The sequence below is a fragment of the Haliotis rufescens genome, unplaced genomic scaffold (genome assembly GCF_023055435.1).
Source record: "Haliotis rufescens isolate VD_foot unplaced genomic scaffold, xgHalRufe1.0.p SCAF_3, whole genome shotgun sequence".
Lineage (NCBI taxonomy): Eukaryota > Metazoa > Mollusca > Gastropoda > Lepetellida > Haliotidae > Haliotis > Haliotis rufescens.
In genome coordinates this window covers 3,127,885-3,198,169 of record NW_025964001.1, presented here as the reverse complement: position 1 = coordinate 3,198,169, position 70,285 = coordinate 3,127,885, and the positions used below count along the sequence as shown (strand labels likewise).

Below are 70,285 nucleotides of genomic sequence, written 5' to 3'. Positions count from 1 at the left end.
CCCACGTCTGACATCACCCTCCACATCTCACCCACCCCACGTCTGACGCCATCCCTCCACACCTCATCCACACTACGTCTGTCCGTACTCCTCCACACCTCATCCACCCCGCTTCAGGCCCCACCCTCCACATCTAATCCACCCCACCCCTCCACACATCCACCCAACATCTGACCCCACCCCTCCAAAACTCATCCACCCCACGTCTGACACCACCCCTCCCCATCTTATACACCCCTCCACACCTCATCCACCCCTCATCTGACCCCATCCATCCAAATCTCATCCACCCCACGTCTGACACCACCCCATCACACCTTATCCGCCACACCTCTCCAAATCCCATCAACCCCTCATCTGACCCCACCCCTCGACACATCCACCCCACATCTGACTCCACCCCTCCAAATCTCATCCACCCCACCCCTCCACACCTTATCCACCACACCACTCCAAATCCCACCCACCCCACGTCTGACCCCACCCTCCATGTCGTATCCAACCCACCCCTCATCCACCCCACCCCTCCAAATTTCATCTACCCCACGTCTGACCCTACCCCTCCACACCTTATCCACCCCACCCCTCAAAATCTCATCCACCCCACGTCTGACCCGACCCCTCCACATCTTATCCACCCCAGCCCTCCAAATCTCATTCACCCCACGTCTGACCCGACCCCTCCACATCTTATCCACCCCAGCTCAGCAACCGACACTTTTGTTAATGGCATGTTACATTATTGTACCCGCAGTTAAATTCATACCACATGTACTTTGTGCATGGTCGCGATAATGTACTCGGGTTACTAAAACCACGTGTATCTGTAGTTGAATCTATCATACATATATCTAAACTAACGCGGGGTATGTTTTACCACTTACACTGGTATACCTAATCTATGCAGTGCCCGTTTCACCGCAACGATCGTCAAAAACAAGCTGTATCGTGTCTGTATAGTTTTCGCCTGCGAGATAACGGCCATGATAACTCTCCCCGGCACAGTCTAACCCTATTTCATTTCACCCCCAATACGTTCCCGGGGGGGGTGGGGAAACCAGTTCGTTCCACTGCAGAATACACAGAATCCAAACAGGTATACAGGTTTTTATGTTTCATATCTCAAAATTTTCATTTGAAATATGGGGAATCTAAAGACCACCCCCAAATAAAGTTTCTCAATCAAAATTATTTGTTTACATTTGTTGAAAATTTGTTTTCAAACAACGAATGAAATAAGACAACGAGAGACAAAAAATATCAATGAATATTTAATTGCAACAAGGAAAGATAACTCTTACTGAAGACTAAAATCTGAAAAACAGAAAATTAGGAATGGCTGAATTCGGAACCGGAAAAAAACCCATCATTGACACGCTATGTCTCAAATGACACGTACGACTATGAGAAGCATTTCTATTTCTTTTTTTGTGTGGCCTAATCCATCTTCTGTTCTTAGTTGACGAATAAATAGTGGTTTAATTTGTCCATGCGAGTATGCTGTATGGCGGGCAGTAGATACACAAATCCATGCATTAACACGACGTCCATAATGATGTTGGTAAACTCACACTTAACACGGGACATAAACGTTAGGCCCCGTATTAGAAGGCTTAAAAGAAACGTGGGGTAAAAAAAGTACCACTTAGGCAAACATTTGTTTTGGAACTTTTGAGAGGTTTCTGTTTTATAGTAGAGACATGGAGTAGGTGCACATGTTCCCTTTAAGTTTACACTGATAAACGTGTGTTTAATATAACTAAAAACAACCTCCGAAATCCACAATGAATAGTAGTTAAAGCATTATAATGACATGAGGGGCGGTCGGATAGCCTACTGGTTAAAGCGTTAGCTCGTCACGCCGAAGACCCGGGTTCGATTCCCGACATGGGTACAATGTGTGAAGCCCATTTCTGGTGTCCCCCGCCGTGATATTGCTGGAATATTGCTAAAAGCGGCGTAAAACCTCACTCACTCACTCACTCACTATAATGACATGACGCTATTGTTGTTGCGGTTGATTCTGAGTCAGAAATACACTTGTCATTCTGAACTAGTAAAACTGACGCAACTATAGGTTATTAAGCAAAATTATAGAGAATTTATGTTTCAACCACAACATGGTTTAAGTCGGAGAAATCACTCAAATTTGTTGTTTCCGGAAGGAATTAACAGAGCGTCTTGATTTCTCCATTACGGAACCAGTGCTGGGACATGCGGACGTGGCAGGGCGTGCTCTGCACGGATTTCATGGTAATGACCTCTGACCTTTTTCACCATATATCACTGACAAATAAGGTAAGGTGGGGTGATGTGAGGTAAGGTGAGGTGAGGTGAGGTGAAATGGGTTGTCAGTGAGTGGCTGTTTGTACTAGTTCGGACTAACGCCGGTTTTGTAGTGCTACCCCACTGAGATACCATGCCGCAGTTTAACATGAATACCCCACTCAGACACAGTATACTGACTCCGATACGACCAGTTCTTGTTTTAGTCCCTTAAAGCCGAGCGTCAGACAGGGTAACAACAAGTACCATCTTTAACGTCTTTTGGTATGACGCGGTTGGGATCGACCTTTACACTACGGAGGCGGTTATCGGGAGACGGTCCTGTGAGAGTATATACTATTCCCAACATGTTACGGGGCCCTGGAGGAATTCAGGGTGGAAGCACAGGTGGAGTGGTCCGTGATTGCCCTACTGGATGGCTGTTTAAAAGCGACATCGGTTGACTCTCAGGACTGATGACGAGGATTGTCGGATGCGGCGTTAACGTAATTCTGGTCTTACCTGACAAGTGTAGCGCGGTTCGATGAGGTGAGGTGAAATGGGGTTTAACGACGCGTCCAAGATTATTGCACTTATATAGTGACCTGCATGCACGTGTGTGTATGTGTGGCTGCTTGTACAAGTCCAGACAAATGCCCTTTTTATAGGGCTTGTCCACTGAGATACCATGCCGCAGTTAACATGAGTACCCCACTCCGAGTCAACCAGTCCTTGTGTTAGCCCTTTAATGCCGAGCGCCAGGCAGGGTAACAACAATTACCATCTTCTAACATGACGCGTCTAAAACAAATCTCGCTAAATAAAATATTACTGTAGAAAATATGATTAATTGTAGAATCACATATCCTGATTTCAAGTAATATTATATATTTGATTATGTGAAACTCATTGACTGGACAAATAGAAGATGATGTAGATGCGGCTTACAGAATAGTGTCATTCCCGTAACAGCATAGTTTACATAGGGAAAGCAAAACATTGCTTAACGCTTTAACGGAGTGAATACTCCTTTGAGAATCCAATTGTTCGTGAAACATGAGGGAAGAATATTGCTCTGAGCATCTTAAAACGTATAAATTGGGATTTTTAAAAGTTTCTGCTATGAAATCTCTTCACATTGATTAAACACGGTGTTAGCCTATCTTTAGCCCATAGATCATATGCTTCTACTACGCTCTGGACTTGGCAGAAATGTATGATCTTTTAATTCCCCCTTTTAATACTTAGTCGACTGTGGGAAAGTTTTAGAAGTTTTATCTGCCAATAATTGTAAACTGAAGCGCGTGCTCGTGTTTTATCTGGGGGAGGGGGGAGGGGTGAGGGGTGAGGGGGTGAGACAGTCGTCTAATGCGCCGCAATTCGCTGACAACTCACTGACATATATTCTCTTGGCGAATTTGTTGCGTTTGTTATTTGTCTGCGGCTACAGCGAATGTGTACTTCATATAGTCTAATACACCGGCGGAACCACTTGGATGACGGAGGAACACGCACGCACGCACGCACGCACGCACGCACGCACACGCACGCACGCACACACACACGCACACACACACACACGCGCGCACACCCACACCCACGCACGCACGCACACCCACACGAGCACACACACACGCACACACACACGCACGCACACGCACACACACCACTATACATTCTATATTCTGTGATATCAGCCGCAGTAACCGAACCATGAAAATAAAGTACATCGCTATTTTCGCCAAGTCACTGTATCACCATTTACTGCGTTATTTCAAGTATGTTTTGAAATCTTAATACAGTGTGTTTTCGTCGTATATAGTAGGTTATTTTTTGCACCGAGTATGTGTTTAATAATATTCATTAGTCTCTCGGCTAATTTTTATTTCATTTCATTAAGACAATTTAACAACTGTTTTCCTGCTCATTTCAGAGTCTGGATGCAGGTCTGAGGTAGACCCAGTGCCGCGCGATTGCAATTCTAAATGCGCGTCAGAAAATTAACACGGTCGCCAGGGGCTTCAGCTGTCTTCGCATATTAACCCCTGCATTGTAGCTTAAACCGCGGCTGCTACCACTGCAGGATTAACTCATGCCTGCATCTACACAGTGTCCAAGTGTCTGGCAACAGGATGTAGATGTGATGGATGTAACTATTTATATTCCAGGATATCATCTAAAATGTGGTGTTGCGATAGATATAAAGGTTTCATTGTTGGCTCATATAGGCCACGTCCTGCTTTATGATAGTATCAGATACGGCGGAATTGGATGCAGAGCATGGTCACAGAAAGCGGAGATGACGTGACTTGTTTGTTTGTTTGTTGTTAACGCCGCACTCAGCAATGTTCAAGCTATTTGACGGCGGTCTGTGTATAATGGAGTCTGCACTGTAACTAATGTGTTTAGATCCTAAACACAAACCTATAATTTTGACATGTTTTGGTCTTAACATTTTTAGGATTGTGTTTAGCAGCTAAACGTGTTTAGGGTGTTCATAAAAATCGTTTGTGAACTAGTTCAAATATCACTTCTCGCGCACCTGTGTATTATTTCAGTCATCCGAACGGCATGTCCTGATGACGTCACACTAAGAATGACGTCATAGCTGAAGATTGTTGACGTAATTCGATAAATTGTGGTTTTGTGGGACAGCGGTGGTGATCACTGCATTTTTCAAAAGGGAAGCTCAAAAGGATTAAAAAATAGTGGGTAATAAAGAAATTATTACACTCACACGTGTGTCATACTGATATTATGAAACTCGTGTGAGAATGCATGCTTTCACTCGGGAAATACAAGAATTCTGACACTCGTTTCGTGAAACCAGTATGACACGCATGCTCGTATAATAATTGCTATGTAAGTCTCAAATCACGTATAAAGCGAATATCTATTTCAACTTGGCGTGTAATACTCTTAATACGGATCACACTACTATTACTACCTTCTATATCGCAATAACCTACATCATTGTACTGGGAATGACCGTTGAACTGTTTCGAAACAAGTGCTTAAATACCGTAGCCATGTTTTACATCCAACCTTACAGAATACAGTAGAGACCATTGACAAATGAGGCCTTTGACACTGCTAGCAACATTATCTACACAGTGAACTCACCCGTAGTCGGTGTTGATGTAGCCTCTGTTTGTTGACACTGTCACTGTGGGATATGGCGTCTTGATGACTCTGTTTGTTGGTATCAAGTTTACTCCTGATAGTATCAAACGCTATCACTTCACATGGTGTTTGACGGTTTGTTTTGGTGACGCTGCATATTCAATAATTACTACGCTTCTATAAATAGCTCTACTGATAGCGGCTGTTTGATGCGTTGTGTGGCTGGGCGCTCGCCACACTTAATTACCTTTCAGCGTTCAAACAAATTGTCGGGAAGCAAATAGATTTGTTCGCGCATCACTAGGCAGCCGTGACGTCACATGCACCATGTTCGGGTGTTACCTGTGAGCATGCAGGTAAGGTATAGATCAAAGAGATCCGACACGGCAGACACAATGTGCTGAATAATGAAAGGCGCGACTCCGGTGCTTTCAAGGGCAACACGTGTTTCATCATGGCTGACTGAGATCGGCGTTGGTGGGGGCTGAACCGACATTGACGCAGTTGGACTATATACGTATGGATAAGATTTATGGATGAACAACTTCTTTATTACAATTAGGAGCGACGTTTCGGTGTAGGTTCTAACACGTTGTCAAGCAAGTGAACATTGCCCGGATTTTGTCTGTAAAATTTCGATATGCCATGTAAACTGCCGAGCAAAAGAATATATACTTGGTAAGATGAACCAAGCAATAAATGGTTATTCGATGGTGATGTATTGTTTACGGAGCAGTTTGCAGTGTTTCGGCAGCTTCTTTCTGACTAGTAACGCTTTTATAAATGTTTGTAATATTTTGGTCAATCCACGGACTTATATACGGTTATATAGGTCCGTGGTCAATCGAATCTTTTTTCATGTGTATATTTTGTTTTGTCCGGCAGTTTCGTAATGCTCACATGCTGAGTTTATTTGACCTCTAACTACTTTTACAGTATAACCCCGTTCATCCGGACTTCTCATTGAAATCGTCGGGGTTAACGAACGTTCTGATTAACGAATCCCGGCACATCGTGTCATGTCACTGTTTACATAGGGAAGTATGCCCGCAAGTAATCGACCGAAGGACGGTGTTTCCGGGGTAACAGGATCCGGTGAAACGAGTAACATATTGTAGGATGTCTGTGAATGGGAGATTTAGAAATGTCCAGATGAAATTGCTTCAGACATGGATATTTTCTCTTTGATTTGAAAGCGAGCAAAGAAATTCAATGAGATTGCAATGGGGGCAAGAATCTACCAGCAGACGACAATAGGAATCCATGATTTGGGCACGGGTGGCCCAGTCGTCTAGGACGCCGCGATTCGCCGTGCAGAGTTTCGTCACGATTATGTTTCTAGGTTTGTCAGCACCATACCCGTGCTCGTGGGTTTCACCGAAGTGGTAAAGGTCTGAGACCTGCATCACTTCGGGACTTCCTCCCACATCAAGCTGACACGCCGTGATGTAACTGGAATACTGTTAAAAACGGCGTTAAACTCAACCCACTCACTCACCGAACATGAATTGAATATCTTCTTAAAATCATTGACTCTTTTTGGAAAGGGAATTTTACAATTGTCTCTTTTATACATACGTTCATAATACTTACATAATAACTTCAAACTGACACACATGTGAACAGATTCGTGAAGATTCGGGTAGAATAGGACTCATCAACCCATTGTGGCCATGAGAGGCGACTATGCTTGTCATAAGAAGCGACTAACGGGATCGGGTGGTCAGGCTCACTGACGTATCCCAATTGCGTAGATCGATGCTCATGATGTCACTCACTGGATTGTCTGTTCGTGACTCGATTATTTACAGACCGACTTCATAAAGCTGGAATATTCCTGAATTCAACAAACAAACATGTGAACACTACTGTATACTACTGTAATAACAAAACAAGATGACGTCACATAAATATTAGTTGTTAGGCACTGCTTGGATAAATAAAATCATAGTTTTTTCATGTGTTTTCAGCGTTGTCACATTTACCTTTTTCACTTAAACAGTTAAAATAATCAACTATATTTATGGTGACAGAATTAGTTGTCATTAGGTTTTTGATCAGGTGAGGTATTTTGGTTTAGTGAAGAGCTGTCTGGAGTCTACGAAATATGGACATCTTAACAAGGAATGAAATTCTTCTCCCACTGCAGGGGTGTTATACAGATTGCACGATCGGTTTTCTGTGGAATGAGGTGAGGTGAAATGGGGTTTAACGTCGCGTCCAAGCGACATGCATGCACGTGTGTGTGTGTGTGTGTGTGTGTGTGTGTGTGGCTGCTTGTACTAGTCCGGACTGATGCCGATTTATAGTGCTAGCTCACTGAGATACCATACCGCATTTTAACATGAATACCCCACTGGGACACAGTATAATGACTCCGAGCCGACCAGTCCCTGTTTTAGCCCCTTAATGCCAAGCGCCAGACAGGGTAACAACAAGTACCATCTTTTAACGTCTTTTGGTATGTTGCGGCCGGGGATCGAACTCCGGACCTTCCGCTCTATCACTAGACCACGGAGGCGGTCTGTGGGATGATGACCCGGCGCCCGGTTTCTATTGGAAGATGGGAACTGCAAGTTCCAAACTTTAAAATTGGCAAATAGTTACTGATATGTAACATAAATTGTCTTTCAAAATTAACTGTATCCTTATAATATTGGTATTATTGGCCTTTGGAACTGGCAGTGACTTTGTGCCTGCTGCAGAAATTGTTCTTTGAAATTCTACTGATTGAACAATATACAAATTTCAAATTTTAAAAACAAAAGACATTAGCCCAACTTACAGCTCGATCTGAAATCCCGAACACACAAGAACACCCGAGATGAGTCAAATTCTGGTAGTCCTCAAGATAACTTTAACATTAAGCAAACTGAATCGGATTAACACGCACGCGGCAACTAATGCTTGTCCAAAGAGTATATCCTCTTTGAAATGGGCCCTCTGGAGCGATGTAATCGCCTGAGAAATTTGCCTGGAGACATTAAAAACATTGTTTTTAGTTGTTAAGCATAAACATTAAACTGCTGGTGAACATATTTGCAAAGTTTAAAACTAAAACTGTTATAAAAAGTTTGTTGGCGAACGTGTGTATGTTGACAACCCAGTGTTCAATTAACATCGGCGGGAGGAGGTGTGCTGACGCTGTTTGCATCTTATTTATAAATTAGTAGGGATATGAGTGAGTGAGTGGGGTTTTATGCAGCCTTGAACAGAATTTCAGTTATATAACGGCGTGTCACCTTACTGTGGCAGAAAAGCCAAAATGACCAAGGCCGTAGATGTCCAGCACGGGAATGGTGCTCACATACTAAGGATCAAAACTTATGCAATCCGGGAATCGAACAAACGGTCATCGGATCCTGTCATGCCCAAGGGACGCAACTCTCTACAGCGAATTATAGAGCATTAGACCACTGGGCTTCCCATGTCTCGGATATGTAATGAAAGTTCTTCCATGTGAATAGAGTAGAATCGATCTCTCTAAAAGGAAGTGTTTGAGAGTTCCGTAGCGATAGGGGGCGGTCGGGTAGCCTAGTGGTTAAAGCGTTCGCTCGTCACGCCGAAGACGGGTTCGAATCCCGACATGGGTAAAATGTGTGAAGCCCATTTCTGGTGTCCCCCGCCGTGATATTGCTGGAATATTGCTAAAAGCGGCGTAAAACCAAACTCACTCACCCACTCACTCCATAGTGATAGCGGTTATGCTTGTGCTGTGGATGACAGCCATGGTTAAGTCGCTTGAGCTGATGATTCTCGTGTGTATTGATTTCACGCCGACATGTTTTATTCGTAATACGGATCCGTATCGAGGTTCAAAGGGGTTTGTGATTTATATGTTTGAATAAATTGTCCGAATGCCAAGACATATGATATACCGATTCAAGAGGAAACAGGATGAGATATGTAGCTATTGTTGACTACTGAACTATGCAAAAACAGTGTATTTGATGTCAGGTATAGCACCAAGACGTGTTCATTTCACCACGATGCGGATTATATATATTTTACAAGAGCTTCATATTTCCTCCGCAAAACCAACCCGGGAAAGTACAGTTGGGCCAGTGATCTGAGGCAGCACATCCGTAAGCTTCCATAATCCGATGGTCGTGGGTTCGAATCCAAAATTATGATCGGCCAAGTAGTAAACATGCACGACATACATCAATGTTCTCTACCTTCCCGCATTAAGCTGGCACGTCGTTGTATGGCTGTCATACTGCAGAAAGCGGCGTTAAAGCTTTGCGATGCACCAGAACTGAAATAGGAATCAATATGATGCGCACGTAAAATCTCTAACTAGCCCCATTAAGTCAACGATCTTGCACTATACAATTTCAAAATTTTCCAAGCAAGGTCATGGGATCGTTTTCATCATTCGGGTACGATTTAAGAATTTAACCCGATATATCTAAGAAAGTAATCCGGGGTTTGGAATATTACCTCTGAAGTGTCAAAAACACCAGGGCCCACTTGCACAAAGCGATCTTAGCGCTACGACTATTGTAAGCTTATGTTAAAGTATGGGAGTTAAGATCATCTTAGCGCTAAGATCGCTTTGTGCAAGTGGGCGCTGGACACCATACGAGACATTGCACCAGGAACTGTTTGTTTGTTTGTTGTTTAACGCCGAACTCAGCAGTATTCCAGCTATATGACGGCGGTCTGTAAATAATCGAGTCTGGACCAGACAATCCAGTGATTGACATCACGAGCATTGTGGCATCTGGCAGTGTGGGTTCGAATCCCGGATCGGACACAACCCAGAAAGGTACGAGAATCTGTACTTCACTAAGAAAGTGTTATCCCAAATATAACATTTTTTACATCATATTAATAGTTATAATAACTCACATACTTGTGTCGTTAATCTCTATGAATTGTCTCGTGTATGTAGTCAGTCATCGAAAGCATATATTTACTAACGTGATTAACCCCCTTTCGCGAACACCTGGTGTCATCACTGATTTCCAATCTCATTAAAATCAGATCTTACTTTTCGCTACCGCTAAACAAAGATCTGAGGACATCCCATTACGGGTCACGTCAGAACGACCTTTCGCGAATTTTGACCGACCAATGAAATGACTGACAAGAAATCGATATTGGCCAATCAGAAGGCAGCTTTCTCGAGCTTTACGACACTAGTTTCAAACTGGCGTCTACGCTTCGAAACATATTTTGACGTATTCTAAGAACTAAGATCTGATTTAAATGAGATTGCACTGATTTCCAGTGATCTGTTCATATAACTGCACCGTTATTTCGCCTTTTACGCCCAATTGAATCTGTTGTTGTTGCGAGTGGGGTCGGGGTGTCATTTAGTTACACATATATGTGAGTTCACTTAACTCTTTTCGATCGGTTTAATTACATATGCTCCCAAGGCGCCGCAATTCTATGTGCTGAGTTGCGTCTCTTGGGCACATCGAAAATCTGTGATTGTTGGTTCGAATCTCGGTTCGCCTCGATTATGTTTCTAGGTTTGTCAGCACCATATCCGTGCTCGTGGGTTTCAGCAATGTGGTTAAACGTCTGAGACCTGCATCACTTCAGGCTTTCCCCCCACATTAAGCTGACACGCCATGATATAACTGGAATATTGTTCAAGGCAGCGTTAAGCCCCACTCACTCACTTATTCCAGTTGACCAATAGATTAATGACAACTTACACTTAAGTGCAGTCAAGGAATCTATGGTATAACGTTTCAATGCCGTCTTAACAAAATGCAAACGTATCCTTGTCATTTTGCCAATTGTGTATAGGAATATTTGTGTTGTTATTATTGTATAGTTTAGTTGGTATTGAATAGCTCTACTGACCAACTTACTTGAACTCGTCGTCATATCAATAGAAATAAGAAAAGCACATAGGTCTGTTTGTTGGCAGTTTGAGAGGTGTGGGGTTGGTTTTATTCAACGCTAGTTTCGATATGTCCTTAGCCTGTTCATTGCCTTGGTACACATCTATTAGGGGATTCTTTATTTCTTTGCTGATTAACGCCGTACCATTTTTCTTTTTCAGATTTGACAAGGCAAGACAGAGAATTGCAGGTACTCTTATTAGATTATAGGTTTGGTTTTTGTTGTTGAATGGCGCACTCAACAACATTCAGCTATATGACGGCGGTCTGTAAATAATCGAGTGTGGACGTGACAATCCAAAGACTGACGTCATGAGCATCGATCTATGCAATTGGGATTCAATGACATGCATTAACCAAATCAGCGAGCCTGATCGCCCGATCCCGTTAGTCGCCTCTTACGACAAGCATAGACGCCTCCTACGGCAGGCATAGACACCTCCTACGGTAAGCATAGTCGCCTCTTACGACAAGGATAGACGCCTCTTACGACAAGCATAGTTGCCTCCTACGGTAAGCATAGTCGCCTCTTACGACAAGGATAGTCGCCTCCTACGGTAAGCATAGTCGCCTCTTACGGCAAGCATAGTCGCCTCCTACGGTAAGCATAGTCGCCTCTTACGACAAACATAGTCGCCTCTTACGACAAGCATAGACGCCTCCTACGGCAAGCATAGTCGCCTCTTACGGCAAGCATAGTCGCCTCTTACGGCAAGCATAGTCGCTTCTTACGGCAAGCATCGTCGCCTCTTTTCACAAGCATAGTCGCCTCTTACCACAAGCATAGCCGCCTCCTACGACAAGCATAGTCGCCTCCTACGGTAAGCATAGTCGCCTCTTACGACAAACATAGACGCCTCCTACGGCAGGCATAGTCGCCTCCTACGGCAAGCATAGTCGCCTCTTACGGCAAGCATAGTCGCTTCTTACGGCAAGCATCGTCGCCTCTTTCCACAAGCATAGTCGCCTCTTACCACAAGCATAGCCGCCTCCTACGACAAGCATAGCCGCTTCTTACCACAAGCATAGTCGCCTCCTACGACAAGCATAGCCGCTTCTTACGGCAAGCATAGTCGCCTCTTACCACAAGCATAGTCGCCTCTTACCACAAGCATAGTCGCCTCTTACGGCAAGCATAGTTGCCTCTTACGACAAGCATAGTGGCCTCTTACGGCAAGCATGGGAAAGGGGATTCACTCACCTAGTTCAGACACTGCTCCTAAAACCCCACGAGACCTAAGTGTACTGTACTCAACAAACCCTCAGAGTAGATGAAGCAAAGAAAGTGCCCAACACCTGTGACAACAATCTTGACATACACTCCAGCTTAAATCTAATATATTCCGACCCTGCGAGACAAAGTGCTGTCAGCACCCTGAGCAAACACATTGTATGGATTCCAACGCTACATGAAAGTTATTAGATCATCATGTTGATAATATTATTATCATCATCGCTATTTTTGTTGGATTAGTATCATCATTAGTATTACCACTGGTTATTATTCTGTATTTATTATTAATCTCATAATTATTATGTCAACAAGTTTTGAATGTGTCTTTTAATAACTTTATGGATTGACTGAGGCTCCGGTGGTCAAGTAGGAAAGTCAGCCGCAAATCGCTCTGTATAGTTACGTCCCTTACCTCTGCCAGGATCCACTAATCACGGTTCAAATCCCAAATTCGCCACGATCTCTGGTTTGACACGCTGTGATATAACTGAAATACTGTTCTTTGGCTTTAACCCCAAATGACTCACTTATTGATGAAGTGGCTTCCATTGTGGCTTCCATTGTGGCTTCCATTGTGGCTTCGCGATATATTATCATGCACTGTAATGTAGTGAGTGAGTGAGTGAGTTTGGTTTAACGCCACTTTTAACAGTATTCCAGTTATATCGCGGCGTGTAAGCTTAATGTGGGAGGAAAGCCCAAAGTGATGCAGGTCTCAGACATTTACCACTTCGGTGAAAACCCACGAGCACGGGTATGATACTGACAAACCTAGAAACATAATCGGAGCGAACCGGGATTCGAACCCATAATCATAGGTTTCTGGCGTGCCCAAGGGACGCAACTCAGCACACCGAATCGCGGCGCCTTAGACGACTGGACCACCTGCAATACATGTTTCAATGTCCCCCTGTAAATATTGTATGATAGCCAATCACCCTATAGGACTGCTTGTGTCAGGCGATAGCGTTGATATTTATTATGTAAACGATGAGTGTGCCATGTGGGGATATTGAACCAGTTTGTTAACCGAACTTTATGAACGAAGTCTTGTGATGTATATACAACGCACTGGTATTAATCCTGCATTAATCAATGCATGTTTATACCTTTAAAATAGAAAGCGGTATGTCACATTATGAAGACAACACAGGATAGACTGACAAGGATGCTGCACATATTCCCCAAATCTTCTTTTTTTGTAAACACGTGACGTATTTCAATAAAATAGGATGGGGATGAGGTGGGGATGTCCAAGTTGTCATGCACTGATGAAACTAGTGACCCTCCCTTAACGCTTGTCCTATTTCTGGGTGACCCCCCACCTCAACTACCCATGTCCTTGTTCAATTATACACGACCCTCCCTGAAATGACAAAATGCAAACACACTTTATATTTTATTATAAATTTCCAGCTTATTCATGACCCTCCATAGAGACTGCGATGTTTTTGGTGTCTCTCTCCTCATTTGAGTAGATTGGACTGTTCCATTACGCACGTACAGGTGTTGTCTCAGCTGATCCCTGTATAACAAATGCGGTACAATCAGTTTCAAAGCCAGTTTTTTGCCTGCAATATCAAATTTCACGATGTATATGAGTCTAGCAGTTAATTCTTAACCTACACTGAAACTGCTTGGTAGAAAATGATAATCACGACGTCTAAAGATTAAGAAGAAATGCAAAGTGGAGCGAATGTCCCCTTTAATCAAAATAAGATTAACTGGTAACCACATACAGCCTAGATGTTTATGTCATACTCATCCTTACTTGACTCTTCTCAATATGGTTCAAGTACTGATTCGTTAGTTTACTAATGGTGGTTTGTACTTTGAATATAATTCATGGAGGTATATAGTCTAACTTTGCAAATTGTTCTGATATATAATTGTTAGATGTTATATGTGTAATATAGATACGTTTCTGTGAAAAAATGCTAAAATGCAATACAATGGCCGATAGTTCCTACTAAATCACATAATTCACAATGGTAGGAATTTGGAGTTTATATTTTGGGTCTGCAATTTACTTTCGTAGCTACACACAGGAGGCGGGGCTGCACATGGAAACAAGAGTGACCTCCCTTTAAAGGGCGGAAGTGCTCAACAAAATGGAGTCTTATATGAAATAGCTCTTTCTTGGCAAGTGATTATTTGATGCCTGCTGCTCAATATGTCTTTGGAGGAGTTAGATCAGGTATGTATGGAGTCCTTCAAAGACAAATAAGATACTTTGTATTTGTTAAAAGTATTTAGGCGGCATCTTACGTGTACGAATTGGATACAAACATTCGTGACTTTTATTTCTACTTCGTATCGCAGCACAGTTTGTCCTGTCAAAAAAAGTTAATTCTTCAATGAATTACATACAATTCACAACACGATTCCTCGAAAAAACAATGTCGCATAAGTAAAAGTTCCTGTCTTTTCACAGACTGTGTTAACTTATGGACAGCAATGTTAATTATAGGCCATGTTTATGTCTACTATACTACTATGTATACACAAGGACTGGGACGAGTCCAAATTTACTACCCGGATACCCGCTATAGGTCTCAAGAGTTGGGTACAAAATGTCCGAATTGGAACTGTTTTAACGCAGCCCTGGCAAAAAATATTTAGATATATGATCATGTACACACTGCAGTTGATAGACACTTTATCCTTACTCGAACATATAAAAGTCAGAACGAATGCCTGCATAGTGAGAAAAAAATGTGAACATTAGCTATTCTTGTAGTGTAACCATTGAGTTTTATTGTTAATGTCATTAAATAGTATGTCATGTGATTAAGCACGGGTCCGGGTAGTCATGTGGGTACCTGGGTCCTACTCACGACCCACCTGACCCAAGTACCCGAGTTACCCGTCCCAGCCCTAGTATACACAGTATATTAGCAAGCCATCACAGTCTGTGGCGAGTGTAAAAAGTTCATTCACTATAAAATTTCATACCAAAGACATTAACTTAAACCTGAAATCAGTTCATGCTCTCTTTAAATAGGTGGTCACACCTGAATTATGAATCACACAATCTGAGATTCATTATTCAGGTATATCACACTATAAAAGATACCGTATTCGACGTAATAAGCACCCAGGGCGCTCTCAAAATTAGAAATAGGGGGCTCTTATTAGAATATTATTTTGGTGGAAAAAAACAGAATTGAAAGATAAATGTCGTGGTTTATGCTGACAGCCTGAAATGTTTATATACGACAGATGTATTTTCCCAGAATTTAATTGCCCATAATTAAGGGTGCATATAGCACACGAGTGCGTATTATACGCGCGTAAATAAGTCTTGTGTACATTGATCAATCGTAAGGGGAGCTAATTGGGATTGTTCACTGGCCAATATATTAGCAAATATCGCCATGGGCGCTTATTAGAGCGGGGCGCTTATTACGTCGAATATGGTATAAGAATTGAATTAAAAGCAGACATGTTATTGTGTTACTAGGGAATAAGGTGAGAAGGGTTTCCATGCTTGAAAGTTTTTCATTCACATTAGCTTTTCATCCAAGCAGCTAGTACATGTATCTTTATCTTTATTTCACGTACTGAAGAGGCCATAGGCCTATAGTACAATTTGAAGAATATACAATTTTATAAAATTTATGTACATATCTCACCAAATCACCTCACGTCATTCCACATCGCATCTCAACACAGTCACATAATTTCACACATACAGTACAATACCATACCCTGTAATTTCATAATTTCTATTTTAACATATCACAACTTGTTATATCATACAACATATTCTATAACATCATATCATATCATTATAATAAGATCATACTATATAGTATTATTTCATATACCATTATCATATCATAACATACCATCGTACCATATATCACACCTATATTATATCACATTTCAACATGTCATATCACACAACACATTAGCAATTTTATAGCTTGTCCCATCATATCTTATCATATCATACCATATAATGCCATGTCATTCCATGCCAATTTATATCATATCAATCAGTTAATATTTATTCAACACTGGAAGACCGCAAGCCATATAATATGTACACTAAAAAACAGTATTTACACAATTTCTATAATACACATAACATATTGCATCATATCCCCTCATGTATCATATCACACCACAACACTTATCATATCATATCATATCACATCATGTCATGTCACATCATATCATTTCATATACATATAACTATACTAAACCATTTGTAATATCACGTCCCACAATATCATATGACAGCCTAATAGTTTAATACCATTTCTAACTCTTTTGTTTGTAGTTTATTCAGATGGCAAATATCTATAAATATGTACTTGATGTATATACACAATAGTTTCCTAATACCAAGCAGCTAGTACATGTAGTAGTAGTACCCTTTCACACCTGGATGAAGAGTGGCGAGGTCACTTGCATGAAGAGACACCACCTGTATACTGTCATGTAACCTGTGTATCAGTGCAGGGCAGGAGTGATGCCATAGAAACTCTTGTCCTCAGTCATCAATCCACCCAAAGATGTATATACGTCTTTGATCCACCTAACTGCTGCAGGCACTGTGATGAGCATTGCTTAACCTCGCCTGATTATGACCTGTGCACAGGACCACATGCCAAACCCATCTACTTCTGTAATGCAAATAATTAAAGTTGAATTCCAAATGGAACAGAATATGCCCCTTATTTTTGTTGTAAGCAAACCTAGAATCTAGTAACAACATAGATATTACTGTGATGTGTGATTTTTGTGCAGGAGCCGTTCAGTGTTCATGAATTTGTTGAACGGTTGGCATGGAAGACGATGGGGAGCCGAGCCCGGCACACCAGTCCGGAGGACTTCGACCCCATGCTACTTCACAGCACCTTCGAGAAGGTCATCCGCGACCTGAAGGAGAAGAATGTGATGATTGCCAGGAAGATAGAAAAACTGGAAAATAATTGCAAAGATGAGGAGAAGAGACACTGGCAGCGGGTTTCAGAACTACAGAAAAAGAATCAGGTGAGTGTATTATAGACATGATAAATCTAACAAAAGTAATTCAAGTTATTCCGTTACCATGGTTACTATTTTCAGCCCTTTACAATCTTTTGAAAGTAGCAGAGGGGTAAAGGATACATTTACATCTTGTTTAGTTAGGGTATGAAGTATAGCACTAATTACCATAATTACAGAATAGTCAGGGCTCGATTGAGCTATATAAAACATGCACAAGTGCAACCTATTGACGAGAAATTCAACCTAATATTTATGTCTACTTGTACATGCGCCAAGTGCATGTAAAAAAAATCAAATTTGTCTCTGTCTAACCCTTACTTGTCCTCGCAAAATTGATATTTTAACACAGTGAATATCTCTTAGGTTTGTTTATCATTCTACACCACTAATACCTGTGTTACGTGTAATTTGTCGTGCTTTCTTAATCTTGACGTTATCATACTGTTGGTACTGTAAGATTGTGTGCACATGTTCCTATTACATTTTAAAGCAATGTGTCATTAATTTATGTGACACTGGCAGCAGATAGGCCTATGTTTCAAGTTTGATAAATTTATGGGACCCGGGTGCAACATGGTTTTGTCTGGTGCAGCTACGTGTTCATGTCAACATGCACCTGGTGCAAGTTAAATCAAGTTCTATAAATTGAGTCCTTGTAGTGTTCATGCTCTGCTTCATTAAATTTCACTGATTGATTAAAGATCAATGATGTCAACATGGTTTTGTATTTGAATGTATACATGTTTGGCAATCTCATTAAAATCAGATCTTAGTTCTCGCTGCCGCTGAACAAAGATCTGAGGACATCTCATTACGGGTCACGTCAGACCGACCTTTCGCAAACTCTGACTGACCAATGGAATTACTGACAAGAAGTCGACATTAGCCAATCAGAAGGCAGCCTTCTCGTGCTTTATGGCACTAATTTCTAATTGGCGACTACGCTTCGAAACATATTTTGACAAATTCTCTCTTAAAAATTTGAAACCTGAACAAAAGAACGTTCTAGAATGGCTAATATATGGTCTAGATTGTATAGATTCAGTCGTTAAGCCCGTAACTATCGTTCGCAATACCCTGTTTTAACGTTTTCGAGGCTTCATGATAAGAAATCACATTCCGACTGTCACTTTCTTGATCTGGTAAGCGACGCTCTGATTGGTCGGATAAAAGGTCGTTCTGACGTGACCCCTAATGGGATGTCCTCCCGCTACCGCTAAACAAAGATCTGATTTTGATAAGATTGACATGTTTAGCAAAACGTTTAGACCAGTGGTATGAGCATCTGATTGTGGTGATGTATTCAATAAAGAGTATTAAAAAATCAACAGGGTTGGCACCTTGTTTGAAGTTATCAGCCTTAATGATGATATCAAGATATCAATATCTACTTTCAAGGATGCTTTTCATAAAAATAATGGTAATTTTTCTGTTTGTTATGATCGTTTTTCTTTTGCAGGCCTTGTACACCCATTTCCAGAAGTTGGATGAGCGTATCAACTATGTGGCTACGAAGGTCGTTCACCTGGGGGACCAGCTGGAGGGGGTCAACACCCCCCGGGCCAGAGCTGTCGAGGCTCAGCGCTTGATGAACTACCTGTCTGAGTTCCTGGCAGATGAGGCACTCAAGTCTCCTGTCTTGACAGACCCTTTCCAGGTGAGCTAACTACCTCCTAGCATTGGTGTTTCCAAAATAAACTCACAGTTGTCAGAAAAACTGAAATGCAGTGATAAACACAAATAACATGTTGCTGTTTATTTCTTGAGTATTTTTTTTTTTGTTTCACACATTTGATCACATTTGTCATGTGGGTGCTGATAAATCTAGAAACTACAGTTTTGAGATGTTTGTTTGAACCACATGTTTATGGTGTCTATTTTAGAGGTGTGTGGTAATACCGGCTTACCATGTTTACTGGTATTCCATGATTTGAACTATTGAAGAATCTGTATCACAATACATTTGGAAAATACTGGTATATTGCATTTATTAAAAACATGCAGATTTTCAGCTTGTTGGCTAAGTTTGCATAAGTGATTTTGAATTGAAATTTTTAAATTAAAAAATTTGCAACTGTTTCCATGTTTGGTGAAGCGACCAGCTTCCTGTATATAATGTATCTGATACACATGAGTTGTTACCATTATACCATAGCAACATCCAACAAAAAATGGCGGACGAGTATGAAAACGTCCAAACAAAATCAGACATTTCGGACTTAAAAAAGAAAAAAATGATCAGAAAATCAAATTGCAGATGAAAGAACACATGCAAAAGACTGTGGTACATATTGAAATGCATTGAATAAAGACAGGTCATTACCCATCACTAGTCTGTTAGTCCAGCAATGGTCTGTCTATCTAGATCCTGCTTCCATGTGCCCATTTGTAGCATGATGACTCAGCATACGCTTTTGTGTAACTCGAACTGTGCGACTTCCACAAACCAGAAAGGATGTTACAAGACTGGAACTCCATTCACTTTTCTTATGGGAAGAATGGGAGTTCAAAGTTTGGGGTCATGTTTTCCCAGACCAATGTCATGCGACTGGAAATGCTTTAAGTTCCTGGTCCGTGGGGTAGCCTAGTGGTTAAAGCATTCGCTCATCACAGCGAAGACCAGGGTTCAATTCTGCACTTGGCTACATTGTGTGAAGCCCATTACTGGTGTCCCCTGTTGGAGTATTGCTGGAATATTGCTAAAAATAGGTAAAACCATACTCATTCCTTTTACGTTTATAATTAAAGGCGGGTACTTTTTTCTTTTTTGTTGTTGAGTATTTTGATGACCTTGAATGTAATTGTCGACTGTGACATCATCCATCTCCTGTGGTGTGTTGTAGCTCCAGCTGACGGCGGATGTCATCCAGAAGCTCCACATGATCGCCCTGGAGCTCCCCGGGGGCAAGTGAGTCCTCGGCACTGCCGGCACACGCCAATATAAATAGTATAGGGAGATTATCAGCTGAGTGTTTTCTGTATCATAATATCAAATGTTAGGAATACAAATTATATTGTGCGAGCCTTATGTGATCATCATGCATTTACTTTATTCCTAATATTTGATATTTATGATTTAGAAACCCTCTTTATTCTATAATGTCCTTCTTAAAATAATCAATGTTTAAGAGGTTATTTTCTCAATGAAGGTACTTTAGAAACACCTATGTAAGTACATCTTCCCGAGGCAAAGGAGTTATTTGACTTCAGAAGTCCAGTTTCCACCCTTGCCGAACTAGGCTGGAATTTTTAGGCTTGATCTTAACTCCATCAGTGGCTATTACATGTCATGTCCCTTCTTTGTCCCCCCCACTGACCACTCAGATTCCATCTCTCATATCACTTGAGTTGCTTCAAAGAAACTGGTTGCGCCCAGTCAAGACGATCTCATAATAAACCGGGTTTTACCTCGTGAAGTGCATCAGATCACTTGAGCACGTTTATTTAAAACATGAAAAGATTGGGAAAATATGTGATGAAGCTCAGTCGACAGCACACATGCTCTGCAAATCCTGCAATCGAAAGAATTCAGCACGGTTGTTCCCATGTTATATATGAACCAGATGTCGAGTTCAGCTAACTCCCTTGCCTCGGGAAGATGATCAGTCAACTGTTTCTTTTATCATATAGTTCCAGATGATTTGCAGCCATGTTTGTGTACATAATCGGCCACACATCAGAAAAGCCCTATCTAAGCTTATTGGTAATGTTTGTAACTAGACTACTGAGTAGGCAGACATTAAACCGATGTCTTGATATTAAAAGTACTTCCTGCTTGGTGACCTGATGTGCATATTTATAGGATCATGATACCAAGTATATTGGATTTACACGTATAAGCACGGAGCAACTTGTTCATAATACTGATGTTTAGTTACTAACTGGTGGATAATTCATAACTGTTAAGTGTATATACCATATTTCTTTTTCAGGTTTGACAAGGCAAGACAGAGGATTGCAGGTACTATAAAGTGACTTTAACCCAATCTGAAAATCCCACCTTCAGAATGATATTCATTGCAAATGAAAATTTCAATGTGTAATTTAACATTTGTTTAATATTATGACTCCAGATTTGATGATACAACATGATCTTTCACTTATATTCTAACATTGACTCAACGTGCTCAAAGTAAATTGAAAAATGTATTTGTCACTGATAATATGATATAGTGAGTAGATGCATGTTTCATGTAGGAAATGAGATATTTACACTTATTCACATAATTCAGTCTTAGACTGTGTCTACGCTGCATCTATCATATAGAGTCCCCCTGTTTGTGATGTGTCCTCCATGTTATGACAGTTGTTATTTCTTGCTGGTCGTGTGTTCCAGACAAGTACGACTCGGTGGAGAAGGAGTTGATCGGGGAGTTAGAGTCCCCCTGTTTGTGATGTGTCCTCCATGTTATGACAGTTGTTATTTCTTGCTGGTTGTGTGTTCCAGACAAGTACGACTCGGTGGAGAAGGAGTTGATCGGGGAGTTAGAGTCCCCATGTTTGTGATGTGTCCTCCATGTTATGACAGTTGTTATTTCTTGCTGGTTGTGTGTTCCAGACAAGTACGACTCGGTGGAGAAGGAGTTGATCGGGGAGTTAGAGTCCCCATGTTTGTGATGTGTCCTCCATGTTATGACAGTTGTTATTTCTTGCTGGTCGTGTGTTCCAGACAAGTACGACTCGGTGGAGAAGGAGTTGATCGGGGAGTTAGAGTCCCCATGTTTGTGATGTGTCCTCCATGTTATGACAGTTGTTATTTCTTGCTGGTCGTGTGTTCCAGACAAGTACGACTCGGTGGAGAAGGAGTTGATCGGGGAGTTAGAGTCCCCATGTTTGTGATGTGTCCTCCATGTTATGACAGTTGTTATTTCTTGCTGGTTGTGTGTTCCAGACAAGTACGACTCGGTGGAGAAGGAGTTGATCGGGGAGTTAGAGTCCCCATGTTTGTGATGTGTCCTCCATGTTATGACAGTTGTTATTTCTTGCTGGTTGTGTGTTCCAGACAAGTACGACTCGGTGGAGAAGGAGTTGATCGGGGAGTTAGAGTCCCCATGTTTGTGATGTGTCCTCCATGTTATGACAGTTGTTATTTCTTGCTGGTTGTGTGTTCCAGACAAGTACGACTCGGTGGAGAAGGAGTTGATCGGGGAGTTAGAGTCCCCATGTTTGTGATGTGTCCTCCATGTTATGACAGTTGTTATTTCTTGCTGGTTGTGTGTTCCAGACAAGTACGACTCGGTGGAGAAGGAGTTGATCGGGGAGTTAGAGTCCCCATGTTTGTGATGTGTCCTCCATGTTATGACAGTTGTTATTTCTTGCTGGTTGTGTGTTCCAGACAAGTACGACTCGGTGGAGAAGGAGTTGATCGGGGAGTTAGAGTCCCCATGTTTGTGATGTGTCCTCCATGTTATGACAGTTGTTATTTCTTGCTGGTTGTGTGTTCCAGACAAGTACGACTCGGTGGAGAAGGAGTTGATCGGGGAGTTAGAGTCCCCATGTTTGTGATGTGTCCTCCATGTTATGACAGTTGTTATTTCTTGCTGGTTGTGTGTTCCAGACAAGTACGACTCGGTGGAGAAGGAGTTGATCGGGGAGTTAGAGTCCCCATGTTTGTGATGTGTCCTCCATGTTATGACAGTTGTTATTTCTTGCTGGTTGTGTGTTCCAGACAAGTACGACTCGGTGGAGAAGGAGTTGATCGGGGAGTTAGAGTCCCCATGTTTGTGATGTGTCCTCCATGTTATGACAGTTGTTATTTCTTGCTGGTTGTGTGTTCCAGACAAGTACGACTCGGTGGAGAAGGAGTTGATCGGGGAGTTAGAGTCCCCATGTTTGTGATGTGTCCTCCATGTTATGACAGTTGTTATTTCTTGCTGGTTGTGTGTTCCAGACAAGTACGACTCGGTGGAGAAGGAGTTGATCGGGGAGTTAGAGTCCCCATGTTTGTGATGTGTCCTCCATGTTATGACAGTCGTTATTTCTTGCTGGTCGTGTGTTCCAGACAAGTACGACTCGGTGGAGAAGGAGTTGATCGGGGAGTTAGAGTCCCCATGTTTGTGATGTGTCCTCCATGTTATGACAGTTGTTATTTCTTGCTGGTCGTGTGTTCCAGACAAGTACGACTCGGTGGAGAAGGAGTTGATCGGGGAGTTAGAGTCCCCATGTTTGTGATGTGTCCTCCATGTTATGACAGTCGTTATTTCTTGCTGGTCGTGTGTTCCAGACAAGTACGACTCGGTGGAGAAGGAGTTGATCGGGGAGTTAGAGTCCCCATGTTTGTGATGTGTCCTCCATGTTATGACAGTCGTTATTTCTTGCTGGTCGTGTGTTCCAGACAAGTACGACTCGGTGGAGAAGGAGTTGATCGGGGAGTTAGAGTCCCCATGTTTGTGATGTGTCCTCCATGTTATGACAGTTGTTATTTCTTGCTGGTCGTGTGTTCCAGACAAGTACGACTCGGTGGAGAAGGAGTTGATCGGGGAGTTAGAGTCCCCATGTTTGTGATGTGTCCTCCATGTTATGACAGTTGTTATTTCTTGCTGGTCGTGTGTTCCAGACAAGTACGACTCGGTGGAGAAGGAGTTGATCGGGGAGTTAGAGTCCCCATGTTTGTGATGTGTCCTCCATGTTATGACAGTTGTTATTTCTTGCTGGTCGTGTGTTCCAGACAAGTACGACTCGGTGGAGAAGGAGTTGATCGGGGAGTTAGAGTCCCCATGTTTGTGATGTGTCCTCCATGTTATGACAGTTGTTATTTCTTGCTGGTCGTGTGTTCCAGACAAGTACGACTCGGTGGAGAAGGAGTTGATCGGGGAGTTAGAGTCCCCATGTTTGTGATGTGTCCTCCATGTTATGACAGTTGTTATTTCTTGCTGGTCGTGTGTTCCAGACAAGTACGACTCGGTGGAGAAGGAGTTGATCGGGGAGTTAGAGTCCCCCTGTTTGTGATGTGTGCTCCATGTTATGACAGTCGTTATCTCTGCTGGTTGTGTGTTCCAGACAAGTACGACTCGGTGGAGAAGGAGTTGATCGGGGAGTTTAAGCTGGCCCACCGGGATGGCGACCAGCGCAAGATGAAGAGAATAGCCAGCGTCCTGCAGAACTTTAAGGTTCGTCTGCCTTCGTTACCACTGTGTATCAGTTTAGGGGCCTGAGTGGGATGTTACACGTTTGATGTTGTTGAGTAATGAACATCTCCATTGTATTGTGGATAGAGCGTCTGCTCAGGGAACATAGGTTAGATCCATTGCCGCCTCATACCAAAATATGTTAAAAGATGGTACTTTTTGTTTCCCTGCCTGGCGCTCTGCATTAGGGGGCTAAAAAAAGGACTGGTCAGCTTGGAGGCAGTATACTGTGTGTGAGTGGGGTATTCATGTTAAACATGGTATCTCAGTGGGCTAGTTCAGTGAAGCAGACGCTTTACTCATACACATCGCTATAATCTTGAATGTGACGTCATACCCAATACACCTCAGGTGTTAATTAAGCAACTCTCTCCCTGAACCACATGGCTTGAACATGTTTAACGCATCATGGTTTGAAGCAGACGCCCATTTTTGACAGCATACCAACACCAGGAACACACTTTCTTATGCTTAAGATAACAGGGTTTGCATGTGGAGTTTGTTAGTATGAAACTTGAAAATCATCTGTTTATCATTCCTTTGTCTCTTTTGTGTGTGATGCATTTGATGAAATGTTTCACTTACCGTATTTGCTTTATTTGAAGAGATGTGTTTGTTGTTTTACAGTCCTACGGTATCTGCATCGACACATTTATCACCGAGAGTCAGAAGGTAAGTCTGTCTATTCATGCTGATATCATTGCCAGCGTATTGGACGTGCGCTAAACCAACCTATTCATATGGTTATCAAATATGTTTTCATAAAACTGGATTATGAATATGGACTTTTGTTATCGTGATTAATCATGTTAATGATATCACTTTTCTTTTGATCTTTTGGTTTGAATTTGTTCAATGTGCAATGTATCTACATCACTCACAATTTGAAACCAGCCATGTTCACTGATCATGCAAGGACTCAAATAAATTTCAGTCATTACATAATTACTGTTCTTTATGAAAAGATTTTGTTTAAAATGGAAAAAGTGAAGCTGATACAAACAACATGGATAATAAAAGCTTTACCTGATGGGCCACAGTTGGTAGCTGTACGAGATAGTAGACAGTATGAGGACATATCATTACTAGCTGATTGACTTTTTGTCAATCCTATTTGTAATAACTATCTCTCTTGACAATGATCAACCAAATCGCAATCAACCAAATCGCCAAGCATGACAACCCGTTCCATTAAGCCCCTCCTTCTACAAACACAGGGGTAGCCTAGTGGTTAGAGCGTTCGCTCGTCACGCCGAAGACCCGGGTTCGATTCCCGACAAGGGTACAATGTGTGAAGCCCATTTCTAGTGTCCCCCACCCTGATATTGCTGGAATATTGCTAAAAGCGGCGTAAAACCATACTTACTCACTCACTCACAATTCTAACAATTACAAACTGGAATCTCCACCCTTTTGACATGTTTGGGTACCATGTCTGCCATTGTGTGCTGTTTGTCAAGATGTGATGAGAGGCCGCGACTGAACATGGTGCACTGTTTCAGCATTCCTTCCTGAAGGAGAACGTGTTCGACGACGTCCTGCCGCTGTGTCAGCGGACCAGTCAACTCATCAACCACGTCTTCTCCAACCCGGAGATGGTCATGGGGAAGTTCGTGCAGAGCATCTTCCAGGGCATCCTGCAGGTGGGGTCGCTTTTCTTCAAGTCTTTGTCGAAATTTATGTGGATAATACTACCTGTTTTGGTAATTTAATTGGAATATACTATCAGTTAGTAATTTAAGTGGATAATACTCTCCCAGTTAGTAATTTAAGAGGATAATTCTACCCCTGTTGGTAATTTAAGAGGATAATTCTACCCCAGGTGGTAATTTAAGAGGATAATTCTACCTCAGGTGGTAATTTAAGAGGATAACTCTACCCCTGTTGGTAATTTAAGAGGATAATTCTACCCCTGTTGGTAATTTAAGAGGATAATTCTACCTCTGTTGGTAATTTAAGAGGATAATTCTACCCCAGGTGGTAATTTAAGAGGATAAATCTACCCCTGTTGGTAAATTATGAGGATAATTCTACCCCTGTTGTTAATTTTAAGAGAATAATTCTATCCCTGTTGGTAATTTTAGAGGATAATTCTACCTCTGTTGGTAATTTAAGAGGATAATTCTACCCCAGGTGGTAATTTAAGAGGATAATTCTACCCCTGTTGGTAAATTATGAGGATAATTCTACCCCTGTTGTTAATTTTAAGAGAATAATTCTATCCCTGTTGGTAATTTAAGAGGAAAATTCTACCCCAGGTGGTAATTTAAGAGGATAATTCTACCCCTGTTGGTAATTTAAGAGGATAATTCTACCCCAGGTGGTAATTTAAGAGGATAATTCTACCCCTGTTGGTAATTTAAGAGGATAATTCTACCCCAGGTGGTAATTTAAGAGGATAATTCTACTCCTGTTGGTAATTTAAGTGGATATCTAACAGATATTTGAAGTGCTACACAGGTTCTTGGTGTTGTAAATGAAGGGGATTCGGGGATATACTGACACACTTGGTGTTTCCTGCAGATTCACATATCCAAGAGGTTGGGAGACCGATCAGACCAAGAACAGTACCTCAAGAATCTCAACGATCTGTTTGTCCGGTAAGTCTTTACACTTCCTGGTGCTCTCCGATGTGTGAGGTACAGAAACTTGGCGTTAAGGAATGTTAGTTAGTTTCTCTATCTTTAATTACCATATTCGACGTAATAAGTGCCCCTTTCTAATAAGTGCCAACGGTGATATTTGCTAATATATTGGCTAGTGAACAATCCCAATTAGCACCCCTTCGGATTGATCAATGTTCACAAGACTTATTTATTTACGTATGATACGCACTCGTGTGTTATATGCAACCTTAATTATGGGCACTTAAATTTTGAAAATATATCTGTTGTGCATGAACATTTCAGAATGTCAGCATAAACCATGAAATTTATCTTTTAACCGAAATAATATTCTAATAAGAGCCCCCTATTTCTAATTTTGAGGCATGGACATTGTATTAGGTATGTTCACAGCACCACATCTTTTGCTTGGTTCATACATGCTTGAAATATGCTCTGTCTGTCTGTCTGTCTGTCTGTGTGTCTGTCTGTCTGTGTGTCTGTCTGTCTTGTTCGAGAATCGTGGGCATCTGACATTGTCCCATCTGTTGCAGGACAAAGGAGCTGACGACTGAGCTGTCCGTCTTCAAGCTGGGCAACGACAGCTCCTTCCTCACCAAGCTGCTTAAGGGAATCTTCCAACAGCACCTCACAGCCTACATAGAGTAAGTGTGTTCATAGTCATACAGCTGTCACATCTCTAAGGGGGGCACAGGTGCCTCAGCCATTCTAAGGTGCCTCAATTCACTGTGCAGAGTGCATCCCTACAGTCTGGGGTTCGAATCCTGGTTCGCCCCGATTATGTTTCTAAGTTTGTCAGCACTGTACATACGTGTTTCACCATAGTGGTAACCGTCTAAGACCTGCATCACTTCAGGCTTTCCTCTCACATTAAGTTGACACGCCGTGATATGATTGGAATACTGTTCAAAGTGGTCATAAAACAAAATTTGTTACTCGTCACTCACTCATTAATCTATGTTTAAATAGTTACTATTGCATGAGTTACTATCATCTTAGCATTACTACTGCTGTAAGTCTATGCTAAAGTATGGGAGTTATGATTGTCTTAGTGCTACGACTATTGTAAGTTTGTCCTAAAGTATGGTAGGTTTGATCGTCTTAGCGCTACGACTCTTATGTCTATGTTAATGTATGGGAGTTCCGATTGTCTTAGCGCTACGACTATCATTAGTCTGTCCTAAAGTATGGTAGGTTTGATCATCTTAGCGCTACGACTGTCATGTCTATGTTAATGTATGGGAGTTATGATTGTCTAAGCGCCAGTTCTGATCATCTTAGTGCTACAATCCCTTTATGGAATGGGCTATCTTTTAGCATACACTTTGAAATGCTCATACAACAACGATTGCTTTGTGAAACTGGGCCCAGAGCTATTACATGCTGAAATATCAATACACATCTTATGACATTAGAAATCTGGCGATCACACATCACCTGGCATGTGTATATACGCCGGCAGGGAATAAGGAACCATATGACAGTGTTTGAAATCTTAGTTATCTTCTTCACGGATGCAGTGACGTGTTGTTGTTGTTGTTGCAGTGCGGAGACCAAGTACCTGCATGAGCGGTGTTCAGTGCTGCTGCTGCGCTACTACGAGATGAGGGACCACCAGAAGAAGCAGATCCAGTCGGGCGGGTCGGTGGAATTATTTCTTAATCTTCTTGTGACCCGTGAAGATCCGGGGTAGAATAGGTCTTCAGCAACCCATGCTTGCCGTAAAAAGCGACTATGCTTGTCGTAAGAGGCGACTAACGGGATCGGGTAGTCAGGCTCGCTGGCTTGGCTGATGCATGTCACCGTAACCCAATTGCGTAGATTGATGCTCATGATGTCATCACTGGATTGTCTGGTCCAGACTTGATTATTTACAGACCACTGTCATATAGCTGGAATATTGGTGACTGGAGTGTTAAACAACAAACAAATCTTAGTTCTCGCTACCGCTATACAAATATCTGAGGACATCCCATTAGGGGTCATGTCAGAACAACCTTTCATCCGACCAATCAGATCGTCGCTTACAACGTCATGGAAGTGACAGTAATGTGACCCGTAATGGGATGTCCTCAGATCTTTGTTTAGCGGCAGCGAGAACTAAGATCTGATTTTGATGAGATTGCATCTGACCCTGATTCTGTTTTCCTACTTTCTTCTGTCCATCCTCATTTTGTCAAGTATGGTCTGGTCAGTTATTGCTTCCCCACTGACAGTTTTACTCAGTGTATTCCCTCGTGTACACATTCTTCAAGACTTCAGTATCCCAGGAATCCAGAAAATTCCATTCCTTCGGAATCAGACACTATTGTTTTTAATTTGGTAATGAGTTCCGTGATGAAATGATATTTAATCTACTTTGGTCCTTTTATTGTAATAAGAAATGTATTGCTTATTAGCCACTGTACCTTTAGATTGAATGCTGCGGGGAAAGTGAATAATTTTGTGTTTACGGGATTTTCATTGCTGACAGAACAAAGACAAAAGTAGAAAGGTGCAGTCACGTGACTTGGTTTTGGGGTACTGTGACGTAGCTTACTAGGCATGTGCAGAAGTGTAAATAATTGGTATATACAAAAGTAGGAATGAGGAAATAGAAAATGACTCTAAATAGTATTTGAAATGGCATGAGTATATTTGTTGGTGGACAAACTAACATACAACTTTTCATGTATTTATGGAATTTTTTTGTTTTCAGAATTCACGACTTACGCCGAGATATTCAAGCCAAGCTGGGCACAGTGACAAAGGCGAACATCAACATTGGTCCGGCCATCGAGAACTACGGCGGCGAAACCTTCCTGTCCCAGGAGGTGTCAATCAACATCCTTCAGGAGACGAAACTGGCATTTAAACGATGTCATGTGGTAAGTTGTATCCCCTGATGTGTTGACATGTTTCTACTGTTTACAGATATACAGAGGGGGCGCGGGTGGTCCAGTTGTCTAAGCCACTGCAAATCGCCATCCAGAGTTGCGTCCCTTTGGCTCGCCAGAATCCTATAATTCTAATTATGTTTCTAGGTTTCTCAGCACCATACATGTGCTCATGGGTTTCACCAAAGTGGTAAACTTCTTTCCCCCCATATTTAGCTGACACACCGTGATAGAACTGTTATACTGTTAAAAGTGGGGTTAAATCCAACTCTGCTTACAGATAGAGCTGGGGGCCCAGTCGTCTAAGGCGCCGCAATTCGCTGTGCAGAGTTGCATCCCTTGGGCACGCCAGAAACCTATGATTGTGGGTTTGAATCCCGGTTCGCCCCAATTGTGTTTCTAGGTTTGTCAGCACCATACCCAGGCTCGTAGCTTTCACCAAAGTGGTAAACATCTGAGACCTGCATCACTTCGGGCTTTCCTCCCACATTAAGCTGACACGCTGTCATATAACTGGAATACTGTTAAAAGCGGCGTTAAACCCAACCCACTCACTCACTCATTACAGATAGAACATTCTGACATGACCCGTGATGGTACTTCCTCAGACCCTTGTTTAACGGTGGCGAGAACTAAGATCGGATTTTAATGAGATTTCTCATTGTATCAGAATATATCACAATGATTGGTATTTCTGGACATATAACAAATAAGTGTACACTGATCTGTTGTATCAAAATGCACAAACACACATAATATGCAGATAGATTGAAATTTAGGGAACACATGATAGCTTCATAATAATGATAATACTCGTGCTTCAAAAGTACTGTTTGTGTCTATAAGCTATTGATTCATGGCAACGTTTGAAGATGTTTGCAGCATCAGTAGTCTAGACTGGTGCTGGCACTTGTAGCTGAGTGGTGTGAGATATCAGTAGACAGGAGCCCAGTCAGGTCAAATACAAGGCTTCAGACAGTTGTAGCTAGACATTAGACCTACCGTATTCGACGTAATAAGCGCCCCGCTCTATTAAGCACCCATGGCGATATTTGCTGATATATTGGCTAGTGAACAATCCCAATTAGCACCCCTTCCGATTGATCTATGTACACAAGATTTATTTATTCACGTATAATACACACTCGTGTGTTATATGCACCCTTAATTATGGGCAATTATATTCTGGAAAAATATATCTGTCGTACATAAACATTTCAAGCTGTCACTATAAACCACGAAATTTATCTTTCAACTCTGTTTTTTTCACCAACATAATATTCTAATAAGAGCCCCCTATTTCTAATTTTGAGAGCGCCCTGTGCGCTTATTACGTCGAGACGGTATTCCCATAATACCTGACCTCCAGATTGTTGTCTAAATACCGACTTGAATCTAATCCTTGTACATTCTCACCAGCCCAATTTCTCTGACACAGACAATTACATCTTGAGCAGAGATAGGGATGATTGCTGTGGAGGCAATTATGTACAATCATTGTACTTCCTTTCAGTTATCATATGACGTGCCGAGCCATGCAGTGAAGATATTTGAAGTGCTGGTCCAGTACCTCGTCACAGAACACATCGACTACGCTGTAGAGCTGGGTCTCCAAGGTGAGTATACCTTGTGACAGACATTTTTCAAGTATTTTCATGTTTTGATCAAGGTACTCATGTGATCTGATACAAACTAAGACATGTTTTATCACAAAAAAGATCTTTATTATCGATCAGATCATCTTGACTGGGTGCTGCCATTTTGTTTGAAGTAAATGCAAGTGATATGAGCGTAGAATCTCATTGGTCAATAGGAGGGAGATAGAAGGGACGTAACTCGTAATAGCCACTGGTGGCTACAATCAAGTCGAGAAATTCCAGCCTAGTTCGGCAAGGGTGAAACTGGACTTCTATAGTCAGTTAACTCCCTTGCCTCGGGGAAATGGAATATTTTTGTAGCTTTGTAGATATCTCCTCACAATTTATTCTAAAACTTGTAATGAGACATCTTGTATGTGTCTAGTCTCCTTATATAAACATTGAAATATTTCCTTCTCAAATTGCCAGCCTATGAGCTAAAAACTGGTTTTGAGCAAAATGAAGCCAAAAAAATCAAACAAATTCTGTTTATACCTAATACCTTTCCTAAGAATGAAGGAGTAGGTGGCTGCATGCTCCAAGGAGATGCTGCAGGCAGAAGATATGCAGCTGCATACAGACAGGTGATGATGTCTGATGTCACAGATGACTAATTTCCTGTTTTATGTTGTACAGCTATACCGCTGCCGGACCCGAAGACGGAGCCTGAGATCTACTTCTTTGACGTCATCAACCAGGCCAACACTCTCTTCCACCTGTTTGAGAAACAGTTCATGGATGGCCTCGTGCCTCTCGTCCTGTAAGTGGGTCGCCATGGTAGCAGAAATATAAGTTTCTCTAATGTCTCTGAAATATGTGTTCTATATTTGTATAAATTCATGTTTTAGTCTGTTTTCAGTCGTACAATTGGGTATCTCATATCTCTAGTCGCTCGTTAAAAGGAAGCCAGAGGCTGGAATGTAAACAATAAACTTGTTTCCGTCCGGTTGCGCACGCACCTCCCGATGACATGCCACAAATCTCTCAGCGCGCCTCTGAGCTGGTCGCTCGAGAAGGACTTTCGCGATATTCTACTAGTACTTATCGTGTGTCTACAGTTGTTGTTCTAATAAAGAAATCAGTTGATAAAGACCCGCCTCAGTCAACTTATGTTTTCGACAAGACACGTGACCGTTCGCCTGCTGATGATACTTCCCGCACGACTGATCTTCGTCAATCGGTTGATCGAGAGCGTCACTCAGCCACCCCTGTTACGACGGGACCGGGTGGTGACGAGGACCACGGGGGGACTACGGTCCCCAGTCGGTCCGTCTCTCGTCCTACCAACGACGATAGGAACGTCGTGCGGGTCTACAGTGAACACAGATCCCTCTCTAGAAGTCGTTCCCGTTCACGGGACGACAGGTCGAGGGCCTCGTCGAGAGACAGTAAACGACACGAGGACGTTCGTCGCCTTCGTGGACGTCGTGAGTTCGTTTCGGACGATAACTACGATGGGGATCATAGTACTTCTACAGTTAGAGATCGTAGCCCTCGCCCCCACGGGGACGTGCGACGCTCTCGAAGGGAGTTTTTTGGAGATCAGCGTCGTAGAGCCGATGACCGATCGACACCCTCGTCTCACTTTCCTATCGACCCGACTTTGATAGCCCAGATCACGGCGGCGGTACTTGCCTCGACGGCGTCGACCAAGAAGGATTCGACTACGTCGGAGGTCCATAGACCATCGACCAGTACACCAGTTCCTTCATCTACGCCTCCACAATCGACGTCGACGATGGATTGTGACGACAGCCCTCCTAGGCCTCCCACAGACATTGAGTTGTTTGCTTGGCTATCTTACTTTCTGCCTGAGTTATCAAATGATGTCGACAAACCGACGCGTCCTGGCTTTACGGTCGGTGCTACGCCACAGTCTCTTCAGTTTTCACCTCCCGATGTCTTCAGAGCCATGGCTCACGATATGGACCAGAACTTTGCCTCTGCTCTACCGGGACAGAGTTTCAACCAGCCGCCTGGTCGATCTAGTTACCCGATTTATGGCATGCCGTTTTCGTCACCCATGAGTAGGGACTTGGATTGGGGGCTACTCTTCAAGACACCAGCGCCCTCCAAGATTCTCGTAGAAGACAGGCATTTGGAATCCATGGACACTGCTGTTCGTCACCAGCTACAACCGCTTGCTATGCTGTCGACGGCGATCGAGGCCCTCTCAGTGTACTTTGAGGAGAAAGACCCCCTCGACGAGGACGGCAGGACGGTGCCATCAATCCTCACCTGTATGCAACGGTGGATCTCGGACGTCCTCGCCCAATCTCGATATGTATCGGGCCAGATTACTACGGCACGTCGTCATGGTTACATCGCCTGCACTGGCCTACCTGATCGTCATGGCAGGACACTCTTACGGGCCCCGTGGTCATCGCAACAGTTGTTTGACGGTCGTACCAACGACGTTCTGGACAAGTACTCCAAGGAAGCCGAGCGTGACATCATTTCGGCTTCACACAACATGTCCAGGCGGCCACCGGTTTCGAACGCCCCACGACGCCGTTATAGAAACGAGCATGTGCAACAGGCCTTTCGTAGGGACACGCCTGGACAGCCGTCCCACGAGAGAGATGCGGACAGAAAAGGTCGCCAGGTCTCCTTTTCCACGTATCAGAAGGGGGACAGAGCCAGCGGGGGCAGAAGTGAGGATCCTTAGACATGGGCGTACGGGGGGGCCTAGAATGTGATAGTCGACGCCCTGTCGAGACCATCGAGGCCGTCTCCCACGGAGTGGATGATCCACCCGACAGTTTTTCATCTGCTGACAGATTGACTCTGGTTGCCTCAAGTAGATCTCCTCGCTGGTTACAATAAAAACTGTTGGTGAATGTACGCATTCTTCTGGTTTTTTGTTGTATGCAGTACTTCGGCTGTTTTATTATGGTTATTCGGTGTATGCATCGTCTTCCCATACTTTAAAGTACGGCTCGTATTTTTTAGTTACCTTGTATACTGCGAGTTGCTCTGTAACTAAATTATGCGCCGACCACACTTCGATCGCAATTCAACTGACGTGTGCAGTTGTCTTGTCGCATCGATAATTAGTTGTGTGTCGAAGAGCATTAACCATGCTAGTTTTCGTTACCTTGCCTACGGCGAGTCGTTCTGTAACTACATTATAAGCCGACCACACTTCGATCGCAATTCAACTGACGTGTGCAGTTGTCCTGTCGCATCGATACTTACTTGTGGGTCGAAGAGCATTATACATGCTGTTCTAGTTACCTTGTATACTGCGAGTTGCTCTGTAACTAAACTATACGTCGACTGCTTCGATCGCAGTTCAACTGACGCTTGCAGTTGTCCTGTCGCATCGATAATTAGTAGTGTGTCGAAGAGCATTAAACATGCTGTTTTAGTTACCTTGGATACGACGAGTCGTTCTGTAACTACATTATAAGCCGACCACACTTCGATCGCAATTCAACTGACGTGTGCAGTTGTCCTGTTGCATCGATACTTACTTGTGGGTCGAAGAGCATTAAACATGCTGTTCTAGTTACCTTGTATACTGCGAGTCGTTCTGTAACTACATTATAAGCCGTCCACACTTCCATTGCAATTCAACTGTCGTGTGCAGTTGCCTTGTCGCATCGATACTTACTTGTGGGTCGAAGAGCATTTAAGATGCTGTTTAGTTACCTTGTATACTGCGAGTTGCTCTGTAACTAAACAATACGTCGACCGCTTCGATCGCAGTTCAACTGACGCGTGCAGTTGTCCTGTCGCATCGATAATTAGTAGTGTGTCGAAGAGCATTAAACATGCTGTTTTAGTTACCTTGCCTACGACGAGTCGTTCTGTAACTACATTATAAGCCGACCACGTTTCGATCGCACCTCAACTGACGTGTGCAGTTGTCCTGTCGCATCGATACTTACTTGTGGGTCGAAGAGCATTAAACATGCAGGTTTAGTTACCTTGGATACGACGAGTCGTTCTGTAACTACATTATAAGCCGACCACGTTTCGATCGCACCTCAACTGACGTGTGCAGTTGCCTTGTCGCATCGATACTTACTTGTGGGTCGAAGAGCATTAAAGATGCTGTTTAGTTACCTTGTATACTGCGAGTTGCTCTGTAACTAAACTATACGTCGACCACTTCGATCGCCAATCAACTGACGCGTGCAGTTGTCCTGTCGCATCGATAATTAGTAGTGTGTCGAAGAGCATTAAACATGCTGTTTTAGATACCTTGCCTACGACGAGTCGTTCTGTAACTACATTATAAGCCGACCACGTTTCGATCGCACCTCAACTGACGTGTGCAGTTGTCCTGTCGCATCGATACTTACTTGTGGGTCGAAGAGCATTAAACATGCAGTTTTAGTTACCTTGGATACGACGAGTCGTTCTGAAACTAAATTATATGCCGTCCACACTTCGATTGCAATTCAACTGTCGTGTGCAGTTGCCTTGTCGCATCGATACTTACTTGTGGGTCGAAGAGCATTAAAGATGCTGTTTAGTTACCTTGTATACTGCGAGTTGCTCTGTAACTAAACTATACGTCGACCACTTCGATCGCCGATCAACTGACGCGTGCAGTTGTCCTGTCGCATCGATAATTAGTAGTGTGTCGAAGAGCATTAAACATGCTGTTTTAGTTACCTTGCCTACGACGAGTCGTTCTGTAACTACATTATAAGCCGACCACGTTTCGATCGCACCTCAACTGACGTGTGCAGTTGTCCTGTCGCATCGATACCTACTTGTGGGTCGAAGAGCATTAAACATGCAGTTTTAGTTACCTTGGATACGACGAGTCGTTCTGAAACTAAATTATATGCCGTCCACACTTCGATTGCAATTCAACTGTCGTGTGCAGTTGCCTTGTCGCATCGATACTTACTTGTGGGTCGAAGAGCATTAAAGATGCTGTTTAGTTACCTTGTATACTGCGAGTTGCTCTGTAACTAAACTATACGTCGACCACTTCGATCGCCGTTCAACTGACGCGTGCAGTTGTCCTGTCGCATCGATAATTAGTTGTGTGTCGATGAGCATTACCCATGCTGTGCGTTCGTGATAAACAATTTGTCTCGTCCGTGCATCTGGTCGAATGTTCTATTGTCACTACGGGGGTGAGGAACTTGGTACATTCGACGTGCAAGAGGTCACTTCCGGATTACTTTCCAGACCCTCCTTCCAGTGTTCCGTCGAATTCTACCCAATTGTACGACTGAAAACAGACTAAAACATGGGTTTTTCAGATTAAAAACGATGTTTTATTGGTCTGTTTTCAGTCGTACGTTCCCACCCAGCCATCCCCACTGGGAAGTAATCCAGTCCAGTCCTGCTTGATGGCTTATTCTTCGAGATTTGAGGCATGTCATCGGGAGGTGCGTGCGCAACCGGACGGAAACAAGTTTATTGTTTACATTCCAGCCTCTGGCTTCCTTTTAACGAGCGACTAGAGGTATGAGATACCCAATTGTACGACTGAAAACAGACCAATAAAACATCGTTTTTAATCTGAAAAACCCATTTTATACTGGTTTCTTGTTTTAGATCGTCACCAAAGCATGCTTTGTGTTTGAAGAGGAAACGTGAACTCCGAGAAAACCTTGAGAACAAGATCGGCACGGGTCTAGACCGGTGAGTCAATACGCTACAGCCAGGACAGTCAAATCTGTTCCTTAACTATGCCATGACAGGAGGTGTCCTCATGATGGACATAGAGACCTATAGAGACCTATAGAAGCAAAGGTGTATAGTGCATTGTGTTACATCGCTGAGAAAATATACAAGTCTGTTTGAAATGATTCAGGTTTTATCAGTAATGTTAGAAGAAAGTAATGAGCTTCCACTTCTTGCTTTCCTTCAGACCAAGAGACCAGTGGGGAACATATCCATTTAGTAACAAGAGGCATATAATGTTTGTTGAACGTTTTTCACTTTCTGAATTCTTGATCCTAACATTAAGGCTGTAGACATTGTTCCTGGGTCACTTCCCTGATCATAATATCCCTATGGCACGTCACAGATGGCCGCACTACTTTTTAGTCTTTAAGGTTGCAGGCTTGACCAATCTTTCCTAGGGATCTGACTGAGAAGTAATTGTGTACATTTTCCAACCGAGTAGTTTTTTGGACATGATATTTATATTTCAGGTCTTTGAATACCATTATTGGCTGGACGAGGTACATATTAGCCACAGAACAGAAGAAGTCAGATTTTAAGCCAGAAGAGGACTGTCAGCTGCAGATGTTGTCCGGGGTAAGTCTTGATGTCATTTACAGATGTTTTCCGGGGTAAGTCTTGATGTCATTTACAGATGTTGTCCGGGGTAAAGTCTTGATGTCATTTACAGATGTTGTCCGGGGTAAAGTCTTGATGTCATCTACAGATGTTGTCCGGGGTAAGTCTTGATGTCATTTACAGATGTTGTGTGTGTAGGAAGGTTATGTTGTGGGTAATAAACACTGATGTTTTGCAGGCTTGTGGGAAGGTTGTGAAGTTCATGAAGATTCAGGGCCAGGCCATACAGTCCAGCCTGGACGGGAAGAACGTGGAGGTTGTGCTGGTCGACCTGGGCAAGAGGTTTCACCGGGTCATCTACGAGCACATCGTCCAGTTTCAGTACAATGAGATGGGTGAGTCGATAGTCTGTAGTCTGGAGGGGGAGATATGTTTCAGTACAATGAGATGGGTGAGTCTGTAGTCTTGAGGGGGAGATATGTTTCAGTACAATGAGATGGGTGAGTCGATAGTCTGTAGTCTGGAGGGGGAGATATGTTTCAGTACAATGAGATGGGTGAGTCGATAGTCTGTAGTCTGGAGGGGGAGATATGTTTCAGTACAATGAGATGGGTGAGTCGATAGTCTGTAGTCTGGAGGGGGAGATACGTTTCAGTACGATGAGATGGGTGAGTATATAGTCTGTAGTCTGGAGGGGGAGATATGCTGTCAGGCCAGTGACTCTTCTACAAACTCTATCTCAACTATGGTCCTCTAAGGGAGACGGGACTGACAAGGAGCTTAATCCTTGGCAAACAATGAGTACTTGAGCATGAGGTTCTACCTGTTCCAGTGAGAGGGAGTGAGTACACAACGGTTCACCTGAAAATCAGTTTGTACCGAACAAAATTGTGAAATCATTAAAATCCGTGAAATGACCACACAGAGTCAGGTTTACCACAGTTTTAGGATTCCATTCAGGAAGGCAGTACAATGGGTCAAATAAGTGGTAGCAGCAATACGTAACAGGCCCTGTAATTAATGTATGTAAGCTCATGTTTGTTCTCAATTTTGTAACTGTCAAATGTCTTGAAACAGGCCTGTCTGTTCTTGAATCTGGAATAGTGTTGGAAGCAGCTAGGAATTCAATGTTTACAACTAGATGTCCATCCATACTTTGCAAGTAGATAACATGGAACCAGGTCCCAATATGACTCGATTCGCCATTGTTTTGCTCTCATAGGGATAGCCAGCCATCTAGAAACTGTCCCATCCCCAAACTTCTCGAATGATCAAGCCTGTCATGTTCATGTTTATACAAAGATGGGTGACTCTGAATTACTTCTTGCCATTGACCACTTTTGAAATCTGGCCTCTCCAGCACTTGATATTTTATGAGCACTTCAATCATTTGGTGCCTCTGACAATCACTGCAAATAATTTGACAACAGTCTCAACTGCCACTAATGGTTTGGTTTGTTGTTTTACGCCGCACTCAGCAATATTCCAGCTATATGACGGCAGTCTGTAAAAATAATCAAGTCTGGACCAGACAATCCAGTGATTGATATCATGAGCATCGATCCACGCAATTGGGATCGATGACATGCATCAACCAAGCCAGCGAGCCTGACCACCCGATCCCGTTGGGTGCCTTTTACGACAAGCATAGACACCTTTTACAGCAAGCATGGGTTGCTGAAGGCCTATTCTACCCCGGATATGTACGGGTCACTGCCACTAATGTCACTTAGACATGACCATATACAACTCACAGAAAGAGAGGAATGCCTAACAGTAAAATGTCAACCATGATATACTACTCACAGAATGTGAGGAATGCCTAACAGTAAGATGTCAACCATGATATACTACTCACAGAATGTGAGGAATGCCTAACAGTAAGATGTCAACCATGATATACTTCTCACAGAATGTGAGGAATGCCTAACAGTAAGATGTCAACCATGATATACTACTCACAGAATGTGAGGAATGCCTAACAGTAAGATGTCAACCATGATATACTACTCACAGAATGTGAGGAATGCCTAACAATAAGATGTCAACCATGATATACCGCTCACAGAATTTGAGGAATGCCTAACAATTGGATGTCAACCATGATATACCACTCACAGAATTTGAGGAATGCCCAACAGTAAGATGTCAACCATGATATACCGCTCACAGAATTTGAGGAATGCCCAACAGTAAGATGTCAACCATGATATACCGCTCACAGAAAGTGAGGGATGCTTAACAATAAGATGTCAGCTGTGATATACCACTCACAGAAAGTGATGGAATGCTTAGCAAAAACATGTCAGCCATGATATAACACTCACAGAAAGAGAAGGAATGCTTAGCAATAAGATGTCAGCTGTGATATACCACTCACAGAAAGAGAAGGAATGCTTAGCAATAAGATGTCAGCCATGATATACAACTCACAGAATGTGAGGAATGCCTAACAATAAGATGTCAACCATGATATACCGCTCACAGAATTTGAGGAATGCCTAACAGTAAGATGTCAACCATGATATACCGCTCACAGAAAGTGAGGAATGCCTAACAATAAGATGTCAACCATGATATACCGCTCACAGAATTTGAGGAATGCCCAACAGTAAGATGTCAACCATGATATACCGCTCACAGAAAGTGAGGATATGCCTAACAACAAGATGTCAACCATGATATACCGCTCACAGAAAGTGAGGGATGCTTAACAATAAGATGTCAGCTGTGATATACCACTCACAGAAAGTGATGGAATGCTTAGCAAAAACATGTCAGCCATGATATACCACTCACAGAAAGAGAAGGAATGCTTAACATTAAGATGTCAGCCATGATATACCGCTCACAGAAAGTGAGGGATGCTTAACAATAAGATGTCAGCCATGATATACCACTCACAGAAAGAGAAGGAATGCTTAGCAAAAAGATGTCAGCTGTGATATACCGCTCACAGAAAGTGAGGGGATGCTTAGCAATAAGATGTCAGCCATGATATACCACTCACAAAAAGTGAGGGAATGCTTAACAATGAGATGTCAGCTGTGATATACCACTCACAGAAAGTGAAGGAATGCATAGAAAGATGTCAGCCATGATATACCACTCACAGAAAGTGAGGGATGCTTAACAATAAGATGTCAGCCATGATATACTACTCACAGAAAGTGAGGGATGCTTAACAATGAGATGTCAGCTGTGATAACCGCTCACAGAAAGTGAGGGATGCTTAAGAATAAGATGTCAGCCATGATATACCACTCACAGAATGTGAGGGAATGCTTAGCAATAAGATGTCAGCCATGATATACCACTCACAGAAAGTGAGGGAATGCTTAACAATGAGATGTCAGCTGTGATATACCACTCACAGAAAGTGAGGGATGCATAACCATGAGATCTCAGCCATGATATACTACTCACAGAAAGAGAAGGAATGCTAGGCAATAAGATGTCAGCTGTGATAAACCACTCACAGAAAGTGAGGGAGTGCTTAACAATAAGATGTCAGCCATGATATACCACTCACAGAAAGAGAGGGAGTGCTTAACAATAAGATGTCAGTCATGATATACCACTCACAGAAAGAGAGGAATGCTTAACACTAAGATGTCAGCCATGATATACCACTCACAGAAAGAGAGGGAGTGCTAAGCAATAAGATGTCAGCCATGATATACCACTCACAGAAAGTGAGGGAATGCTAAGCAATAAGATGTCAGCCATGATATACCACTCACAGAAAGTGAGGGAGTGCTAAGCAATAAGATGTCAGCCATGATATACATCCTCTGTTTGAATCCCAGGCAACATTTCATTTACATAACCAGCAAATGTCAAACGTGTTGTTACAGGTTACTGTCATAAGTATTTCAGATGAATTAGCATAGTGTAATGTTTAAGAAATGCACATTTCCCTTGGTTCCTATGGAGATCACATGCTATTTGAGGGATGACTGAAGTGGAGATTGGGTGGACACAATGGGTGAAGTGGCTGATTGTTTGTTATTGTACCCCAACAGTGGGGATCGGTGCTCATGCTGTCATCCACTGGTTTGCCTAGCACAGAGTGGCATGGGTAGCCTAGAGGGGCAAGAGTGGCCAACTCATCTAAGGCACTGCAATTTGCTGTGCAAAGTTGAAAAAAAACATGTAGACACTCCCAACCCATTCACTCACCCATCCACTCACTCACTCACACATTAACTCACTCACCCATCAACTCACTTACCCAGCCACTCACTCACTCACCCATCCACTCACTCACACATTAACTCACTCACCCATCAACTCACTTACCCAGCCACTCACTCACTCACTCACCCATCCACTCACTCATTCACACATTAACTCACTCACCCATCAACTCACTCACCCAGCCACTCGCTCACTCACCAATCCACTCAATTGCCCACATACTCACTACCCACTCACTCACTCAAGGAAGGTGTTAATTTCAACTTTGTCCACCCACCCTGACAATGTGGATCATTGTTCACAAATATCAATGACTGGATTGTCTGGTCCAGACTCGGTTCTATCCGAGTGGAATATTGATGAATATGGAATTTTTGTTTTTAAAAATTTCATCTTACTGATGCAGTGACAAAAATGTAACTCACTTTTACACTCATGAACCTGATACAAAACAATACAAAACAATGATAACATTCGATACAGCTCTTGGGTTATGTTTAATTCACTGCTCTGGAAGTACAAAAATAATACAATGTATTTCAATCTGAGAGTTTTTCCATCTTATTTAAATTATTTTTATTTTTCCTCATCATTACTTCCACAGTGAGAATGATAAAGGAGCAGAGACTGTCAGAATGTTGGAACATAAACAAAGAAAATATTATCGAGACATTTTATCGAAAAGAGAAATTGATAATGCAAATCCCAAATGGTTACTTATTCCATGGTGATCATTTATCATTTTATCAGAAGTTTACCAGCAAGTTTCATACAATGCAATGCACATCACTTGCTTGCCCTGTGTACAAATGTCATGTCACCGAGCTGTGAGCACTTCAATCATTCCCGTACAGCTTTTTGTGTTTTTTAAATGAAATACATACAATTACCATGAATTTAAATAACTATTATTGATTTTTTATATTTTGAGCAAGATTTTACCGGTATTATTATGATGATTATAAACACTGCACCAGCTTTTTCCTGTGATCACAACATGTAAAAGTGACAGTTTGATTGATTTGGAGTATTCCATTTGCACTCGCGCAGCAGTTAATTGCTGGAAAATAGAAAATGATTGAGTCCTTAGTTCCTTGCAGTGTTATGGCCAAGTCCTCCTATAAATTGTCTGCATGAAGATACAGGGGTAATTAATCAGCATTACCTCCCTTTGAGGAAGTGACACAGATAGGATTAATGAATGAAACGGCATGAGTGTCCCCCAATGATTTGTAATTTGATTGAGAACTCAAGTGCTTGTCTTGTTCACCTTAAGAAATTGAGAAAGAGAAGCCCAAAGAGCTACCATTACTTTTCACAGCTGACAATGGAATGATTGGCAGATGAGCTTGTTGACAATATATTGTTATTGTTTAACCAGGAAGGGGTCAGTAGTTTAGAAGTGACTGTTTGCCTATTACTGACACACTTAAATAATCATAGAGAGGCCATTGTGTTGTCCTTCATTATGTGCTGATTTGTAAAGAAGTGCCATGTCAGTGATCTGTGATGTGTTGGTTGCAGGTGCCATGTTTGTGATCTGTGATGTGTTGGTTGCAGGTGCCATGTCAGTGATCTGTGATGTGTTGGTTGCAGGTGCCATGCTGGTGATCTGTGATGTGTTGGTTGCAGGTGCCATGTTGGTGATCTGTGATGTGTTGGTTGCAGGTGCCATGTTGGTGATCTGTGATGTGTTGGTTGCAGGTGCCATGTTGGTGATCTGTGATGTGTTGGTTGCAGGTGCCATGTCAGTGATCTGTGATGTGTTGGTTGCAGGTGCCATGCTGGTGATCTGTGATGTGTTGGTTGCAGGTGCCATGTCAGTGATCTGTGATGTGTTGGTTGCAGGTGACATGTCAGTGATCTGTGATGTGTTGGTTGCAGGTGCCATGCTGGTGATCTGTGATGTGTTGGTTGCAGGTGCCATGCTGGTGATCTGTGATGTGTTGGTTGCAGGTGACATGCTGGTGATCTGTGATGTGTTGGTTGCAGGTGCCATGTTGGTGATCTGTGATGTGTTGGTTGCAGGTGCCATGCTGGTGATCTGTGATGTGTTGGTTGCAGGTGCCATGTTGGTGATCTGTGATGTGTTGGTTGCAGGTGCCATGTTGGTGATCTGTGATGTGTTGGTTGCAGGTGCCATGCTCGTGATCTGTGATGTGTTGGTTGCAGGTGACATGTCAGTGATCTGTGATGTGTTGGTTGGAGGTGACATGTCAGTGATCTGTGATGTGTTGGTTGGAGGTGCCATGTCAGTAATCTGTGATGTGTTGGTTGCAGGTGCCATGCTGGTGATCTGTGATGTGTTGGTTGCAGGTGCCATGCTGGTGATCTGTGATGTGTTGGTTGCAGGTGCCATGTCAGTGATCTGTGATGTGTTGGTTGCAGGTGCCATGTCAGTGATCTGTGATGTGTTGGTTGCAGGTGCCATGTTGGTGATCTGTGATGTGTTGGTTGCAGGTGCCATGTCAGTGATCTGTGATGTGTTGGTTGCAGGTGCCATGTCAGTGATCTGTGATGTGTTGGTTGCAGGTGCCATGCTCGTGATCTGTGATGTGTTGGTTGGAGGTGCCATGTCAGTGATCTGTGATGTGTTGGTTGCAGGTGCCATGTTGGTGATCTCTGATGTGTTGGTTGCAGGTGCCATGTTGGTGATCTGTGATGTGTTGGTTGCAGGTGCCATGCTGGTGATCTGTGACATCAATGAGTACAGGAAGTGTGTGAAGGAGGAGTTTAAGATCCCCATGGTAACGCAGCTGTTTGAGAAGCTCCATGCACTATGTAATCTCCTAGTAGTGGTGCCGGAGAACCTCAAGGTCGTCCGGGATGACGAGCAGCTGGTGAGTTCACTTCACCCTTGTGACGACTGATTCTGTTGAAATGCATCATTTATGAAGCTGAATCTTTTATGTGTACATCCTATTGTGGATGTGTAGTTTCTGAGTGTTAATGTTTGTTTGTTGTTTAATGCAGCACTCAGCATTATCGTAGCTATATGACAGCGGTCTGTAAATAATCGAGTCTGGACCAGACAATCCAGTGATTGACATCATGAGCATTGATCCACGCAATCGGAATACGATGACATGCATCAGTCCAGTCAGTGAGCCTGACCACCCGATCACGTTAGTCGCCTCTTACGGCATGATTGATTTGTATTCCACAAAGAACAACTCGATTATTTTATTAGGATGTGTTATGGTTTCTTAAAACAGCGAGTTGACAACAAGGACACATACGAAAGAATAACACCACATTTTGTCGTGTTTTGTCCAAACACAACATGTGCTGTCACCAACATTCCTAGCTACAGCAGTTATCTCCCTTCTCTCTCCAGGCAATGATGGAAGAGTCAGTGGTGCTGCAGTTTGTGCAGCTTCGTGCAGACTTCAAGACAGCCCGCCTCGCCAACAAGTTGAAGGAACTGAAATGAGCTTGCTTCTCCTACATTCCGGAACACTGCAACATGAGGATGCTTGCCTTGCTTCAGCTTCTCCCACAGCCAACCAGACATCATACAGGCCACAAAATGCATTACACACATACCATTGTATACCCTATATACTACTCAGAAGAAAGAAGGATCACCCGATCATTCATATATGAAAGAATGTCCTTAATGTCTTTTGAGTAGTATATATCACAGTTGCGTTTTGCTGTGTCAGTGTTATTTGTTTGTTTGTTGTTTAACACCACACTCAGCAGTATTCCAGCTATATGACGGTGGTCTGTAAATTAGCAAATCTGGACCAGACCAGTGCTTGATATCATGAGCATCGATGCATGCAATTGGGATACAATGACATGCATGAACGGAGTCAGCGAGCCTGACCACCTGATCCCGTTAGTCGCCTCTTACTGTGTCAGTATCTGCTATAATAAACCATTTATTAGATTGTCATTCCAAAAATATTTTTTTGACTTATCCTGCATTACTGGATCACACACAGTTCGTCTCTGTCAAAAGACAGCAGTAAATGCAATACAGTGTAATGCAGGATAAGTATACAAATGTAAAAAATATTGCGATTTTACTCATTTCCCCAGGTGGAAATATTTGTCTCCATTTTGTTTTCCCTGAAACTGATGGTGGAAGGGATGGTGAAAGGGAGGACAATGTCCTCATTCCTTTAGTGTGACTCTAGGGTCCCTATGTTGCTGACCATGCCGTATACAACAGAAAGGGGCTATGTTAGAGGGCTTGTTTTGCTAGGGGTGACTGGTAAGGCTGGGACGTAAAATGATGTGGGTTAAGATAAGATGTGCATCTTGATACAGACACAATGACAGATAATGTAAGTTAAACAAAACCATTTTGGGTTCAGAGGCTGCGTGTTTTTATATATTTAACAAATAAAATGCAATACAGAGCTGTATCCAAACTTGATGTATTCTCATACATCGGTGTATTGGTGAATGTCCGATCCAAGTACGATCCACCATCCAGGTGGCATGAAGGCAAAACAAATTAATTGGTTGTTTATTTATTTATATTGGATGTAATTTTGACAATGTGCATCTACTTGTACAATGTACTTGTCTACGTATCTGCCAAAATAGATGTAGGTCCTTGATATACTCTACACTGAGGCTCAAACACACAAAACCTAAGTAGGTGTTATCTAATCATCACTTTTCCATCATTTGGTGAAATATAAAAATTCTCAAGAGAAATAAGGAAATTCTATCAGTCCGGAGTCCTGAACACGTCGTCCTGAACACGTCGGCCTCTGTGGCCTCAGTTACAGAAAATGATCGGAAGGCAAATAATTAATTTGTTGTGGCCTTAATCTAGAACTGATCAAAAGAGTTATATGATGATCAAAAGTACAATGTTCACTTTAACTATCCAACAGATGTGTCCGAGAATGATGTGAAGAAGTTTGTTGTGAAGAAAGAGTGCATGGGATAGGTTAATATCTGTTAGGGGCAATATAATGAGGGGATGTTTTTCAGAAAAAATTGTCTATTATCCCTAGCCTTGGAAATATGAAGTGTTATACCTCTGACCTTCAGAATACATTCTGTGTGTGATTAAGGTATAATGTAATACCAAATGTGTATTTAACTAAGGTTATCATCTTCGCGTGACAAGGGAGTTAACTGACTATAAAAATCCAGTTTCCGCCCTTTGCTGAAATAGGCTGGAATTTCTGGGCTCTATTGTAGCTCCACCAGTGGCTATTATGAGTTATGTCCCTTCTATATCTCTCCTATTGACCATTCTGATTCCACCTCTCATATCACTTGCATTTGCTTCAAACAAAATGGCAGAGCCCAGTCAAGTCAATAGGATTGATAATCAAGATCTAAATTGTAATAAAACGGGGCTTATCTGGAGAAGTGCATCAAATCACATAAGCACCTTGATTACAAACATATTAAGATCTGGACAATATCTGTCAACGCCCAGTTGACGGTACACATGCTCACCAAGTCCCGCAATTGACCTAAATCTGCACAGCAGACGTCATGTGTTTATCAACCGGATGTTGATTGCGTTACACAGCCAAAATATATCTCCATGATTCCAGCCTGGTTCGGCAAGGGTGGAAACTGGACTTTTATATCTGTTAACTCCTTTGCCTCTGAAGACGAAGGTTAATGAATGCCCTTCAGAATTCATTACATGTTAGATTGAGGTACAACTTATCTGTAATATGTATTAGGTTATGGTTTAAGGAATAAGACTTTCTGTTTTGTTATGTTTTAGTTTACTATTAATGATATTTGTTTTTGTTTAATTATTTTAAGATGTAAGATTAGAAGCAATACTAATTCCTTTTCTTTCCATTTGACTGATCTATCATTTTCAGTTTGAAACCAAATAAAGTGTTGATTATCTTTTAGTTGAATGTTACAGAAATGGCTGCTTTTCTTCAAAACATTTTGTCTGCATTATATGTGGATGGGCTTTGTGCAATCACACGTTGCTGTTAGTCACTATAAGTAACACTGAACACAGTTTCACAAGATGTGTTATATATGTTATGAATATAATTTGTAAATAATGTAATAAATATCAATACACTTGCATTTTGTACAACACCTTTGTTTTGTATTTTTTTAAATGATTTTTTTGTAACAGGGTAACACTTTTGTTTCTCTGTTGTTTAACGCTGCACTTAGTAATATTCCAGTTATATGACGACGGTCTCTCAATAATTGTGTCTGGACCAGACAATCCAGTGATTGACATCATGAGCATCGATCCACGCATTTGGGATACGATGACATGCATCAACCATGTCATCTAGTCTGACCACCCGATCCCGTTAGTTGCCCCTTACGACAAGCATAGTCGCCTTTTACGGCAAGCATGGGTTGCTGAAGACCTATTCTTTCCGGTATCTTCACGGGTCCTTGCAACATCGATCACTGGATTTGCTGGTCCAGACTTGATTATTTACAGACCGCCGTCATATAGCTGGAATGTTGCTGAGTGCGGCGTTAAACAACAAACAAACAAACATTAGTTCAGTTATATCAAGACGTGTCAGGTCGGTATGGGAAGAAAAATAAAAGGGACACAGTCAACCTTCCTTTTCCACTTTGGTGAAACCCATGAGCACGGAAATTACTGTGACAAACCAAGCATGATAGTCACAGAGATGTTTGGATTCGACCCCATGACCGGCGGTTACTGATACGGCCTCTGAACACAACCCCGAATATAACATTTCTTTTGATTTGGGGCAGCCTACAGTGGCCACGCATAGCGGATCCTGACGCCTCAAAGGGACGCAATACACACAGCGTTGCCATAGGCCACCAGCGTCCCCTATAAATAAAAACAGTTCTTGGACTAGTAGGTGATTGTGTCTTTCTTTCTAATGAGATAATGCATGAAAAGGACACGATGTGAAAAACTAGCTTTGCTGCGCTGATTTAACAGAACGAAGTCGGTGTGGTATCAGTTCCTGCGGAAGAACCTAATGGTTAATCGGTGTATAAGGAAAGAGACATTAAAGTTCAGATTGCCTGGACAGAAAGACATTAAACAGACAACCGAGACAGACAGTTCCCTTGGATCTTAGCCCACGTGGAATCATTGCCCCATCTGAACAATGAGACTAGTGGCAAAGCTGACCTCCTCCCGAGATTCATCTCGCTCGTGCGTTATTATAGGTTTTTAGTTTATCAGTTCAACAACTTTATTGCCTCCACTTTCCATTGCATGTGGCCGGGGTCACTTCACGCGTTGGTCTTAAGGTCACGGCGGGGCTGCATTCAGGGGATGGAAAATGCTATTTCCCCATCAACCATCAGAAGCACAGACGGACGGGGATGGAATAACTTACATCTGGCGTCCTGCTGTCATTAACTGTCCTATTTATATCCTAACATAGATAAGGCGTTGCTTCAAGGAGAATGTTTCTGGTTTTGATGTTTTGGCAAGAATCAATACGAGTGAAAATGACAAAGAAACTTTGACTATTCTATCCTGAATTATTCATCCATGTTGATGAATGTATGTGGTTTGTTGGGAGTCGGTGGTACTTATGGACCCAGGCCGTAAAAATAAAAAAACTTAGTAAGCAAAACATTTAAGTCAGGTAAAAAGTTTTTATTTGAGTTATGACTTAAGTTTTTCAAATTAGCGGGGTCCGTGGCGGGACTGTTTGTCGTGAGTGATCATATTTGTTTGTTTGAGGCGACTAAGTGTATCGGGTGGACATGTTCTATGAATCGGATGATTGCTGGTATATTGCTGGGTGAGGGGTTAAACAATATGCAGACAAACACAACCTTTAAGGGGAGCCACGTAAGTTTGTCTCAACTGCGTAGCAAAAGAAAGCATACATTCATATTTGATTGTGACAGTTTGTAATGTTTCGGCAAATGCTTTAAGTCTAGTAACGTTTTGATAACGTTTACATTTCTTGTGTATACAATTGTATCCAATTTTCAAGTGTATACTGTCTTCACCCGGCAGTTTAGCTCGACAATACTAGCGTAACGTATTCAACTAATGTTCGTGTCCCCTGGTGAACAGTTAAACTGTTTTCAGACCTTGCACATTTATAGATGATCAAGATGGCCAATTATACAGTAAGTTACTCAGTGATTAATCACAGGAGTGTATGAACGTGTCGGCGGTTAAGGTCACTTTCACCTGCACTGTGATTGGTCCCCGCTCAATGGCGCGTGTCCGTATATAGCTGATGGCGCATTCAGACTCCAGCAGGGAACGTCATGAATAGAATCTTAATCCCATTGGAGACAAATATATTTGTGATATCGATCGGACCGGTAATGTTTTTGGAGGTATGTCTCCTGTCCATTTTTCCTTGGACATCTGCGATGCTGCATCGGTTGTTTGACTCATGGCTTGTCATTCACGACACTTGGCGACATTGTTGGCGACAAGCCTGAGTTGCTGAAGGTCTATTCTAACCAGGAATCTTCACTGGACCTGAGCTAATATATTGTGAGATACTCTATTGGGAACTAGATTCCCTCCGGCACATGAGTGAGTGAATGAGTATGGTTTTACGCCGCTTTCAGCAATATTCTAGCAATATCATGGCGGTGGACACCAGAAATGGGCTTCACACATTGTACCCATGTGGGGAATCGAACCCAGGTATGCGGCGTGACGAGCGAACGCTTTAACCAGCAGGCTACCCGACCGCCCCTCCGGCACATGATGATAATTATATACAATCCAAAGAAGTTTAAGAAAGCCCGATATATTTCATATGATTATAGTTAATCTGTCATGGCTGGTGGGTATTGCAGCACACAACCTTCCCATTGTGTGTTCTTTAACATGTTAGCCTAGTGGTTAAAGCGTTCGCTCGTCACGCCGAGGACCCGGGTTCGATTCCCGACATGGGTACAATTTGTGAAGCCCTTTTCTGGTGTCCCCCGCCGTGATATTGCTGGAATATTGCTTAAAGCGGCGTAAAACCATACTCACTCACTCACTCACTCATGTTTTGAAGATTGGATATATCTTGCATCGCATTTAACTAACTACAAATTTGCGTATGCCTCGGTTATTCTACAATCACTTCCCGACATTCATAAAACAAGACACCATCAAAACAATAACTGCTGTAAAAAGTAAAATCTTTTTGTTACACTGATACAACGCTGTGAAGGAAGGCTTGCAGGGCTAAGTTATAATTCTACAACCCGTGAAGATCCGGGTTAGAATAGGTCTTCATCAACCCATGCTTTTCGTAAGAGGCTCGATGACTCGGTTGATGCATATCTTCGTATCCCAATTGCGTGGACCGATGCTCATGATGTAAATCACTGGATTGTCTGGTCCAGAGGCGATTATTTACAGATCGCCGTCATATAACTGGAATATTGCTGAGTGCGGCGTTAAACAACAAACAAACAAACAAACAAACAAACAAACAAAACAGTCCCGGGCAGCCCCCTCTGGTATCCGTCCTCACAACGACCCTTTAAGATAAACTAGTTCATATTATGCTAAAGAATTCAATTCTCGCATGAATATATTTAGGATATGTAATTCCAGAGAAGACGCATACAAGGAATGAAATTTCTATATCTAATCAAGAATTTAGAAGTCTTTTTTGCAAGTTTGGCAAAACTTACATTGTATTCTGTCTTTGACGTGTTTTCGGTCGATCTGAGAGTTTTTACTAACTATAATGAAATCTGGCCACCTGACCGACCTGATGGTGTTTGAAGCATGTTGTTGAGAATTCATGATCAGTAATGTAAAGTACTTGGCTGTATCTCTGTCTGTTTCTTTTCGATTCAAACAGTCGACAGAACGTTAATTCCTTGAATGATAAAGTATGGCATAAGGGATCAGTCTCAAACACACGCACGATTGCATCGTCATGACATTTGTCATGCTATTAGTGTGATGTAAAGGCAAAAGAAATTATCATACCTCCATGTCAGAAAGATGAGATCTCATTAGCCAACGTGATCTTGATAAAATACTTTATCATACCTCCATGTCAGAATGATGAGATCTCATTAGCCAACGTGACCTTGATAAAATACTGTGTAACCCGCTTGGAGGGTAATACATTTCTCAGCGGGGAATAATCTCTTATACCCCGCCACGAGCAATACAGGCTGCACGTTGATTTCTGAGAGATAGAATAAATCCCTTATACCCCGTTTCAAAGCAAAAAGGCGTAAGCTTTTCCCCCGAGTCATTGGAAATCACGTGACATCGCACAAGTTAATCTCAGCTCAATAGAACAGCTGTTTTCTATCAATTTTCAATGTGTTTTAATTCTTTAACAATGTCATATTAAAACATGTCGGTAAGAAAAATTCGTTGTAGCAGTATCAGTCGGGGTACATGGAGTAAAACCTAACGAGGGACTCATAAAACGCCATGCACCCCTCGTGATCCTGCCACAACTTATATATTGTAAGTACTTGATAAATGGATTTGACCAGAAAATTACAAGTGTATCAAAATGTTACTAGGCTGATAACAGTAGACGAAACACTCCAAAACACAACTATGATACCGGTATCAAATACCCCACCATCGAATAACTATTTCTTGTTTGTTTCATTTTAGCCACCATCAAACATGGGTATTCTTTCATTAGCCGGGCAGTTTATGTGCAATTATATACTGAACAACAAAAGTTCCTGTGACATTGAATAAGATTTAATGCAAAGTTATGTTTTTACCAAATCTGAAACAATTTCGGTTTGCAACAGATAAAAGACTCCTGTAAGTGTTCAAATGGTTTTAATTTGCCATACTGACTTCAGAAAATGCGTGATTTCATAAAAAAAAACCATGAACATGCCAAAATGTCAATTTACAAATCAATAGCGTGTGTGTCCACCTCTGGTTGCGATGCAAGCAACACATCTTCGTCTCATGGAATGGACCAGGCGTCGCACAAAGTCCTGTGGGTTATCTGTCCATATCTGCTGGAGCATGTTTCGAAGTTCCTGGAGTGTCTGTGGAACACGTACGTGGTTGACGTCAAAGGCGCCGATCCAACTCATCCCACATGTGCCCGATTGGTGAGAGATCATGTTGAAAGGTAATGCCTGGGCCATGACGACGCAAAAACGGTGGAACAACAGGGTCGATGATCTCGTCGCGGTAGCGCTGTCAATTGAGATTTCCCTCTACCACTATCAAACGGGTCGTCTGTCTTGCTGTAAACCCACCCCATATCATAACGCTGCCGCTCCCGAACCGATCTTCTTCCATGACACAATGATTGACGTAACGTTCACCTCGACGTCGGTACACTGGAATCCGTCCATCGCTGTGGCTGAGGTGAAAACGAGACTCGCCAGTGAATAGAACTTGTCCCCACTGCATGGCCACTAAAATATTGGTGTCACAGGAACTTTTGTTGTTGAGTATACATAAAACGGGTGTGTGTGCAGTTTTGTATTGGATCCTGCTATGAAATTTAACCTTCATGCACATTACTATGGCGATAATGAATTTCCTTGACACAAGGCCTAAAGGTTGTGGTTTTGTCCTATAGAATCCAAGCAATTATGTCAGCCAATTCCGATTCGGTTCAAACATGGCCGCCAAAGTGAAACGTCATTTTGTCATTAAGTTTATTTAGCATGTATGTTTGAAATAATGGGAATACGTATATGAATAACGCAGTAAAATGTTTGATTGAATGTTTTTTTCTATTATCTTTTCTCATGCTTCGATCTTTACATCGTTAATAATCTAGGAATACTCCATAATAGACATCTCTGAAACCGCACTGCTCATCAAGATTTTTTAAGGGTGGTTTATGGTCCGTTCCAAACCATCTCTTTGATCTGCAGGGAATATAGCTGTTGTGTTTTATTGGTGTTGTTCCGTGTAAACAAACCTGTGAACTTCGAGGCGCCTCACGTGATCTCAAAACGTTATTCCCCACACAGGTTTATGTTTATTTATTCACTGCATGAACGCTTGGTTAACAGATTTATATTGCATGAATTGTTAATTCATATTGACTAAATATTAAATGTCAATCCAATTAGGATATGTTATTTTATTCGCCGCATGATAGATTGGTTAATAGATTTATGTTGTGTGAATTGTTAATTCATATTGACTAAAAATAAATGTCAAACGTCAGAGAATAATGAGACTCTATCAAAAGGCAAAAGAGCGGTGAAAATTATAGGAATGGATCAGAGAAAATATGTGACGAGTCCCGGTGTTCGCGAAAAGCCCTGCCGGTAGCACCCGCCACTCGCACAATTTAAAATTGAGGATTATGAGTACAGCAAAATGAAAGGTACTTCGATGTAGCTTAATATTTCCAATGCTTGTATGGCGTTGTTCCCTTGTGCGTGGTTCTCGCTCTGGTGTCGTGGGCCTTGTATGTTGGTTAATTGGTCGACTCCATCTGTTGACTAGACTACCAGGTGGCACAGCTCGTCCTTGCCCTCAGTCTCCATGGAGGAATAATAACACTGATGCTCTTTACGGCGACTCCATCAGTTGACTAGACTACCAGGTGGCACAGCTGGTCCTTGCCCTCAGTCTCCATGGAGGAATAATAACACTGATACTCATTACGGCGACTCCATCAGTTGACTAGACTACCAGGTGGCACAGCTCGTCCATGCCCTCAGTCTCTATGGAGGAATAATAACACTGAAGCTCATTACGGCGACTCCATCAGTTGACTAGACTACCAGGTGGCACAGCTGGTCCTTGCCCTCAGTCTCCATGGAGGAATAATAACACTGATGCTTATTACGGCGACTCCATCAGTTGACTAGACTACCAGGTGGCACAGCTGGTCCTTGCCCTCAGTCTCCATGGAGGAATAATAACACTGATACTCATTACGGCGACTCCATCAGTTGACTAGACTACCAGGTGGCACAGCTCGTCCATGCCCTCAGTCTCCATGGAGGAATAATAACACTGAAGCTCATTACGGCGACTCCATCAGTTGACTAGACTACCAGGTGGCACAGCTGGTCCTTGTCCTCAGTCTCCATGAAGGAATAATAACACCGATGCTCATTACGGGCGCAGTGTTAATAGGGCTGTCAATGCACTGTTTGGATATGGGCGTTAGATGATGGTACACACTGGCCACACCACTGTCTCCATGCCCTCAGTCTCTATGGAGGAATAATAACACTGATGCTCATTACGGCGACTCCACCAGTTGACTAGACTACCAGGTGGCACAGCTGGTCCTTGCCCTCAGTCTCCATGGAGGAATAATAACACTGATGCTCATTACGGGCGCAATGTTAATAGGGCTGTCAATGCACTGTTTGGATATGGACGTTAGATGATGGTACACACTGGCCACACCACTGTCCCATCTCTGTAACGGAATAGCTCCTGACGCATATTGAGAAACTGATTAACCCGAAATATACAACTGGTATCATACCATGACTGTCTGGTCACTCCATATTGTCGAGTGAGTGAGTTGAGTTCAACGCCGCTTTGAACAGAATTCCAGGTATATCAGGTGGGGTCTGCTTAAAGTGATGCAGGTCTCAGAGGTTTAACCCACGAGCGTGGGTATGGTGCTGACAAACCTAGAAACATAATCGGGGCGAACCGGAATTCGAACCTACAATTACAGTTTTTCTTACTGCCCAAGGGAGGCAACTCTGCACAGCAAATTGCAGCGCCTCAGACGACTCTGCCACCAGTGCCCCACATTGTCGAACGATTACAGCAGGACACATGTATGATACCAGTGTAAATGGTGTCGTGTGATGTTTGTATGTATGTTGTGTAGAAAATAATAAAACAAATGTTTGGAATGGGGAAATAAGACGAGGTATGTTTCATATGTAATTGTGACATTGTATGTTTTAATGTTCAACAGCAATGATGGCATTATTAGCAGTGTTTTACATAAAGGCAACAGATGTACCAGATGCACAAATGCTTGACACTGAAGACATATATGTTTGTATGTTGGAAAGGTATAAAATGTGGTTTTCATGATTGATTTTCGGAAATGTAGAGAAATTTGATATACATCTAGCTATATACAGAAACATTGTGACATATTTACGTTGTGCAGGGACATTGAGTGGGTGTATGCTCCGTTAGACCATGCGTGACGTCAGAGAGAGACCGTAGCGAGTGAAACACGTGATTCTCATAGAACTTAGTAGAACGAGATTAGCTGTGTATATGTTAGCCTTTGAAATCTCTGAATCTTTCATGAACGTTAATGTGTCGGGAAATTCGGTCTTTTCTGGTTTTCGATTAAAGAATCAATATAATTCCATTATACAAAATAAGATATATTGTTTGTTTGTTGTTTAAGGCCGCACTCTATGTGATAACAATAAATAGTTGAGTCTGAACCAGACAATCCAGTGATTGACATCATGAGCTTCGATGGGATAATGACATGCATCAAAGAGTCAGCGAGTCTGGCCACCCGATCCCATTAGTCTCCTCTTACGACAAACACGGGTTGCTGATGACAAATTCTAAACCGGGTCTTCCCAGGGGGAGAAAAGCATGGGTTGCTGAAGACCAATGCCAACCCGGATCTTCCAAGGGGGAGATAAGCATGGGTTGCTGAAGACAAATTCTAACCCGGATCTTCCAAGGGGGAGATAAGCATGGGTTGCTGAAGACCAATGCCAACCCGGATCTTCCCAGGGGGAGATAAGCATGTGTGGCTGAAGACCAATGCCAGCCCGGATCTTCCAAGGGGGAGATAAGTATGGGTTGCTGAAGACCAATGCCAGCCCGGATCTTCCCAGGGGGAGATAAGCATGGGTTGCTGAAGACAAATACCAATCCGGATCTTCCAAGGGGGAGATAAGCATGGGTTGCTGAAGACCAATGCCAGCCCGGATCTTCCAAGGGGGAGATAAGCATGGGTTGCTGAAGACCAATGCCAGCCCGGATCTTCCCAGGGGGAGATAAGTATGGGTTGCTGAAGACAAATACCAACCCGGATCTTCCAAGGGGGAGATAAGCATGGGTTGCTGAAGACCAATGCCAGCCCGGATCTTCCAAGGGGGAGATAAGCATGGGTTGCTGAAGACCAATGCCAGCCCGGATCTTCCAAGGGGGAGATAAGCATGGGTGGCTGAAGAACAATGCCAGCCCCGATCTTCCCAGGGGGAGATAAGCATGGGTTGCTGAAGACCAATGCCAACCCCGATCTTCCCAGGGGGAGATAAGCATGGGTTGCTGAAGACCAATGCCAACCCCGATCTTCCAAGGGGGAGATAAGCATGGGTTGCTGAAGACCAATGCCAACCCGGATCTTCCAAGGGGGAGATAAGCATGGGTTGCTGAAGACCAATGCCAACCCCGATCTTCCAAGGGGGAGATAAGCATGGGTTGCCGAAGACCAATGCCAACCTGGATTTTACGGGTACATGTATTGTAATGAAGTAGAGAGCTGTTACTTCAGAATACCTCACAGATGATTTACATTCTCAACATGAGCTCCCGTAGTGGCACTGGGAGTGCATACAAAACGCCATTTGTACACTCCATCCCTGTCATGTTCACGCTGCCGACAGTGATGGGGAAAACTGCGATCAATCCTGCTGAAGATGAGGGAGAAGATGATTGATGAAGAGCAAAGGGAAGAGAAAGACATTTGGGATTTGCATTATAAATTTCTCTTTCCGATAAAATGTCTCGATAATATTTTCTTTGTTTATGTTTCAACATTCTGACAGACTCCGCTCCTTTATCATTCTCACTGTGGAAGTACTGATGAATAAAAATAAAAATAATTTAAATAAAATTGAAAAACTCAGATTGAAATACATTGTATGATTTTTTACATTTTCCAGAGAAGTGAATTAAACATAACCCAAGAGCTGTATCGAATGTAATCACTGTTTTGTATCAAGTTCATGAATGTAAAAGTGAGTTACATTTTTGTCACATCAAGAAAAATAAATTCCAAGCTGCCCTCATCAATATTCCACTCAGATAGAACCGAGTCTGGACCAGACAATCCAGTCATTGATATTTGTGAAAAATGATCCACACTGTCCAGGTAGGTGGACAAAGTTGAAATTTACACCTTCCTTGAGTGAGTGAGTGGTTGGGTGAGTGAGTAAGTGGGCAAGTGACACTGGTAGGCATTGCCCAAGAGTGTGACCGGGGGTCCCGCGCCGTGTGTCCTGAGTCCCTTTAGGGCGGTCGGGTAGCCTAGTGGTTAAAGCGTTCGCTCGTCATGCCGAAGACCCGGGTTCGATTCCCGACATGGGTACAATGTGTGAAGCCCATTTCTAGTGTCCCCCGCCGTGATATTGCTGGAATATTGCTAAAAGCGAACGGAGACTACAAGTGCAGAAACATTGACCTCATGATGAGAATACAAGATGTAGGCTTATAAAGTGACAAATAGAACATTCATTTAAAGTATAACTTTATTTGGTCCCTTGTGACAACAGACAACAGGCATATCTACAGACAAGTATAACGCATGTATATCACAGTTGACGCCACTCGGAGAAGGGGGAAAGGGCATAGCAGCAGAAGCTAGCTGAGGAGACCATACGGATATAAAATTACAAAAGTGGCCAATGGCGTCAAGCCCGAGGCCAATCGTTCTACTTGCACGTCGGCAACGTCGGCAACAACTTGCTCTACATAATGACTAGAAGCTAACACTTGTCCGAATGGTGATCACAAGGTGTCTACGATTTCGACAAAGCAGTATGACGTCATTGACGCTGCAGCGCCTGGAGACACCGACCATTACTTTCTGGGAAGAGTCTGGAATTATTTCCGAAATATTCCGACTTTGAAAAATTAAAAAAAATAATTTGCGCCATTTTGACAAGGAATTGTATATCAGAAGCCAATGCTGATATATACATTAACCGAAGTAAATTGTAAACAAGAGAAGACGCAAAAAAACAGCTTCTTCATAATAACCAAATAATTCCGGTCCCGTAAATATATTTTTAAAAAACTCACGTGTTTTGAATTATTCTACAAGTGTCGATAATACATGAAAAGATAGTTTATAAATTTCACAAAAGAGTTCTAACGAACGAATGGCTAAATGCCTGTGTGATACTAGTATTCTAGGTTTCAAACGCTATATATTTACACGATAATTAAATAGTAGAAATTGCCTATTTGTTATACTGTGACTTATACGACTATATTATGTGTGGGACGTTTATTGACAAACACCTATCATATACTGTGCCAAAGGGATAAAATAGTCTAAGAGAATCTAATATATGTATTGATGTTTAAACACACGTGTTAAAAAATTACCAGGTACACAGATAGTGGTTTGTGTATAGGACCTATGTGGGAGACTGTGGTTGAATATTATTTGATACATCAAACACACGTGGTTGAAGAAAAAAACGCCTGCTATACAGGTGGTCACTACAACGCACAGCGTTCAGTCAATCACGATGTCTATTTATACATTGGCCAATACCCGTCGTGGAACAGGGTGGGGACCGGAGACCGCGTCCAGATCATGTCGGAATGGTATGAGTACTAATCACTTCTGTTAATATGGAATGTTGATATTACTTTAGTTTAAGTAAAACATATCTGTTTCAAATGATATACCCAAAGAGGGAATAAAACACACACAGTAACAATAGCCGTGGAATAACGAAGGCCTTACTTCTCAATTTCTCATTGCTACATGGAAAGCAGGAAATGCTTACCATTTTCGCGAACACCCGGTGTCTCCACTGATTTTCAGTGATTTATTCAAATAATTTTCACCACTATTTTCCCTTTTATGCCAAATGGAATCTGTTTCGGCAGATACTCGGGACTGATTGTTCTCTGGCGTTGACGGTAAGGTTCAGTTCAGGACGGCAGAGACAATATTTGTTCAAGAATGCTCTGAAACATGACTCCAGGGCCCACTTGCACAAAACGATCTTAGCGCTAAGACTTTTGTAAGCCTATGTTAAAGTATGGGAGTTAAGATCATCTTAGCGCTAAGATCGCTCTGTGCAAGTGGGCCCAGGAAAGCGTTACGATTGTAGTGAGCGTATTCGTGAAGTTCCACTGAATGATAAGCAAAGCAAGACACTGTACGTTACAATGAATCAATTATGAGACTTTCATTAAAAATACACTTCGCTGGTATTCAGTTTCAAATGTTCTGAAACGACCTTGGAATTCCGAGACAACCTGTCCTGCCGGTTCCCGAGCAGCAAGCTTCGTGTGACCTTCGGCATTGGATAAAGGCTCTCAATGCCAGCGCGTCGGAGATACAAATCTCACAGTGGATAGTTTATGATCTAATGTTTGAAGTTTTAGAAGATGTAAGTTCAAAAGTACTTGCTAGTTATTGTGATACTAGAACCGCCATTCTTGTTTGGTTTATGGGGTGAATAGTGTTACCAGTTAACCGAGAGTGAAATAATGAGAGATTACGGTTGAATCAAGAAACAAAACACGAAACAAACCCCAGTGAACAGAGAACAATGCTTGAACATGTTCGTATTATTCCATTGTCATGATAGTTATTTACAATAGTGTCGTTAGCCATTCTGCTTTCATTCAAGACAATACCAAACCAATCTAGATGTCCTGACTCCCTATATAAAAATAAAACTTAATACCAACAAGACTCAAGTCATCTAAGGAATGATAAGCTATATTTCCTTTTTCACATTTCATTTTCTTTGTCATTCGCAGCCTCATTTTTGTAATCGCACCAATCAACTTAAGATGTTGTGTTCGAGAGTAGCGAGTACGAAAACGAGGCTCCAATCTGCGTCGCCATTTTACATAGCCGGACCGTCTGGATTATTGGACGCGCCATCTGGTGCTCCGACGTTCAAGGACAGCAGGTCAGCCTAAAATAAAGAAATGAAAGATGAGTGAGTAAATTAATCGTGTATCACGGCGTGGTCAGTATAATGCAGCTTTATCAGGGTGGCGCGTAATGGACTTTGCTCCCTTTGTCAAGCGATCTTACGACTATAAGTTGATCGCAGCACTAAGGTCGGTTTGTGGGACTGGCCCCTGGGTCTCATTCCACAAAGCAATCAGCCTGCTACGATTTTCGTAAGTTCACTACGTATGATATCGGCTCTTGCAAACATAGCATCAAGGGTAATAGCATCCTATGAAACAGCAACATGAACCGCTTGACAAAGTGGACAGAATCTAAGAGTAACAACTTCTTTATACTGTAAAGGCGACGTTTCGGTATAGATCCTTATATCGTTGTTAAGAAGTCAAGACGTCAAGTCACCAAGACTGCTTGACAACGGTATAAGAATCTATACCGAAACGTCGCCTTTACAGTTTTAAAGAAGTTGTTATCCATAAATTCTGTCTACTTTGTCATCCGTCAACGTCTAAGTAATGCGTATCAATAATCGAACATCTTGGAGTTTGAAATATTTGTTCATGCCCTGCTATATTAAGGTTTTGATGCACATGTATATCATATCAAGATAAACGATTGCCATGACTATTATATATCGTCAATAATGTTCGTGTAAAATGTAGCTGTGCCCTAATACTGTAAACGATAAACGTTAATTCTTCTTGTGTTCTCTCAGTCCTACCAAAGGAAACCTGAAGAGATCTACCAAACCATGGAACGTGTTTGTTTGTTGTTTAACACCGCACTCAGCAATATTGCAGCCATATGAAGGCGGTCTGTAAATAATCAAATCTGGACCAGACAATCAAGTGATTGACATGATGAGCATCGAACCACGCTAATTGGGATACAATGACATGCTTCAACCAAGTCTGACCAACCGATCCCGTTATACGCCTCTTACGACAAGCATATGTACACACTGTAAATCGAAATAGCCACACAAATTACAAAGAAACAAACTTTCCCCATTAGGTCCCCCATTTAAGTACAGTAAACTACGGTTATAGCGAACTCAAAAAGGGACCACAAATTCTAGTTGGTTATAACCGTAATTCGTTATAAGCATATATACAGCATATATACAGCAAATGGCAGGGACCTAAAAACCAGTTCGTTATATCCGCCAGTTCGTTATAAGCGTGTTCGTTATAACCGTAGTTTACTGTAATGTTAAATTAGAAGCTGGTTGACTGACTGATTTGCAGTGTTCGGTTCCATTGAAAATGTGTCGGGTTCTTATCATTACGATGGAAACTTTATGGGGATTGTGTCTTTGTTTGTAATTTGTGTGGCTAATTCTATTAAAAGTGTGCACATATTCCGTAGTTTGGTAGCTCTCTGCTGGTCTGCAGTAGGTCTGCCTCTTTTCTTTCGTTTTCTAATCTTCTTGATATTGTATGAACTACCCTTCAGATTATCACTGATAGCAGACATGCATTCTATTGCAGGCCATGCAGTGAAAGCTGAACGTGAAGTCATCATTTGAATCAATAAAAAGCATCGTCGTCCTTAGGTTTTGTGATTACAACCAAATTAGTTTTCAAACCGTCTCCTCTTGTATAAATACATTAACTTGCGTCTCTAGGAACAAATAAGGAAACGTGAAATCATTGAAATCAATCCCCCTAAATCCCATGTGTCTGACTGGAGTCGTCTGCTCGGCTTTCTGACACGAGCAGACGACACTTCATCTTGTGGACAACTTGATGCTCACGTTGTTTTCATGCGGTAGCCGCACCAGAAAACCTTGAAAACGGAGCCTTTCTTTCAATATATGTGCATCTAAATGACTATATTACATTACATAATGCTTTCGTTGATATTGCTAACCCTTACGGTACAGTTCCCTGAGAAATCGTCCAGATTAGTAAAACTTCCTGTTAAAATGAATCACGTGTACGAAGTAATGTTCCTTTGTAAATAAGTATACTTTCAAAATAGGAAGCGTCCAACAGGTGGGTTTTGCGTACTAACAGGATTATACTATATCTAACAGGAGTGACTACCGTATGTTGGGGTGACTGCATAGCTTCGTTACGGTCCTCGTTTCTATAATGGGGCAACCATTAGATTTGATATACTGTGCCCTTTTCTTGAGCACAAATGGCCAAAGAAAACAGTTCGTTATTTTTATTTATTTATTGACAAAATATAATTGAGAACATGTTTATGTTGGAAATTTGTTTGAGCTCATAAACATTTAAAACATGCTGATCTCAAACCAAAATCCCGCCCCCCATTCCCTGAAAATCAAACAGTTGCTCACTAAGAATAGTCTACGAACGTCAGTTCAAAGGATTGAAAAACAAAGTAAACAATGGCACTGCAATTTCTTGTCGGGTGTGATGAACGTGTACAATATCTACTTAAACGTAAAAAACCCAACCCAGATTGACATATGGTCACTGATTCGACTTGAGAATCGTTAGTGGTATAAAGTGAAACGTCGAAGTCGAAGTCTCTAAATCGATTTATTATCTAAGACGATGTTTATTTGTTGTATAACGCCGCACTCAGTAATATTCCAGCAATATGATGGCGATCTGGACCTGACTATCCAGTAACTGACATCATGAGAATCGATCTACGCAATTGGGATACGATGTCATGCGTCAACCAAGTCAGCGTTCCGATCTCCTCGTTAGTCGACAACATGGGTATCTGAAACGATTTTTAACCCGGCTGTTCATGGCTGTCTAAGACGAAGTAACTTTGCGGCATAATTATCGGCACTATGTTCTAATATCAGCACCCCGCTTGTCCCGAATTACGGATAACTCGACACACTTTCCATAATCCCGAGAACAATATCAGTCGTTTCAATCACTTTCGCGTGCCTTGGGGAAATGACAATGTAATGACCGAGTCCTTGGCAAAGTAGACAACTTATGGATAACATCTTCTTTATTTACTGTAAAGGCGCCGTATGTCATGGAGGTTGTTATCCATACATTTTGTCTACTTTGTCATCCGTCAACACCTTAGTAATGTCTTTCAAACAATTGATCCTTACCTTGTTTAGTCAGCATGCTGAGAGAGTTATTTTTAGAAATATACCTCTTTGTGAGCAACAAGGCTCATTTTAACTTTTAGAAGTTTATTAACGACTTGCATGAGGCAGGCAGAATCGATATCGTGACTCATGGTCTGCCAACGCTATACGGGCAGATAGTCGATGTAACACTGCGAGGAAGCAATACGGACGAGAAAGTGGTTCGGTCTCATGTCATTCTACCTGGTGAAGTTGGTCATTTATCTGCATATCCCTCCTTTAAATGATTACCCCCCACCCCTCGAAAATAAACCAAACTCCCACACCAACACCCCTAATCTTGTATCATGGCTTTCCCACCTCCCATCATATACAAACTGCCTGTTTATCGTTATGTAATTTCCATGACTTATTTAATCATTAGATTTACCTCATTTTCGTCATCCCCCAAAGGCTGTGCCACGAACGCTTTCTGTTTGGTTGGTTCGGGGAGGCTGTCTTCATTAACAACAATCACTTTATGAGAGTTCGTCCTGTCTGCAGATTCGTCACTTTCATCACCAACCTCTTCCTCCTCGTCACGGCCCCCTTTCTCCTCGTCATGGTCTTCCTCCTCCTCTCCTGCGTGACTGTCCTCTTCTGCCTCCTCTCCTGCGTGACTGTCCTCTTCTGCCCCCTCATCGCCTTCACCAGCTTCTGCTTCATCATCCTCTGTTTCATCACCTGTTTCTTCATCCCATCCTTCTTCATCCTCATCCTTTTCCTCAGCTTCATCTTCAGATTGATCATCACCATCTGTTTCCTCTTCCTCGGTCTCTTCTGCGTCTTCGTGTGAGTGTTCGTCTTCCTCTTCTTCCTCTGTTTCTGATTCTGCTTCTTCCGGTTTGTTCTCATCGCTGATGTTCTCCAACTCCTCCTCTTCCCGCTCTCCTTCCTCTGAAGGTCCCAGGTCACCAGCGGGAACCCTGCCGCCGTCCTTGTTGTAGTCGTAGTAGTAATAATAATATGGCACCGAGCTTTCACTTTCCACGGGATTGTGCAACGCATTAGCGGCGATTTCACTCCCCGTCAGATGATGCAGTGGTTTGGTTTCGGGCGAGTTGGGAACGCTCTCCCCTACAGCTACTCCTTTCGGCTGACTCTCACTTTCCTGACCCTGGTCGTCCTCTTCCTCCGATTTCACTCCAGTGTCAGCCTCTTTGTCCTCTTCCTCTGATTTCAAAACCTGTGACCTCTTCTCCTCGGATTCGCCCCCTTCTTTTATTAGATCAGATTCCTCTTCAGGAGCTATTTCACTGTTGACAATCTCCGTATCCTGCCGAGGAACGTCATCTTCTGGAGCCTCCTCAGCCTCGACGGGCTGCATGGGTGACGGCTTCTGGTCGGGCTCCACGATGTCCTCAGCCTGCGACGCCTGCGACGCCTGATGTTCGGGGAAGAGAGGAAGGCTGTTGATGAAAGGATTCTCTCTGCTATATTCATCCTGCGCTTGCTGAAGCGCGGCTATGTCAATGGGGCCGTTTTGCTCTGGCTGATCGGGCAGAATATTTATCTGAAATGAAAGTAAAAACGTGGATTATGATTTATGTTTGCTGAGAAGTCATTGGTTTATTGGTGGGAGGAAATCCCGAAGTGATGCAGGTTTCAGACGTTTACCACTTCGGTGAAACTCACGAGTACGGGTATGGAACTGACACACCTAGAAAGATAATCGGAGCGAAACGGGATTCCAACCCACGATCATAGGTTTCTGGCGTAGCCAAGAGACGCAACTCTGCACAGCGAACTGCGAGTTGCGGCGGCTTAGACGACTGGGCCATCCGTGTCACCATATTGCCAGGGAACATAAATGAACTCCTGAGTTTAAACGCCATAACTAAGATGCGTTAACGCTTCGCGTAGAACACATACATAATTCTCTTTTGTAGCTCCTGAAGCATAGTTTCCTGTAGAATCCCACAAGGGTGAAAACATGGAGGACAGAGTCCAGCTGTTTAATAGCTTGGGAACATTCTCTTTTGCCTCGTCGTTAAAATGACATATATTTTGAGAAAAAAATCGTGGATTATTAAACTTAAACATATACTTTTGATTTTAGATGACACGCCAGTTGATCAAAATCTAATTTGTTTCAGCAACTCTTTGTACCCACGTGCACAGCCTGTTATGCTCACAACGCTCACAACAATTGATTACTTGATGTCTAATGCAGCAACCCTTTGTAGTTCGCCTCCAGATATTCTCAGCAGATTGATACTTATGGTCGAGAGCGTACTTATTTCTTGTCGCTGGAGGCAGTTAATTGCGTCTATCCCACATCACAAATCTACTTGATTTGTAAGTGAAGCAGACAATGCGATAACAACGCTTGTGTATTGGCTGATATACTCAAGTCAGAACTCTTGTCTATTGGCTGATATACTGTGGTAACAACGCTTGTGTATTGTCTGATATACTGTGGTAACAACGCTTGTGTATCGGTCGTATACTGTGGTAACAACGCTTGTGTATTGGCTGATACACTGTGGTAACACCGCTTGTGTATTGGCAGATACACTGTGGTAACAACGCTTGTGTATTGGCTGATATACTGTGGTAACAACGCTTGTGTATTGGCTGATACACTGTGGCAACAACGCTTGAGTGTCGGTCGTATACTGTGGTAACAGCGCTTGTGTATTGGCTGATATACTGTGGTAACAACGCTTGTGATTTGGCTGATACACTGTGGTAACAACGCTTGTGTATCGGTCGTATACTGTGGTAACAGCGATTGTGTATTGGCTGATATACTGTGGTAACAACGCTTGTGTATTGGCTGATACACTGTGGCAACAACGCTTGAGTATCAGTCGTATACTGTCGTAACAGCGCTTGTGTAGTGTCTTATACACTGTTGTAACAACGCTTGTGATTTGGCTGATACACTGTGGCAACAACGCTTGAGTATAGGTCGTATACTGTGGTAACAGCGCTTGTGTATTGGCTGATAAACTGTGGTAACAGTGCGTGTGTATTGGCTGATATACTGTGGTAACAACGCTTGTGTAAAGGTCGTATACTGTGGTAACAGCGCTTGTGTATTGGCTGATACACTGTGGTAACAGTGCGTGTTTATTGTCTGATATACTGAGGTAACAACGCTTGTGTATCGGTCGTAAACTGTGGTAACAACACGTGTGTATTGGCTGATACACTGTGGTAACAACACTTGTGTATTGGTTAATATACTGTGGTAACAACGCTTGTGTATTGTCTGATATACCGAGGTAACAACGCTTGTGTATTGGCTGATACACTGTGGTAACAACACTTGCGTATTGTTTAATGTACTGTGGTAACAACGCTTGTATTTTGGCCGGCATACTGTGGTAACAATGTTTGTGTATTGGCTGATATTCTTTGGTAACACCGCTTGTGTATTGGCTGATACACTGTGGTAACCACGCTTGTGTATTGTTTGATATACTGTGGTAACAGCGCTTGTGTATTGGCTGATATTATGTGGTAACACCGCTTGTGTATTGGCTGATATATTGTGGTAACAACGCTTGTGTATTGGCTGATATTCTGTGGTAACATCGCTTGTGTATTGGCTGATACACTGGTAACACCGCTTGTGTATTGGCTGCTATATTGTGGTAACAACGCTTGTGTATTGGCTGATATATCGATGATAAAAGCTTGTGTATCGGCTGATATACTGTGGTAACAACGCTTGTGTATTGGTTGATATGTTGTGGTAACACCGCTGGTGTATTGGCTGATATATCGATGATAAAAGCTTGTGTATTGGCTGATACACCGCTTGTGTATTGTCTGATATACTGTGGTAACAACGCTTGTGTATTGGCTGATATACTGAGGCAACAATGCTTGTATATTGTCTGATATACTGTGGTAACACCGCTTGTGTATTGGCTGATATATTGTGGTAACAACGCTTGTGTATTGGCTGATATATCGATGATAAAAGCTTGTGTATCGGCTGATATACTGTGGTAACAACGCTTGTGTATTGGTTAATATACTGTGGTAACAACGCTTGAGTATAGGTCGTATAATGCAGTAATAGCTCTTGCGTATTCGTCAGGTAACTGTGGTAACTTGTGTATTGGCGGGACATCAGCTGTATTGTCTGGGTATGTTTCAGAAAGAGCTTTTGGTGATACCTTGGAAATCTTTCTGATGTCAGAAATATTTCTGTAATTGCTTTGTACTCAGTGGGATGTCGTGCAGTGATCCTACGAAATGGGGTCGTTAGAATAATACACCCAGAGAGCAACTAACCCACGTTCGTCAAGATCATGAGGCATACTTCACAAGGTAAAAAATACTCTGTATCTAAATGTCAGCTTCAGAAATGCAATCTTGTGAATGTATAATTCAGAACGGATATAATGACTTACATATAAAGTACTTATAGAGTAGATTAATTTCGTGCTCTTATAGCATTGACCATAAGCCGCAGTGATATACAGCTCATATACCTCGTGTTTTCTATCAATTAGTATGACATTTGACCTGTTGTGTTTGTTATACGTATAGTACTGCTGCAGTACAGGATCCTGTGCAACAAAGGGATGTAAACGCCTTTTACTGTCGTAACTCCCATCGTGGCCATCTAGCGCTCGTTCAAAGTGTGTCCTCAACACAAAGCTTAAGTAATACATTTCATACATAATTAAATCATAACATCTCGTATTTAGTTTCGACAAAATCAGTGGATGCTCCATCGTGTCACTGCTTTTTTTCTGGTTCATCACTGGATTGTGGGGTCTGTTTACAGGCCGCCGTCGCCGTCGCCGTACAGCGTCAGGCACCAAACACTTCCTTTTTAATGCAAATTGTGTGGGCAGCGGGTGCGCCCGGAAGGGCAGGATTTGCTAATCCCTTTCGCCTTTTCATGACTGATTTTCAGGGATTCATTCATATCATTTTCACCGCTATTCTGCCTTTTACAACCAATGGAACCTGTTTTCGGCGCAATATTTTATTATTGTGATTTATTGGTCACGTGTTGCTTTAAGTATTCAAGCCCTTTGGCATCGCTCGATGATCTCCTTAAGGCGGCGTCACACGGGCAAAAATACGTTTGAAATCACAGATCGGCAAGCTAAAATAAATTGTGTTTGCACAGGACTAATATGTGCTGTTGTTACTTTGCTTCTCTTCACTTGCCAACGCCAGTTTGTTGAAGGAGTAAGTGAACATAAAGTCATAGGTAGCATCTTATTGTTTGTAAGCGACCAACATTTGTTTGACACCTATTTATACTTCAAAAACGAGTTTGAAGACACTAACAATGTTCGTCCCCAAACCCCTATTTCCACACACACACACACACACACACACACACACACACACACATTGCAGTTTGTCGTGTGAAACCATGTTCAGTTGTTAAATCTAATCACGACGCACGTACCTGACCCTCAAGGGTGCCCTGATCGGTGTTGGGCTGCTGTATGACGGGAATGGCATTACTCAGGTCAACGTGGCCGGCCTTGACCTCACTCACATCGTGGGGGTCAACGTAGGTACTTTCTGCTGCTGGGACCTCGTTGTGGTGGGATGCTGGTTCGGCTGTCTGAGCGTCGTTATTGACGCTCCCTGCAGTCATTTGGTTCCTCTCAAATGTATTTCGCATAGGGGTCTCTAAAATATAATTGTATGTTGTAGGACGTCAACCTGCACCAACAGCTTCTTCCTTACCTACCAAAGCGTCTTGGGCATGTTACAATGACTAACGGTGGTAGTTTGTATATATTGAAACCTCGTTAAAGCATGCACCACAATCTCCAGAAAATCGACACGTCAGAGTAAAATTCTTTCAGTTAGTGAGTTGCGTTTAACGCCGCTTTCAACAGTATTCCAGTTATATCACGGCGTTCGTTTGATGTGGGAAGAAAGTAGGTCTCAGGCTTTTACCACTTTGGTGAAACCCACGATCACGGGTGTGGTGCTGACATTTTCTACTGACATTAAGATCAATTTCCGGGAATACCAAAACAAAATGCAAAATATTAAATTCTTTATCATACGTAATATTTGATAACATCTCAGGAAATACTGTTTGTTTGTTCGTTGCTTAACGCCGCACTCAGCAATATTCCAGCTGTATGACGGCGGTCTGTAAATAAAAGAGTCTGGACCAGACAATCCAGTGATTAACATCATGAGCATCGATTCACGCATTTGGGATACGATGACCTGCATCAACCAAGTCTACGAGCCTGACCACCCGATCCCGTTAGTTGCCTCTTACAACAAGCATATACGATCTGTCACAAAGCTATTTACAGGAATCAACATCATCTTTAATC

General features: G+C 42.4%; 2 protein-coding genes across 2 annotated transcripts in view; one reads left to right on the top strand and one right to left on the bottom strand.

The window, feature by feature from the left end:
* Nucleotides 1-14,566: 14,566 nt before the first annotated feature.
* LOC124131896 (exocyst complex component 5-like) lies at nucleotides 14,567-48,213 on the top strand. Its single transcript, XM_046495415.2, has 19 exons — nucleotides 14,567-14,683; nucleotides 17,245-17,490; nucleotides 18,947-19,144; nucleotides 20,331-20,395; nucleotides 21,420-21,448; nucleotides 24,487-24,596; nucleotides 25,242-25,286; nucleotides 26,117-26,257; nucleotides 27,138-27,214; nucleotides 27,772-27,882; nucleotides 28,784-28,879; nucleotides 29,937-30,105; nucleotides 31,628-31,730; nucleotides 32,388-32,511; nucleotides 37,278-37,364; nucleotides 37,880-37,985; nucleotides 38,206-38,362; nucleotides 44,844-45,007; nucleotides 45,505-48,213. Exons 1-19 carry the CDS (start codon nucleotides 14,660-14,662, stop codon nucleotides 45,598-45,600), a joined length of 2,148 nt encoding a protein of 715 aa, XP_046351371.1. The 5' UTR covers nucleotides 14,567-14,659; the 3' UTR covers nucleotides 45,601-48,213.
* Nucleotides 48,214-58,487: 10,274 nt separating this feature from the next.
* LOC124131778 (Golgi integral membrane protein 4-like) overlaps nucleotides 58,488-70,285 on the bottom strand; it is a 69,917-nt gene continuing 58,119 nt past the window's right edge. Inside the window, exons 6-8 of the mRNA XM_048403553.1 lie at nucleotides 69,388-69,617; nucleotides 64,390-65,511; nucleotides 58,488-60,926 (exon numbers count right to left, since the gene is read on the bottom strand). Coding sequence (XP_048259510.1) covers nucleotides 60,855-60,926; nucleotides 64,390-65,511; nucleotides 69,388-69,617 — 1,424 coding nt within the window. The 3' untranslated portion in view covers nucleotides 58,488-60,854. The remainder of the gene's footprint in view (nucleotides 60,927-64,389; nucleotides 65,512-69,387; nucleotides 69,618-70,285) is intronic.

What these genes read in the sequence shown, in the direction of transcription:
- LOC124131896 (XM_046495415.2), top strand. Translation starts at nt 14,660, where the DNA reads ATGTCTTTGGAGGAGTTAGATCAG. An exon ending in CTTTGGAGGAGTTAGATCAG is followed by an intron (nt 14,684 to 17,244) that starts GTATGTATGGAG and finishes ATTTTTGTGCAG; the next exon opens with GAGCCGTTCAGTGTTCATGA. An exon ending in GTTTCAGTACAATGAGATGG is followed by an intron (nt 38,363 to 44,843) that starts GTGAGTCGATAG and finishes TGTTGGTTGCAG; the next exon opens with GTGCCATGCTGGTGATCTGT.